At 43.5% G+C, this 71,269-nt stretch overlaps 2 protein-coding genes and 1 long non-coding RNA gene across 8 annotated transcripts; 1 reads left to right on the top strand and 2 right to left on the bottom strand.

Moving 5' to 3' along the window:
- Positions 1-15,858: 15,858 nt before the first annotated feature.
- On the bottom strand, positions 15,859-20,216 carry OTOR (otoraplin). The gene is made up of 4 exons (XM_070053168.2): positions 20,039-20,216; positions 19,525-19,664; positions 18,434-18,541; positions 15,859-17,151 (listed from the first exon to the last, which is right to left on the bottom strand). Exons 1-4 carry the CDS (start codon positions 20,151-20,153, stop codon positions 17,128-17,130), a joined length of 387 nt encoding a protein of 128 aa, XP_069909269.1. The 5' UTR covers positions 20,154-20,216; the 3' UTR covers positions 15,859-17,127.
- A 5,770-nt stretch (positions 20,217-25,986) lies between these two features.
- On the bottom strand, positions 25,987-36,135 carry SNRPB2 (small nuclear ribonucleoprotein polypeptide B2). 2 transcript variants are annotated; one of them, XM_008256357.5, is made up of 7 exons: positions 36,026-36,135; positions 34,323-34,411; positions 33,403-33,575; positions 28,760-28,900; positions 28,340-28,390; positions 26,776-26,864; positions 25,987-26,332 (listed from the first exon to the last, which is right to left on the bottom strand). In XM_008256357.5, exons 2-7 carry the CDS (start codon positions 34,384-34,386, stop codon positions 26,173-26,175), a joined length of 678 nt encoding a protein of 225 aa, XP_008254579.3. In that variant the 5' UTR covers positions 34,387-34,411; positions 36,026-36,135; the 3' UTR covers positions 25,987-26,172. The 2 variants fall into 2 exon arrangements, with proteins under 2 accessions (XP_008254579.3, XP_002711008.3); XM_002710962.6 differs by having other exon boundaries at positions 36,099-36,135.
- Positions 36,136-36,225: 90 nt separating this feature from the next.
- Positions 36,226-55,552, top strand: LOC127490994 (uncharacterized). Of its 5 annotated transcripts, XR_016216017.1 has the most exons (4): positions 36,226-36,353; positions 36,905-37,067; positions 51,905-52,107; positions 55,000-55,552. It is a non-coding gene; the product is annotated as an uncharacterized LOC127490994 (long non-coding RNA). The 5 variants fall into 5 exon arrangements; XR_007919415.3 differs by lacking the exon at positions 51,905-52,107; XR_016216020.1 differs by lacking the exons at positions 51,905-52,107; positions 55,000-55,552 and adding an exon at positions 46,513-46,864.
- Positions 55,553-71,269: the final 15,717 nt, after the last annotated feature.

Genomic DNA, 71,269 nt, shown 5'->3' with positions numbered 1-71,269 from the left:
GGCTCACTAGACTAATCCTCTGCCTTGCGGTGCCGGAACACTGGGTTCTAGTCCCAGTCGGGGCGCCGGATTCTGTCCCGGTTGCCCCTCTTCCAGGCCAGCTCTCTGCTGTGGCCAGGGAGGGCAGTGGAGGATGGCCCAGGTGCTTGGGCCCTGCACCCCATGGGAGACCAGGAGAAGTACCTGGCTCCTGCCATTGGATCAGCGAGGTGCACAGGCCACAGCGGCCATTGGAGGGTGAACCAACAGCAAAGGAAGACCTTTCTCTCTGTCTCTCTCTCTCACTGTCCACTCTGCTTGTCAAAAAAAAAAAAAAAGGTAAAGAATTCAAGATTTATACTCAAATATCAATTTCATTTTTATATATTTGCAATGAACAAAATAAAATTATATTTACAATAATAATTGTACTTATAATAGCATCAAAAGGAATAAAATATGTAAGAACAAATTTTAAAAACTAATTGTAAGACCTTTGGATTGAAAACTGCAAAATATTGTTATGAAGAAATAAAGACCTAAATAAATGGGAAAAAAGGCCTCATGATCATGGACTGGAAGACTTACATGGAAATACACCTCAAACTGATTTACAGATTCCATTAAGTTCCTACCAGAATTCCAGCCACCATGGCAGGCAGAGCAGCCAGAACACTGCTTCGGGTACCTGCATCCCATAATGGAAGGGCCAGGATTGAGTTGGCGCTCTCTTCCTAATTTCAGTTTCCTGAGAATGCACATCCTGGGAGGCCACAGATGATGGCTCATATAATTGAGTCCTACTGCCAACCCGGGGTACCTGGATTGAGAACTGGTTTCAACCTGGCCCAGCCCTGGCATTTGCAAACATTTGGGAAGAATTGAACCAGTGGATGGAAGGCCTCTTTCTGCCTTTCAAATAAATAAAAATAAATTATTTTTTGAAACTATAAAGTCATTTTATGATTTAACATTATCTAAGAGGCATTTCTTTTTACAGGCAGAGTGGACAGTGAGAGAGAGAGAGACAGAGAGAAAGGTCTTCCTTTGCTGTTGGTTCACCCTCCAATGGCTGCCGCGGCCGGCGCGCTGCAGCTGGTGCACCGCGCTGATCCGGTGGCAGGAGCCAGGTACTTATCCTGGTCTCCCATGGGGTGCAGGGCCATCCTCCACTGCCCTCCCGGGCCACAGCAGAGAGCTGGCCTGGAAGAGGGGCAACCGGGACAGAATCCGGTGCCCCGACCAGGACTAGAACCCCGTGTGCCGGCGCCGCAAGGCAGAGGATTAGCCTAGTGAGCCACAGTGCCGGCACTTAAGAGGCATTTTTCTAACATGTATTTCCTCATCTAACACCTACAAGATTCCCATTGTCATCATCATCATCGTCGTAGTCTTGTTTTCTTACAGCTGAGGAGGCTGGGACACAGCAAGGCTAAGCACCCTTCCCAAGGTCGCACAGCTGATAAGTGACAGGCCAGGATTTGAACCCTAGATGTCTGACTGTAGGCCTCCAAGAGTTCACAACCTGAACAGCTACCAAGAAAGCTCAGACAACAGGCCACTCCCTCCCTAGTACCATTAATTAAGAGAGACCAAACTGAGTCAGTACCCAGGCAGAACAGAGTTTTGCGACCACCCCTGTCTGCACACAGGAAGCTGGGAAATATTGGTGTCATAGTTTGGGCCCTATCAACACTATACTCTGAAACAAAGACTTAGACACAAGTACTTTGCTTGCGAGGTGCTCCCAAAGTACAGAAGTAGATGGGGAAAATGAGAGAGGCAGAAGAGAAAAGGCAGGTTTACTGCTCACAGCCCCTGGGGCTCCAGCCCACAGAGACCCTCTGAAGAGCTCTAGGATACAGCTTGGATTATTCCAACTGCGAAAGAGGAAAGTGTGGCATCTATCCACTGCATTCCATCGTCACTGGCCAAGGGCTGTCCCAAGGCAGTTGCTCCCGCATCTCTGTGTGGTGACCACTCCATCATCCTGCAGCTTAAGAGAAGAAAGGAGAGGCCCATGTCCACTCGCAGCACTCCCGTGCCCGCCATGGCTGTGATGAGAATAGACACATTCAGGGAAGGGGCTTGGGGCATCACAAACACTTGAGACAGGAAGCCTTACTCTAAGTGGACTATCTAAACTCCTTATCAATAAAAGTAGAAGGAGAAACAGATTGGGGAATCAATGTGGTGGTCCTTTGACTTTTGTCTTTCATTTGTTTCTCCATAAAGCTACCAACAGGAGCCCTAAAACCAATACCATTTAAAAATTGGAGCCAGTGCTGTGCTGGATATTTCTGCCAATCCTCATGCCAGATGCAGGCTTTCTTAAGCCAGAGCTTACACCTGTCTGCATTGACTTGGATCAGCCACTGCATCTCACGGGCTCTGTGTCCCTTCCCTGTTACCTTCTCTGTCACGAGTGCTATCTGATCAACTCATGGGAACGTTGTACTCAGAAGCGGGTAAGACAAGTTGATGGCTGCCGCACGTGAAACCATTCCTAATCTCAGTCATACAAGACAACTATTCTTTTGCCTGTGACCTTGCATACTGGGAATTGCTCAGTGAGGGCTGCTCACCGTGTCTCCCTATGGCTTCCATGGGGGCCATCCAAGGCTGCAGGCTGGGATGTTCTGCAGCCTTCATCCCTCACGTGACTGTGTTCATGATGGGTGGTCAACACCAGCAGTCAACTTGGACCTCAGCTAGACTTGTGGCCAAAACAACCTTGGGATCTTCCCACGTGGCTGCTGGCAGGATCCCAAGATCAAGGGTACCAAGACGGACAGAATGAGTAGTATTGTCCTTTTGACTTAACCTTGCAAGGTCCGCTGTAGTCATAGGCATGCGCCCTGTGCCAAGGGAAGAATAAACTCACCTCTAGATGGAGAAGAGGCTGTGGCACTGCAAGGAAACCAGGGGGCTTGGGTCATGCTGATGGTGCCATGTTTGGAAAATACAATCTGTCCTAGAAGGCATGAGGTTTAGAGAGGCTACTCCCACCCATTCCCTAGGTGTGTGTGCATTTCTCCTATAACTTACCCACACTTATGGGCCCCCTGCAGCTTAGAGTCTAACCTTGCAAAAGACCCCTTATCTCCCCACATGCCAGGCTGTGGGACACCTTGGGAGACGTCAGGCTTTATTTAGTACTTTTTAATGAAATCTGCAGAGCTGAGAGGGTTATAAATCATGTGCCAAAAGTTTCGGCTTTGCACTTAATGGCAAAGCTAAGACAAAATGCCTGCCTCTTGGGTTTCCAGCAAGTTATTAACTTGCGTTAGAAATATTACCACTCAGCAGTTTCCAAACTTTTCTCTCTAATAACCCTTTCTTTCTGTTAGTACAGTTTATAGATTACCCCCTATTTTTTTTTCAAAAGGAAAAATCCAAACTATCATCCTCTGAGTGCCCTGAAGTACTTATATTTTTTTCCAACAATCGTCTGTTTGTCGTTCTCTCCTCCAATCAAGGCAGCTCAATCCCTTTCTCCTGACTCACATGTTCGGGTTTTTGTGCCTATTAACTGAGCACGGATTGCATGGTCCCACAGCAGCAAGTTCGCCAGTTAGGAATTCATTTGGCTGCAAGTAATCAAACTCACAGTAGCTTTAACACATGGGGACTCAACTATGCACACAAAGCTCCTGCTTCCGGAAGTAACAGACCAGCATCTTGTATACCAACCTTCCCACCAAGGAGAACCAGAAAAGCTGGACAAAACATTCAAGATAGATTTGAGCCATTGGAGAACTACCAAAGTGTTGCAGGCTTGAAGAGCCAGAGAGGAGAAGAGCAGTGAGCTGAGTCCCACTGGATTAGAGAGAGTGCCGACCAGTCCATCCTAAGGGCCCAGAGCCCAGGAGGACAGAGGCTGTTCTGGGCACTGTAACTGCTGGGGGTTGTGGTGTTCCCAGGAGAGGGGCTTGGGAGGCAGGTGTGGCAGTGAAATGATGCTTAGGGCGTTTCAAAGCAGTGATCAGTTACCAAGTAGTGAAGCAGCATTTTCACATTTTTACAACAGGTGTCCACGTATCTTGGAGAAGTGAACTGCCTGCCACTAAAACCACCCATCACCACATCCGGGCACATCACAGTCAGTGTCATCTTTAGACCGGGTGCTGAGCTCCAAAAGGTTTCTGCGTGGATTTGATCAGATCAAGCGCAGATGAGCAAACGGCGCTGGCACTCAGAGCGCACGGTCAAGAACTCGAGCGAGATCTAGACGGCAACCTCAGCTTCCTGTTCATCGGTGTGTGTTACACAGAGCCTGCTAGTACATAGCATGGGTAGTGTCATCCACAGGAGACTTTAGGGAAATGGAGAAGCTTCCCGAACCTACCTACGACCCCAGTTCTCTGTCAGACTCCGCACTTCCTTCCCAACAGGGGTGGGGAATGTCCAGCTGGTGAGCCTTATAAGGCCCACAGAACCATTTTGCCTGGTTCTGCCAAGGCACCCACATGCAGGATTCTCTGTTCCCCATTCCCCTTGGGTCCTTGGGAAATGGGATCCCAATGGAAACAGTGTTGAAACAGCAGCCAGACCTGGGCAACCCAAGGTGTGGGGTCTGCCTGGTAGAACCAGGTGCCACAAAGGAGTAGGGCACCTGCTAGAGCCCTGTGGGAACCAGGAGGCCAGCACCTCCGAATGCTTGATAGTCCCCCTGTTTAATTGGGAGCTGACTTAGGAGAACCTCTTCAATCACCCATTTGTTTTTGAGAGTAATTGTGTTTCAGAATGGATGAGAATTTTTGAAACTTGGAAAGCAGCAGCAAATCACCACTGATAACCAGCTTCCCTTTAAAAAAAAAAAAAAAAAGAAAAATTCCCATTTCAAAGTATTTTTATATTCCCCATTATATTTTGGTTTGACCTTTAAGTAAAGACCTTTCTTAACCCACCAGCCACTTTCTTCAGCTTCCCAACCTGTGAAAATGTTCCCTCTCTGTTGAGTTCCAAGGCATTGAGCAAATGTTTGCCTAACCTTTGCTGCAAGCATAATCACACCTTTTAATAAAATACACCCAAAAGGCTGCACTACAGGTTCTTCAGAGCTCTGAGTCGTGTTCCTACCAGGAAGTAGAGGAATTAAAGGACTGTCTTGTTTGAACAGTAAGCGCTGCCGTGGCGAATCGGGAAGCCACGCATGGCTGGCAGTGGTGCGAAGCTTTGAACAGGTGATAGAGACTCACACATTTCCATCTTCCTGCGGGGAGCTCGGCCCACAGGCGGCTGGGAGTGGATGCCACTCTGAAGTGGGAACAGCCTGGGATAAACCTGAGTTTCTGGAAGGAGGAGTATTCCGTTTTGGCTTTTGATCTTTTATTTGGAAGGAAAAGAATGGAAACCTGAGAACAATCCCAAGCCTTTGGCCACTGCGCCTTCTACTGTTGTCAATTTATTGATCAGAGTCTGAGCCACCTCCTGGGATACGTTCTACCAGTGGGTGGGGCTAATAGATCTTAAAAACACCCAGCTGCTTCTTTTTATTTTTTAAAAAATATTTATGTATATATTTGAGAGGCAGACTTAGACAGAGAGAGGGAAACAGAAAGAAAAGTCTTCCAACCACTGATTCACTCCCCAAATGGTTGCAATGGCCAAGGCTGAAGCCAGGAGCCAGAAGCCTCTTCCAGGTCTCCCATGCAGGTGCAGGAGTCCAAGCACTTGGGCCATCTTCCACTGCTTCCCCTGGTACATTGGATTGGAAGAAGAGCAGCCAGGCCTGGAACCAGTGCCCACATGGCACACCGGCGCCACAGGTGGATGCTTAGCCTACCAAGCCACAGCGCCAGCCCCACTATTGCAAATCTTATTGTCAGGGTCAGAGACAGTGGCTCAACCAGTGGGTGGAGACTAATAGGTCTTAAAAGACATCCAACTGCTGCTTTTTCACCTCCTGCACCTCTGAGTGCCAGGCCTCCTTGCCGCGGCCTGTTTTTTGCATTCAAGTCCTGCCTGTTAAGGAGAGACTCATTCCCATTTTGGGAATGGTTCAAATGTCTGAGAAGCAGACCCTGGAGGATTTGAGTAGACAGAATTTCTTTAGGAGGTGATTCCAGGGGACATCAGTCAGAAAGTGAGACAGGGAAGAGAAGCAAGTCACCAAGCTCAGTGTGTTAGCAAGAAAGACACCGGGGTGTCTGGCATTGGGGTGCAGCAGATCAAGACACCACCTACAATGCTGGCATCCCATGTCAGAGCACAGGGTTCAAGTCCCGGCTGCTCCACTTCCAACCCAGCTCCCTGCTAATGTGCCTGGGAAAGTGGCAGGAAATGGTCCAAGTACCTGGGCCCCTGCATCCACGTGGGAGACCAAGATGGAGTTCCAGGCTCCCGGCTTCAGCCTCATGCAGCCCTAGCCATTATAGCCATTTGGAGAGTGAACCAACAGATGGAAGATCTCTCTCTCTCTCTCTCTCTCTCTCCCTCTGTTATGCTACCTTTCACATAAATAAAATAAATCTTTGAAAAAGAAAAAAACACCACTGTAGGCCACTGGAGCTCAATTCCGTGTGGGACCTTTGGGAGACAGTGGGAGCTGCACACAGCATGTGGCCCTCCCAGGTGAGGTGTGCTGCTATGCCTTGCATGAACTCATCAGCCGTTGGTTCCTCCCAGGGGCTGTTAATTCCTTGGCATTTCCAGACTGCAGTGGAAACCAAGAGCCAGTTCCAGTGACCCTCTAATGCATCAGGTATCCATAGCACCTACTGCTCTTCTTCTCTCTTGCTATAACTTCTCCATCTGTGTGGCAGGAATCAGCCTTGGTCCATGTGGCTAGTTGAATGAACCCTGTTCCATGGACCAGGAAGCAGGAAGAAGGAAGCCGTACACAGACTCCCCAGACTGAGCCACATTCTCACTCTGGCCTGTGCCACAGAGCTCCTAGGCTGGGAGACAGAGATACTTCGGGTGCTTACCTAGTGGTTAATGAAGGTGAAAATGTGCCTCTCACTCGCATGCTCCTTTCTGATCAGATCTCAGAGGGAAAGAAGGCACAACAGTGCAGGATTTGGAGGGTGCAGACCTGACTTCAACCTCCAGGCTGTATTTTAGCCATTCTTCACTCTTCTGTTGCTCAGGCTGAACATGTTGAGAAACACATTACAGCCAGCCCGTTGTATTCATAGCCACGCATCTGTGGGTTCAATCAACTGCAGATCAAAAACATTTTTTTATGTTGCTTCACCGCTGAACATGCACACACTTTAGTTGTCTTTATTTCCTAAACAACGCAGCATAACTACATAGGTAGCATGTACATTGGCTTCGGTATTCCAAGCAGTCTGGAGATGATTTAAATCAAGGAGGAGGCGCATAGGTTGTATGTTTACATAAAGGACTTAAGCATTCCATGGATTTTGATATCCTGGAACCAAACCTCCATGGGTACCCAGAGATGACTGTACTGTGTCGCACACAGACAGGAGGGTTTGGAGAGGATGGGACTGTTTTATTTGCTTTATTTTTTTTTAATTTTTTAATTTTATTTTTTAAAGACTTTATTCATTTGAGAGGTAGAGTTATAGAAAGTGAGAGGGAGAGACAGAGAGAAAGGTCTTCCATCTGCTGGTTCACTCCCCAAATGGCCACAATGGCCAGAGCTGGGCTGATCCGAAGCCAGGAGCCAGGAACTTCTTCCATGTCTCCCACTTGGGTTCAGGGATCCAGGCACTTGGACCATCTTCTACTGCTTTCCCAGGCCTTAGCAGAGAGCTAGATCAGAAGTGGAGCATCTGGGACTCGAACCAGCACCCATATGGGATGCCGGTGCCTCCAAACGTAGGAATATCCTACTGCACCATAGCACCAGCCCCTCCTTTACATTTAAATGCAATAGCTATTTCAAAAGTAAATCAGGCAAATCCAATTCAAGCTCACAAACAATAACAAGTTACACTTGAGCAATGGTATGTCGCTCCCCCTCTTCGCGGAGGAACGACACTGGACCCTGCGCTGTTCTTTTGTCTGCTCGGCCCTCCCCAGGTTTGCTGCTGGTCCTTCCCGGGTTGGCTGCCGGCCCCTCCACCTCCGTGGAAGGGTGGCTCCCCCTGCCACTTTCCCCACTTCCGCGGGGGAGTGGCATACCGCCAGCCGGCTCTCTCGGGGGCTGCTCAGATGTTATCCAGATGTTCCCCTTAGATGTTCCTGGTGCATGTTGTCTCTCTCCTCCTTTATAGTCCTCTTCCACCAATCCCAACTCTGCTACCCACACGCCGAGTACGCTGCTCTCCTCCAATCAGGAGCAGGATCAGCTCCTGCAGGTTATTGGTCGAACTGGAGGCAGCTGTGTAGAAGTTGTTTACTCCTCTCCCAGCACCATATTGTGGGAGAGCAGATGCATAGAATAAGTCTTAATTCCAGTAACTTAGTCTAGTCTGAGTTGCTCCCCACAATGGTACAGTGTAGGTTTCATTCAACATCTATATTCATGAGTAATTTGGGTATGAAATAAAGTCACACATTTCCAATGAGGCTTTAGGCCTTCAATTATGTACCTATTGTAAACACACCCACCGTCCTAATAGATGAGAACTCAACGAGATCTTCCCTCCCTTCTCAGAACTGAAGTCCGCACGGCCCAGTCCATCATGCACTGACTTATTAATGTTTAAGTCAATTCTGCGAAGAATTGAGCAGTGTCAACATCGGGCTAAATGCACAGTGTTTAAATTTTAATCGCACAGAGACTCTGCAAAGAAAAGCCTGTGCCTAGGAGGTTCTCTAGGGAAAGGTTAAAGAGGATGACAATAGCAAGGAGGGGAAACAAAGGAAAACAGATCCTCGCCGGGGAGAGACAGCTGGCGCCATGCAGGTGGACAGCGCATGCACCACAGAGGGGTGAGGGGCACTATGTTCTCTCGGAAAAATAATAGGACGTTGTGGTCGCCTTCAGGAAGAAGCCATAAAGTGAGAAGGCCATGATAGCTGTTTGAAAAGCAATTAAGCAGACTCCAAGAGGAAACTACAAAAGCACTCGGGAAGAAATGCAATGAACTTGGAACTCCACCGTGGGTGAGCCCTCTGGAGCGCATGACAGGCACTCGGCGAAATGTGGAATCAGGAGCAACATGTGCACAGCCAGCAAAAGGCCCATCTCTCAAATCCCAGGGAGAGGGAATTGCCAGTGCTACTGCCTAACAAGCCAGCTGCAGATGGAGGCCCTGCCCATTCTGTGGCCAAGAGCTCAGGTTGGCAGTGTGGCGTGTGCACCGAAAGGAACCTGCACAAATCTATTTTTCAGGTACCAGCTCTACCTAATGGCTCGTTACAAAACAAATGCACTGCAGATTGGACTTGGAAAACAAACTGCAGCAGGATAATTGCTTAGGCCTTCCCGGCTATTTGTCATTCTTTCCAAATTCACCTGCTGATGGATATCACCTGTTAGAGCTGAGCTCTCAGCCTTGGTGCTGTCAGCCTGCAGGCCTAGAATCTTCTTTGCTGAGGGCTGTTTTGTGCTTCATAGGAGGGGGAGCAGCATCCCTGGCCCCCACCCATTGGAGGCCCCCTCCTCCAGTCGTGACCATCAAAAATGTCCCCAGACACTGCCAAATATCCCTGGGAAGGAGAGAAAGAGAGGTGAGAGAACCTCTCTGTTCTATGAAGTAGAAACCCGGACTCGCTTCTCGTTTGTTGCATTCTTACAGGGCGTGGTGGGCAGCTATGGACTGGGAGTTTGCCTGCAGATCCCTGCACTTACACTTAACAGGGGAAGTGACTGGCAGCACGAGTCCTGGGCCTTCCAGCCAGCCACGCCGTAGTGCCTGTGGAGGGTGCTGGAGGTTGAGTTGAGTATTTTCTGGGGATGCTTCCGCTTACTGTCTGAGCTCAAGGTGCTATTGCTACGTTGCAATAAACCAATTATAACAAGAAAAACAATCTATAAACTCTGCAGGGATTCCTCTCTAAAGGAAACATGCAAAACGGGTCTGGAAGTAAAATGTCAGCTTTCCCCCATGTGTGAATTTTCAAATCCAGATTAATAAAAGGCACATCACTACTCCTCTCCATGCCCGGGGTAAGGCAGACTGAAGTCGGTGTGTGTTGGGGGCGGGAGAGGGGTGTGGACAGTCCATCTGGGAAGGCATTCCACCACCGGGGGGTGGGGCGGGGGGTGGTGATCCTGCTGAGGACACTCACATTATGGGTGCTGATTCCAGCAGTCTCCCTGTGTGCCAGGTCCCAGGCTGACCACTGGAGGGCACCCTAGCACCACTGAAGTTTCCTAGGGCTGCCTGACATCCAAAAGTTGTTGGGTCCACAGAAGGAGGACATCGGAGCTACAGTAGCCACTCGGGGACAGAGAATGTGACAGGGACTCGAGCATGCTCAGTGATTGTGCGAAGGTGAAATGAAATGAAAAGCAAGCGGAGCAGAGCCGGCTGTGGCCGGGAAAGGCAGGACAGCCTCCAAATAAGCCGTGCAAGGGTGTTTGTGTGTTTTCAGGCCCCTCCCAGCTTCTGCGCCTTCTTCCTCCCAGCCTCCAGCACCCACAGCCTACTTGAGACCTCTTGGGAACGATGCTCCCCACCCAACCATAATCAGCGACTGTCACTATAACAGAAGAGCTGAAGTTGGGGGATTTAGAAGCGTGTTTGCCTGGTGCGTCTGACGGCCGGGCAGTCCAAGAGCAAGGCAGTGGCCTTCTTCCAGCATCTTAGCCCGGCAGAGGGCAGCACGTGCGGAGAACACGGGAGTGCGCTGCTCTCACGGTAACCCAGGAATCCACCAAAGGATTGGTCCACTGTAGGGTGGGGCCCTCAGGTCCCAGGCACCCCACAAAGGCCCCGCCCCTCTAAGTACCACTGACATATAACTTTAGGCATTCAGTCCCCAATGTGTAAAATTTTTCCACATTGGACCACGGCAAGGACCCACAGGCAAGAAGAAAGCCCATTTCCTTGGCTTGGAACCAAGTGACCCCGAGGTGCGGCGACTTGGCATTGAGAGTGTCCTGTGGGATCGAGCAGCTGCCGGCCTCTGCAGGACCTTGCTGCAGGTGGCAGCCTGCCTGCGCACCTCCCCCACCCTCGCCATCTCCCACCCCTCAATCTTTCTCCTTTTCTTTCCTATTTCCCGTGGGAGTCATTCTTTACTAAACCACTATACCACGACTCCTCCTCTCAGCATCTGCCTTTGGGGACGCCCACCCAAGGCATTGGTTGACAGTTGATGCTCACAGACACGAGTGCCTTTGCCATCTCCACCTACCTGGCTGCCTCAGGTCACCTGTGGTTCAGTCCATTGTGCCAGCCTACTCCTGAGCTTCCACAGGCTCAGCCAACCACCTTGCCAAAGATCATTCCCAAGATCTGTTGCGACCCAGGCTTGGGCTTTGTTGGCTTCTCCGTTTATCGAAGGACTGACTGCATAATTGGAAACCCAGGGAAAGATCGGGGCATGGTCAGAAAGGCCCTCCCGTCATTTGGGGAGCATCGGGGCAGAGGAGGAGAAGGAACCAGCAGGGAACTGATAAACCCTGGATGACGGAGGGTGCCACGGCAGAGTTGAGCAGACACCCAAACACCATAACTCAGGCTTCCTGCCTTCATTGGTAGAGATCCAAATGGCCACTCTCCCCCGCTTGATATAGCACTGCTCAAATTAAAATTCCTTTCTCCACTGATTCTTTCCACCAGAATCAATTTACACATTGAAACCAACAGGAAACAGGGAGAGAGAGTGGGAAAGTAGATACTTGAACCCCAAACATGCTGACTTGGACCCTGGCACGCGTTTGAGAAAAATGATTAAAACAATTGCTCACGTGTGACGGGAAAGTCATTTCCGCTGAGAAAAATATTTAAACCAGGACTTGGGGAGCATTCTCTGTCTTCATTAGCAACGGGCCAGATTATTCGGAGGGTAGCTCATATAAAACACACGATCCAGTACATCATCTTCCTGATTAAATTACTCATCGGCCATGGTATTTGTAGCTGATGCAGCTGGGAAGACATCAGTGGCCTGCAATTGTATTTCCAGGGCCGAACGAAGAGGATTCCGAACTTGAGTAATTTCCTTTCCTCTTACTTTTTTTCCCCCACCATTTTCAGATAAATGAGAGCGATAGTTAAAGAAATGAGATTTTCTTCCTAGAGCTTACGCCTATTTCCTCTGTCCACTCGGAGTCGAAATGTTTGCCCCCTCCAGAGATTTGTTTAAATGCTGCCTGAAGGAGCCGAATGTTTCCCTGCATCGACTCTGATCTGTGGAAGCACACGCATCCTTGCAGCCCAACCATTTGAGAAGCAACACTGCAGCGTTTACCTAAGGGCAGGCGTGGGTGGTGCCAAGAAGACTGAGGCTCTTTTGCTTGTCTTTCTTCTGAGGCTGTGAAATACACTGGGACTCCCTGAAACTGCGGCTGAAGTTTAGTCATTATCCTCTTTCATTCCTCTTTTTAATTTTTTTAAGATTTATTTATTTATTTGACAGGCAGAGTTACAGAGAAGGGGAGAGACACACACAGAGATTGGTCTTCCATCTGCTGGTTCACTCCCCAAATGGCCACAAAGGCCAGAGATGAGCCGATCTGAAGCCAGGAGCCAGGAGCCAGGAGCTTTTTCCGGGTCTCTCACACTTGGGTGCAGGGATCCAGGTGCTTGGGCCATCTTCTACTGCTTTCCCAGGTGCATTAGCAGGGAGCTGCATCCGAAGCAGAGCAGTAGGGACCTGAACCAGTGCCCTGATACCAGATGCTAGTGTTGCAGGTAGCAGTTTGGCTAACTGCGCCACACACCAACCACCTAATAACCCTGGATGTTTCTGATTCTCACAATGGCTTCAGTGTCTCCATTTCACATGTCAAGCCTGAAAAACCCTTGTTTGGGCTAGATCATAACGGGCCTTATGGATTCATGATCAGAAACTTGAAAGATAGGTGTCTGATCTTAACATCCGATGGGAATTCCAAGTTCAAGTTTTCTTGCTTTGCAGAGAGCAGAAGCAGCTGCCTGAGCACTTGCCCCTTGGGCAAAGCCTAATTTTTAACAGGAAGGCTGCTGTCACGGCAGGAATGTTCTGCCCAATCTTCAGGAAGGAGCTCACAGGGCTTTCAGCAGAGAACCAAATCTCTCCCTGACATTGCCCTTGCGTGCCACTTACTGAACGCTTATTCCCAGGAAGAAGCCAAGAAAGGAAATTCAAAACGCCATACCTGGAAGACGAGGCGTCCTGCAGGTCTGTGGACCCAGAAGCTAGGTCGATGTCAGTGGTATCCATAGGATCATAGAGGCTTTATTCCCAAGGACCCCTGGCCAGTTAGTTATAGTCATCGCAAGGACAAGCCCTCAAAAAGGACAGCTGAAGTCCAGGGAAGTCGCTATTGGCTGGGCACAGGACAGCAGGGAGACTCAGGGTGGCTTCTTGCCATCTGCAGCATCACTCAAGTTCCCAAGTAGGTGAGGGAGGAAAGGACAAAAAAGGAATACTTTGGGGCTTAGGAGAGAGAAATGCTGGTGGTGGTGCTGTAGTATATTAGGCTAAGCCTCCACCTGTGGCGCCAGCATCTCATAGGGGCACAGGTTCATGTCCCAGCTGCTGCACTTCTGATCCAGCTCCCTGCTAATGCGTCTGGGAGGGCAGTTGAAGATGGTCCAAGTCTTGGGACCCTGCACCCGTGTGGAAGACCTGAAGGAAGCTCCTGGCTCTTGGCTGCAGATTGGCTGAGCTCCTGCCATTGTAGCCATTTGGGGAGTGAATCAACAAATGGAAGAACTCTCTCTTTCTCTCTCTCTCTATCTCTCAAATAAATAAATCTTTAAAGAGAGAGAGAGAGAGAGAGAGAGCACAATGCCTCCCTGGTTTGTTCTCTTTTGCTTAGGTTTCTTTAAAAAAATTTTTTTAAAGTATCTGAGATGCTTCCCTGATGACAAAGGCAGGGAGTATGTACTACCCCAGACTTTAAGACTAACACTTGTACAGCCCAGTGTTTTGCCGTAGTGGGTTAAGCCCCCGGCCTGTGACACCAGATTCATATGAGCACCACTTCGAGTTCCAGCTTCTAGGCTTCCAATCCAGCTCCCTGCTAATGTGCCTGGGAAAGCAGCAGATGATGGCCCAGGTACTTTGGGCCCTGCCATCCACATGGATGGAGTCCCAGGCTCCTGCTTCAGCCTGGCCAGCCCCAGCCATTGTGGCCATTTGAGGAGTGAACCAGTAGATGGAAGATCATTTCTCTCTCTGTCTCTCCCTCTCTCTGTAACTCTGCCTTTCAAACAAGGAAATATAAAAATAACAACAATAATGATATTAATAATAATAATAATAAATAACACTTGTCAAGCTCGTATGTGTGTGTGTTTGAATCTTCAGGCTAAGTACTTGCAACATGACTTGCTGACACCTTTGTCAAGAGCTATGGAGAAAAATAAGAGTGCTCTGGGAAGAAAAGATACTTGAATATACTTTTAATTCATTTTTTAAATATTTACTTTGTTTGAAAGACAGATTTACAGGGAAAAGTAGAGACAGAGAGAGAGGTCTTCCACCCTGGTTCACTCCCCAAATGGCTGCAACAGCCAGAGCTGTGCCAATCCAAAGCCAGGAGCTAGGAGCTTCTTCCAGGTCTCCCACATGGGTACAGATGCCCAAGCACCTGGGCCATCCTCTGCTGCTTTCCCAGGCACATTAACAGGGAGCTGGATTGGAACTAAAGCAGCCAGAACTCGAACCGGCGCCCCTATGGGATGCCGGCGCTGCAGGTTGGGGCTTTAACCAACTCTGCGCCACAGCACCGGGCCCTAATTCACGTTTTTGGAAACAGTAGTTCCTTAAAGGTTTTTAAAACATTTTAAATCTCTCTCATTTTTAATCTAACTTCACTACCATTTATTAAACACCTGCTGTGTATTGTGCACCATGCTGGATGATTTTAAGTATGATGTCTCATTTCATTGAATCCTCATAATCACCCCCAGTAATAATGTTATTACCCCCAAAGACATTATCATTCTAACTTTGTAGATGAGTGAGTTCGGATGCAAGGGGCTAGATGGCGTGAGCCTCGTCACACAAACAATAAATAGAAAGCCTGAGCCATCATCCCTCACAACGTGAAATAATGCCAAAAGCTGTTAGACCCGTACATGTATTCCCCTAACCTTGACGTCATCTTTCACTTAATACAATAGCTTCTATTTTTCAAAGACTGGCTCATTTATTTATTTGAAAGGGAAATCATCAGAGAAAGCAGCAGAGATTAGAGAGAGAGAGAAAGAGAGAAAGAGAGAGAGAGAGACTCCATCTTCTGATTCACTCCTCAAATGACTGCCACAGCCAGGAACCAGGAGCTCCACCCAGGTCTCCCATATGGGTGGTCAGAGACCAGGCACTTGGGCCATCATCCAGTGCATCCAAGAAGTGTTAGCAGTGAGTTGAATTGGAAGTGCAAAGCACTGGGGACTCGAACCAGTCCGATGTGGCAGCTTCACCCACTGTGCCACAACAACGTTATACTGATGTCTCAGTCAGTGATGGGTCACGTGTACAACAGTAGTCCCATAAGATTATCATGTAGCTGAACAATGCCTATCCCCTAGTAGCCATACTATGACACTATAGCCATAGTAATGTCAGCCCAATGCATTTCTCATGTGTTGGTAGTGGTGCTGGCGTAAGCAAACCTACTGCACATACAGTCATAGATAGCAGAGAATACTTGATAAGGACAAGAAACCTCTGTTCCTGGTTTATAAATTTGCTATATTATACTTTTGATTGTTAGTTTACTGTGAAACAGTGTGCTGTGGGGGCATATGGGTGCTGGGTGTCTCCAGGGGTGCTGGGTGTCTGGAATGGAGGCGCCAGTGACTGAGATGCTGGTAGAAATGGAATAAAGTGAGACAGAAGCAAACAAACCTTGACTTTTTGTTTAGTTTTATTGACACTATTTTACTTAATTTGTTTCTGTAGGCTTTGGGAAATGATATTCACCCAAAGTCACAGGAAATGCACCTAAAAATGGCCCTGGGACCCAAGCCTCTGACCCCCCTAAATGGTCTCTTCCTTACACTTGAGGGATGACCAGACCACAGGAAACTGGGGAGATAAACCCCATTCTCAAGACCCCACACTTTCTATCCCCCACAGTGAAAAATGTTAAAAAAAAAAACCTCCAAAATTGTGAAATTTTTGAATATAATTAAGGCATTTCATGTAAACAAATACAAGTTCTTGGCTACATCAAAAGAATTACATTAGGAACACAAAAAGCATTTGTGTAGTCAATTAGATACGGAGAGAGCTGTTAGACCCATCAAACTGTGAAGCCTGCAGCCCCATAACAGATTTAGGATTCATCACACCTGACTGCGGGAATTTTCCCAGGAAAAAGAACTTCAAAATTGACATAAAAAAGCAGAGAAAAACCCCACAGACTTTTTAATGCTGTGTCTTTTGGTGACTGGAAACTTGAACATTATCCAGTGAAGTTACATAGGAAGTGGAAATTATTCCATTAGAAACATTTCCATAAGCCAACCTCCTCACACACAGTATGCATCCATATGTATTTAACACTTAGGGAGAGGTAAATGGATCATTTGTAAGCGAAGGCATTCAACTGAAAACATTGCTAGGTCTAAAATCTCGATTTTCCCCTCCAAAAACTCCATATCTAAAGTCATCAAATATGAAAAAGAAGAAAATTACTGGCATATTCCTAGATGACACAGCCTCTTTGGTTACATTATTAATGCTTCAACAGGCCAGAGAGAGAGAGAAGTGAAAAACACCACACCCTAAGGGAAGACCTGAGACTCCCCAAATTTATATACAGAAAAGACAAAGAGCTGGCCAGAATTACTATTTAGAAATAATTACAAACAAACCATCTTATTTATGCGTCCCCACCTAAGAGAAGATTCTCTTGATGGCAATTTAGTTCTCCGGTGTCAGTTCACTCCTTTGGGTCAAACATTGCCCTGTCCCAGTTTGTGGGATGATGAGGCCAGCAGAAGACAAGACAGAGTTGAAAATCCATTTTCTTGTCACCTCCAGCAGCAAACCCAGCCCCTCTGTACTGTAACAAATTCTTGAAACCAAGGTCCAACATTAGAGATATGCATTTTTTTGGTGTATTCCATCTTGTCTTTATTTTGGGTGTTTCTCTCTGCTATTTTGATTGATTTCTTATTCACAGAAGAAGTCAACAGCCTGAAAAAAAAACAAAAACAAAAATACGGAACTGGACCGGCTGCACCAGAGAACAGATGTGGGTTCTTTATCGAAAATCAAGCTTAGTCAAAAAGAGAAATTTTAATTGAAAAGAAGTAAATGTATGGCCAGCTCTCTGCTGTGGCCCGGGAAGGCAGTGGAGGATGGCCCAAGTGCTTGGGCCCTGCACCCCATGGGAGACCAGGAGAAGCACCTGGCTCCTGCCTTTGGATCAGCGCAGCGCGCCAGCCATGGTGGCCATTGGAGGGTGAACCAACGGCAAAAAGGAAGACCTTTCTCTCTCTCTCTCACTGTCCACTCTGCCTGTCAAAAAAAAAAAAAGGGGGAAGTAAATGTTGACTAGTATGACATAATAATGACTGTAAGTCAAAAACTCCTTAACAAGAAAGTCATCTAATACACTTTTAATTTATGGTTATTTGGTGGATGCCAGCTTAGTGCTAAGGAGCCATGACATGCGGGGTGTACGTGTGTAGGCTGGGCTGCTGGAGGCACAGTAATTAGCTCCAGGAGAATGACTTCAAAAACCCACTTGCAGAGTGGCTCACAAAGGATCTTTTATTTCTGCCAGGAGTTTACAGGACCCCAGGGCATTACTAAGAGCGTGACTTGATTTCATGGAAAAGTACAATGCACCCACCACAAAAATAAAGCATTCAAAGGTTTTTCTAGAATGTTTTGATTTTCTCAAAAGAACAGGTGCTCATTTCCCCCCAGCCTGTCATTAGTAGATAAATGGAAATGATCAGTCAGTGAACACTATTTTGATTTCTTTCTTTGCGATATGGACTCCTTTGCAGGATAACTTTCATCTAAAACAAAAAACGGTACTATTTTGTGCACTTGAAATCTGCTAAGAGGGTAGATTTTAAGTGCTTTCGACACAGAAACACACACACACAGGACAGAATGTTAACTAGCTTCATTGTGATGATCATCTCACGATGCACGTGATATTAAAACTTCAAACTGTATGTCCTAAGTATATATACATCCTTGTTGCCAATTATACGCCCCCAAGAAAGCTAAAAAAAATTAAAACATTAGAAAATAAACTGAAACAAAACCAAGAGGGTTGTATGGAGAAAATTCACAAACTTTCAACACGGATGGTAGTTACAGAGCCCTTCCCAAACTCAGTGTCTCGGAAGACAGCGGAAGCCGGAAGCTGGGGGCTTTGTTCGGCACACCTTGGAAGCTGCACGGTGCAGTTTCGACACAAGCCTTTGAGTCCTTCTCTGGTCCCTTCCGAGGTGCTTACCGTGGTGGGTACTTCCTTGGTGGCCTCTTGGTACACGTGCTGCTCCTTAACCAAATTGCTGGGGAAATAGCCCACGATACCCATCTCATCCTGGCTGTCACTGTACACCTGAGAGGCAGAAGAGTAGCAATCAGGGGAAAGCTGGTGGGAGGGTCTTCCGAGGAAGGCACAGGCATCCTCTTTGCTGATACTGAGAATAACATCACTGCCAGTCCTTCACTTTCCCCGTGGGCTCCAGGGGGCTCACAGCCAACCCTGGAGTTCCCTCACAGCACTAAGTGAACCCACACGCGTGCAGCATTACTCTGTCTGCGACCTTGCAAGTTGCCTGATTTCTTTTTGGAACTCCTCAATAAATAAAGTTAGCAAGTTTTTTAGAACAGTGAATTTACACTTCTATTTTAAAGGATGTGTGTTTCTCAGTTTTTAACAATTCCCACACATAGATACTTGAATGCACTTAAAGTTAGTTCTTTATTATGTTAAAAACTATCTTTGGGGCTGCAGATAAGGACAGTAAAACCCGGCCTACTTCATCCCTCCCCAGCGATCACTCTTGTACGTTTTTACTGAAGAAAACAGATTCTTTTAAATTAAAGAGAGTGCCAAAGTTTCTTAAAAGAATCTGAAACTTGGGCTGCCTTCCAGCACTCGTGTCTTCTACTTGGCCAGTCCTCTAACACATTTTGGAGTAAGATTCAAAGTCCTTGGAATGTCCAAAACCCAGTGCATTTGGCTTTTCCCCCCCTTGCCATAATATCACCTGTATTTGGTTTTCTTATGAAATTATCTTTGTTTCTTTGAACTAAAATCACAGCAACTATACCTACATTTTTGCCGTAGTTTCAAAAACCTCTACCTTGGTCTTAGCTACTTCTAAGCATTGAAATAGGTTGACAACAGGTTATTGAGGGCAAATTTAAGAGCAATGTGTATACACAAGGGAACTTTCTCAAAATGTTCATGGAAATTATGCATTATGAAAAACTAGGCATGCATGTAATATATCTTTGCATCAAAATAAACTTATTTTAATGTTATTTTCCACCAACTTTTGGAAGCCCCTCCTGTTTTTAAGAATCTCTTCTTACACTGCCAGCCCAGAACTCTCCAGCTGCGTTTTCTCTCACTAGCTTTGAGTACACGTAGATTTGCTGCCCTTTGCTGATGTTAATGAATCTGCAGTCCGGGGCATTGTAATCTTCTTGAGCTCGAGCCAGAGAAATAGCATCTAGAAGGAAAGGGAAAATTGAAGTGACTACATTTTAGGCCCCCGAATTTTACCAACAGTCAAAAAAGGCAAAGCATACAAGTGTAAGAGAAGTGGAAAGGCAGAGAGCCGGATGCTGCCCATTTCACAGCCGGGATTCAATTCGAGAAGATTAAGCTTGCCAAGATATTAAAGCTGCAGCAAAATCTTAGCCAAGTGCATTCTCTGCAGACAGACAGCAAAGGACTGAAAGTCCAGACCTGGAGAAGCCCTGCTAATCACACGCACGTTGGAGAAGATTCACTGCGCAGTACAATTCCATCTCATGCTGTCAGCGGATAGGTTTCAGTCATTCAGCAGAGAAAGAGCAGGAGGAGCATTAAGCGAGCCCTTACAGACACAGTCGTCGTCGGCACACAGCTTCTTAGAAGCCAGTCTGTCCATGAATATCCCGTGCACGGCACACACAGCCACGAGACCCAGGAGCCAAAGGACCAATGTTCTTGCCATCTTCCCTTTTGGCTGTTTTGGCCAGCGCTTTTGGTCTGCAAGCGGGGACTGCCTTCAGTGGCTCTGTCTTTTATGCGAAAGCCAGACCTCTGGATAAATACACAGGGCCAATGGAAAGGGCCCAGGGCCCCTCCGCTTTCCTAACAGGTGACCTGGCTCCAAAGGCTGATTAGCATCTGATGTTCCAAAGAGAGTCAAACTCTGTATTTCACACAAAAGTGGTATTCAGAACCACCGTTCAGGTCCACTGTTGTTAAAGCTGTTTTCACTGTGGTTCATTGCATCCATCAGCACAGCGGGACTGAGAGAAGCATAAGCAATTTAAACTGTTTTTTACTTTCTAGTTCAATGTCACATTCTTTCAACTATCCAGCTGCCTACCAATGCACCTGGGAAGGTGGGGAATGATGGCTCAAGCACTTGGGCCCCTGCCACCCACGTGGGAGCTCCTGGCTTTGACTGGCCCTAGCAGCCATTTGGGGAGCAAGCCAGCAGATAGAAGTTCTCTTTCTCAGTCACTTTGTCTTTCAAATAAACAAATAAATCCTTAAAAATGAAGAAAAAAGAAAAGGAAATATGAGATCTACCAAGGGTACTTCAGAGAGTCTCTGGGAAATGTGCCTTATCTTTTAATTCCAGCTGGATTCACATGATAGATAAATAAAGCACTCTTACATTGACAAATCCTTCATGGTCGAATTCTTAGAAGTCGTGTCTGTCCTGGACAGAGATGGATTCTCACACATTAGTTCATGTCACATCCAGATCCTACCAAAGGCAAAGGAAGAAGCAGGTGGGTGGAGGAAAACAGGGCAATCTTCCCCCCTCCTCCTGTCTCTAAGGCTTTTGCAATTCAGTGTCAAGTGCTTGTGGGGTACAGATGGCACAGAAGTTAGAGGTTCATGTTGCCCCCTTTCCCCTGCTGCTGGGCATTTTCTCATGGAGAGAGGGGCACAGCTAGGAGTCCCCTGAGTTGAGTGCTAGGGCCTAGCACCATTCAGCCAACAAGTATTTACTAAGAACCTACTATGTGGCAGGCCCCATTCTGGGCGCTACAGTACAGCAGTGAATTTAAAGGGGCCCCAGTTCAAGAGCTTACTTTCTACTGAGAGACAGCCTGCAGTTCTTGATCTCTCTAGTGTGTGGGGCTTGCATGTCTCCCACAAGGTGGCCCTCTCTCCTCCTCCATCCATCAGGATGCCTCCTCTTGCTTGGTTGACAATGAGGTTTCAGGGTAGCACCTCCTCCCGCACCCCCAAATATGGTTACCTCCCCAAACAAGGGGCAAAAATTCGGCATACTGAAGAATTTTGTGCTAAACAAAAATAACTTTGTCCCAAAGAGTAAATTAATAAAGCAACCTATCCTTACTGTATAATAAAAAGGGTTTTTTGTTTGGGGTGTACATATGTATGTTTGTGTGTATAGGAGTTTTATGATTTGTATGTAAGGATTTCTGTTGTGTGTGTATTTGTGCACCTGTGCATATGTCTTATTTTCAGGTTAGGAACTTTGATAGTTGGCACTGACTTGCAAGCTTGTTTTATTCAATATCTGGATTGTAAGTGAGATAACTAAGGCTGCCAAAAGAATACAGCATCCTTTAATTCTTTTTAAAAAATTTTATTTATTTTCATTTTATTTGAAAGGCAGAGGGACAGAGATCTTTCACCTCCTGGTTCACTCTTCAAATGCTTGCAACAGCTGAAGGCAGGAACCCAGAATTCAATCTGGATCTCCCACATGGACAGCAGTAACCCAACTACTAGAGCCATTAGCTGCTGATCTTACCTGAAGTCACCAGGAGGGACGGTGGGCCAGTGCTGTTTCCCTTCATCACTGACTAATCAGCGCCTGGCTTTTACATCCTGTATTTCCTGCTTCACAGCAAGCAAAGGGAAGGATGCATTAGAAATCATTTATGCTAAGCAGAACACCTGCACATTTTGCCTTCCGTAATCCAGGGGCTAAAACGTATTCTCTGGGAAAGCAAAAGCAAAGGTGAGGTCTCCTCCGTCCTGATGCGACAGCTGCTTCACTCTGTCTGCCTCAATCTAGCCCTCAACGCAGGAGAGTTGAACAAGTATTGCTGTTTAAGGGGCACATCAAGAAACAGGGACTACACGAACCCAGACTGCCACTCCATATACAGGCTCCTGCAAGGCAGAGGAAAATAGCAAATAAAGCCATTTTTATTGTGATAGTAAGCTATCACAACTTAGTGAATAAGGCTCATGCTAACAAGAAGCTATGCTTGGTGATTCGATTGTGTGGAAAGAAAGAGTGCATTCTTGCCAGGCCTGGAATGTTCTAGAATTCTGCGGTGGGCAGAAACTAGAGGATGCGGAGCAAAATTTTGCTTACAAGTGGAGTTTATACTTGCAGTGATGCAGCCAGTATTTGTTCCCAGCAGCTGTGCCTGAAACACGGCAGCTGGGGCAAGCACTGCGGCCCGCAGTAAAGATGTTGCCCATTTCCCATATGGGAATGCATGGGTTTGCATTCCTGCTATGCTTTTTTTTTTCTTTAACTTTTATTTAATAAATGTCCAAAGTACAACTTTTGGATTATTGCGGCTTTTTCCCTCCATAACCTCCCTCCCACCTGCAACCATCCCATCTCCTACTCCCTCTCCCCTGCCATTCACATCAAGATTCATTTTCAATTATCTTTATATACAGAAGATCAATTTAGTATATATTAAGATTTCAACAGTTTGTACCCACACAGAAACACAAAGTATAAAGCACTGTTTGAGTACTAGTTATACCGTTCACATAGTACAACACATTAAGGACAGAGATCCTACATGGGGAGCAGGTGCACAGTGACTCCTATTGTTGATTTAACAATGACACTCTTATTTATGACGTCAGTAATCACCCAAGGCTCTTGTCATGAACTGCCAAGGCTTTGGAAGCCTCGTGAGTTCACCAACTCCGACCTTATTTAGACAAGGCCATATTCAAAGTGGAAGTTCTCTCCTCCCTTCAGAGAAAGGCACCTCCTTCTTTGATGGCCCCTTCTTTCCACTGGGCTCTCACAGCCTGCTCTGCTTTTGACCCAGCTTCCTGCACATCCTTGGAGGCAGTGGGTGATGACTCAAATTCTTAGGTCCCTGCCACCCATGTGGGAGATCTGGAATTTGTTTCCAGGCTCCTGGCTTCAGCCTGGCCCAGTCACAGCTGTTGTAGGTACTGGGGAGTGAACCAGTGGATAGCAAAATCTGCAGATGCTCCAGTCCCTTATGTAAAAACAGTGTATTTGCATTTAACCCACTCAAAGTTCCCATGCACTTCAAATTACTTACCATACATAATATAAATGCTAAGTAATTATTGTACTAAATTGTTTATAGAGAGTAGTAAGAAAGTCTACATGTTCAGTACAATGTTTTTCCAAATACTGTCAATCTGTTGTTGATTGAATCCAAGGTTGTGGAACCCACAGATATGGAAAGCTGAGTGTATCATTGTAAGCTTATAATTTTTAATAGTGCAGATATATCCAAAAATAAATGGATAATCTCCATGTAAAATTAAGGTCACAAAGACAGGTTAAGGAACTGACAGGAGACTGAAGACTTGACAACTGAACGCAACATTCCTGGGTCATTAACAGAACATCAGTGAACTTGAATGAGCTTATTGCTACTTTCTGATTTGGATAGTATGTTGTTACATGGGAGATTGGCCTTGTACTTAATGAAAACCACACTAAAGTATTAAACGGTAATAAGGTCATTAGGTCAAGGATACCTTTCTGAGGTAGCCTTGTACTCTCAAAGGGTTCAGAAATATTGATTGGGTAATAAGAAGGGTTTATGAAGTTCTGTGCATTATTTCTGTAACTTTTATATAAATTTCAAATTTTATCAAACATATTAAACCAGGTTATCACTTCTCTGCTCAAAATCTAACAAAATGTGTAAGAAGCCCACATGGACTTACGCCAGTTTATGGTCACTGTGTTCATAACAGCCTCAAGATGAAAGAACCTAAATGCCCATTCATTGGTAAAGCAAACTGTAGTTGCAACAGACGAGTATCAAGAGCTCTCCACTCCACACAGGACAAAACTACAGTGACAGAAGGCAGTTCAGTGGCTCCCTAGGGCTGAGGGTTGGGGTAACAGATTGACTGCAATGTAACTCAAGGGAACTTTTAGGGATAATGGGATGTTCTGTATCTTGATTATGATTATTACACAACTATGCATGTGACTGCCCATACTTACCAAATGGAACACAAAAAGGGGTGACTTTCAGTTGGTAAATTATCTCAACTTTCAAAATTCTCTAAAATCATTCCTAATTTCCCTCGAGTACAAGCAAGACCTTAAAAGGCCCACCCAATCCCCTTCTATGCTGCTACCTCCCTCATTCTCACTCCCACTCCAGCCATCCCAGCCTAACACAGACCCTCACTCTGTGAGTTTCTGTTCTCAGTAACTGAGAGCACACAGTTTATAAAGTTAATTGCAATTGGGGCCAGCACTGTGGCGCAGCGGGTTAAAGCCCTGGCCTGAAGCACCGGCATCCCATATGGGCGCTGGTTTTAGTCCTGGCTGCTCCTCTTCCAGTCCAGCTCTTTGCTGTGGCCTGGGATAGCAGAAGATGGCCCAAGTCCTTGGACCCCTGCACCCATGTGGCAGACCCAGAGGAAGCTCCTGGCTCCGGATGGGCGCAGCTCCAGCCATTGTGGCCAACTGGGGAGTGAACCATTGGATAGAAGACCTCTCTCTCGCTACCTTTCCTCTCTCTGTGTAACTCTGCCTTTCAAATAAATAAATAAATCTTTAAAAAAAAGTTAATTGCAATTGACACTACTTAACACCCTAAAGTATGGTTATTTTCTCTAGTATTTCACATTATATTTTATGAAAATAAATGAGCTCTACAACTAGGTTAAAATATTCAGAAGTCAGACTATGGATCTGACAGTTTTAGGAATATAAAAAGCATTGTTCTTTCCTTGCTATGCATGCCCAAGTACAATGTGGTAATAACCTTATGTTTACATTAATTTTAAATGTGGTCTTTCCACATTTATATGCTAAGTGACAAGGTAAGCTTTTATTCAATGACCTACTCAAACACATAAAAATAGCTAAGATTTTTAACATATATTTGCAAAAAAAATCCACTTCTAAAGAAATTCATGGTTTTGTTGGCAGTCAATAGCCTTAAGTCTAAATAAAATGCCAAGGAAAATGAGCTTTGTAAATGTTTGAAATAATAATTACAAAAGTAGCAGCAAGATTAGTACTGGCAACCCTTGGTCAATTACCTATTTGCTTTATAAAAAAAAGATTTCAGATTGGAAAATCTTCCCCTTAGCATTCCTGAATTTCAACTAAGTTACATTAACCTTGTTATATCCCTTAGGCACTGGCCTGTCCAGGAGGCGAGTGTGTAAAATGCAGTTTGAAGGCTGTGCTCCCTTTTCTTCTACTTTCTTAGAAAACAGGAACTATAGTGACTCCTAAATGGCCTTTTTTTTTTTTTACTGAATAAACACATTTGAGAAATGCCCGCTTTAGGTAAATATTGTGCTCACTTCTTTGAAGCATACATTAATCAAATTTATATCCTGACCATATTTCATTTTCTTCTAATACACAAGATGATCATTTTCACCAGCTGTTTACTAGCTTCTGTTGATCTAACTCTCCATAACTTTTATTAAAATGGTTCAATGTTGCTATAACATTAGCTGTTCCAAATACTACCAGAAAAGCATGCTATTACAGAGTTTTATAGACCGTAAAAAGTGATCTAGACCGGAATAAGTGTTTGATGATAGGTCAATGGGCCAATAAACAAAGCATTATGTATACAGAATACAAATAAAAGTTTATTATACAAAATTAAGGCGTTCATATTTCAGAGTTCACTAAGGCTAAAGAAAGACTACATTATTTTTTAAGTCCTTCACAAAAATCTCACTCCCTCCCATAATGTTACCAACACAAACACTATAAATAAAGCCATGTCCTTAAGAGGTGACCATCCCACACATTATTTCTTGGCATAGGTGATCTTCATGGCATGGGATGGTGTGATCTTAAACCCTTGTAAAGCATCCCTGGCGGCTCCAGCCTGCCCATCATTTTCAAATTCAACGAAAGCAATGTCATGCCTCCCAGGTACCAAACGTACTTCCTTAAAACCAGGGAACCTGTGAAGAAAGATAATTCATTAATATATACAAATACATAAATGTCTGCCATGTGTTTAAATTTGTTGAGCAGCTTCCTGATATGGTCCAGGTAAAGTACTGCTATCCGATAACAAGAAACCTGAGTAGTATGCAAGAGCCTAAATATTATTAATGCTATAAAGAACCACAGGAGTAATGTAAGCTAATTCAATTTTTGTCATTCTATCAAAGGTTTGCTTCTTGCTTTTATTCATCAATTAAAACTACTAATTCAAACATTAGAGGAAAGTAAAGCTTTTATCTGCTAAATCTGCAGATTGGCTTCAATTCATGATTAATCCCAGACCAATGCACCTGAAAGGAGTTACTGCTGTGTGATGACAAATGTATTCAACCCATGGAAGTGCTATTTGTCCTCTCTGGAGGCTGTGGGGAACAGACTTGTTTATGAAAAAACTTACTGATTAAACAGCATGGATAACATCATCTCATTAGTCTCTTCTGGTAAGTTATTAAGGAATAAAATATAGTTTGGAGGGTAATCAGGGACCTATTAAAAGAAGAGGCAAAGACAGTTTGTAAGTATAAACAATATTGTAAGCCATTTAGTTCTTACATTAAAGCCCAAATTTGAGAAGTACATCCTGGTTTACATAGAACTGTGAAATCCCACTACATGAAACACCAAAGCTAGAAGAACAGTAACACCATGGGAATACATACCTAACAGTAACTGAGTGAAGCATTAAGTCCAGACAGCCCAAATTTGGGGATTACAAAGTTTATTAAAGGTTGAAACCATTTAATTAATAGCATTCAAGACAATATTTATATTTTAGCATCTGGGAATCAGATTTTCTAAAAACTGAAAGATCCTAACAAAACTAGAGAAGGTAGCAACGTTAGCCCTCCTCAGCTGGTTACCTGACTCAGATAAACACTATCATACTCAATACCCCTGGCAGTAGCATTTCCTACCTTCCACCATAAAAGAAACTTTAGAACTAGAAAGATTACCACCGGGTACAACTACTTGGTGACTTAATTTATAATTTTTTATTGCAAGTAAATGAAGTATGCATAGTAACTAGCAGCCTACAAATAGAAACAAACACTGCTATTAGATATTAAGCTATTCACTGGAAACCCTACATTGAGGTCATGGAGAATTAGAGGCAAAGGGAAGTAAGTAAGAAAAGTAAAAGTAAGTAAGAAAAGGACCTTTCTGTCTTCAGGCTAGTTTCATGGAAAATACCAAGTGTAAAGGACAATTAGTGAACAATTCAAGGCCCAGAGAATTGTGCTACCATTTGTGAAGTGGCTTACAAATGCCTCAAAAGTTCAAAAAAGGGAAGTAGACCTTATAAGAAAAGTAACTTAAAACAAGAAGAAGAAAAAAAAAATCAGTGATACAGGGAAGTCTTTGGGCTTAAGCATTCTGCCAAACTCTGGCATGAGAAGGAAGCAAGAACAAAACCAATAGCCCATAACTGAGGATTTCTGCTTGAGGCATTCAGTGGGGAAATCTTACAAGGAGTTTTAAAAACATTTATACAAGAGGCTTAAAAAAATAAGGCTGAAATATATTTGTGCTGAGAAAGTGAGAGCAAGTGTAACTGAGAAACAGCTGCTCAACGAGTGTCTGAACTTATTAGAAAAGATGGTGTGGAGCTTGGGTCAGTGGAGCGCACAGGGCCTGCGCCTCACCAGTTACCTGGAGTCCTGGTCTGCAGAGCTCTGGCTACAGACTGCAGGGACAAAAGTGTTCTCCCACAACTTTGAAACCTGTCATTTTGATTGTCACTGACTGATAATGGGAAACAAGGACTCAAGTGAGGTTTTGTTTTTTCCACCTAAAGAAAATTACATCATTCCGAGAACTCTTAAAGGATATACTATGTAAAGCACTATGTCTTGTAGATGGAACCATCTTGTTTTTGGAGACATGCAAGTTGTTTTATATTATTATTATTAATTTTTTCTTATTTTATTCTAGAGTAAGCACTACATGGAAAAAAATACTACCTGAGGATTTGGTGTTGAATTTGCTTGGTTATTAGCTGAATTTGGTATTACCTAGACAAAAGTAATAGGGAAAAGAGTTAAAATTTCCAATCCCTCCAAAACAATAGCACATATTCATAAGTACTGTATAAAAACAACATAAATTTCAAGAGTACTAATTCTATGTAAAGATTTAGCCTCTTAACGCTGACTCATACATTCATGTCAGCTATTTTTGACAAGTCTAGCTCTAATTTTAAAGAACTGTTTCATAAAATTTAAGCTTTAAGATTATGGAAAGATATGCAAGAGCATAAAAAGGATAAGTCTTACTTTTTTTTTTTAAACAATTGGACAAAAGTCAAGCATTGTATTTAGTGAAACTGTTTTTCTCATTTCTTTCAATCCAGAAGTAATTATTTTTGGATGCTAATCTCTTACCTGACCAGGCTTTTTGTTAGCAGCTGCTGCAGCCTGTTCCACAGTTTTGGCTTTCTTCTTTTCTTTTTTCTTTTCTTTGTCAGCAAATGTGCCACGCATCTTGGATATTATATCAGAATCTGTTTTTGCATACTGGATTCGCTGTTTTATGTATATGAAAACAGGTTATGTCTCACTATGCTGAAGGCTGTAAAGACTAGTTATTAATATTTTAAATGTTATTACACAAATATACTACAAGCTAATTTTTAACATATTCCTAAGGAAATCTGTTAAAATATTCTGAGTGGCAAATATAAATAAATTATAGCCTATGATTCACAACACGGACAAAGTTAGATTCAACTATGATTATTACAAGAAAAACCTTGAGTTTTCATTTGGGAAAAGGAAGACTGAAATATCTACACTACTGTTTGCTTCCATTCAGTAACAAAGAAAATGCACTGGAAAGCCATCAACTCCTTGCCAGTTACTCTCAATAGAAGGGTCAATACGCATCCATCAGCTATGGAACGTGAAATAAGGAATTCGCTTTCCAATGGTTGAAGTACACCGATGACTTGGAAGGACTTTCCTCTGAATGTATTATTTTTAAGGAAAGTAATTAAGTGAAATGACTTTAATGGTGGCATTATCTTAATTTTAAAAGGCTTTGAAAGCAAACAAAAGGATGGTATCACAGCTAGTGTGACTGGGGCCACCTGCTTATTCTCACTTCTGCCAGACAAGCAAGAAGGGTAGCCACCTGTGAGAAGAGAGACACATTCCAAAGCACGGTGTAGGATGGCAATTCATCAACTATGGAATATGCAGTCTGCCTGCCCAGAGAGCTTGGAAAAGTGCAGATTCTGATGCAACAAGTGTGGGTAGGGCCTGCAATTCTGTACAAGTAACAAGACAAACAGGGTGGCAATGCTATTGGGAATGAGAGGTTTGGTCCTGGCAAGAACTATTACCACACAGCTGGACTTAAAAGCGATGAACTGTAAATAGTCTTGCCAAGACTTAAACTGTTATCTAGGATGTGACTATCAGCAAATTACAACTTAAACAAACATTTCTTCCCTGGAGTGAAAGAATACTACCTAATTACATCAAAACATATCAGTCCTACAAATTCCTATCTAAAAAAATGCCCCCCTTTCAAATAAAAAAATAGGATGCTTGTGTCTCACATCAGAGTACCGGGGTTCAATTCCCAGCTCTGGCTCCTGATTCCAGCTTAGATCCTAGGAAGTACAAAGTAATGAACAGCTCAAGTAGTTAGGTCACTGCCACCCACATAAGAGACCTGGATTGAGTTCCCAGCTCCTGGCTCCCACTCCGGCCCAGCTCCAGTCCTTGTGGGCATTTAGGCAGTAAACCAGAGGATAGGAGCTCTCTGTCTCTCAGATAAATTTTAATAAAAGAATAAAATAAAAATGTTTCACAGAGCAAGAATTTGATCTTAGTCTGAGGAAAACAAGAGACATTTTAGCAGCGTAGATTAGACAGCAGGGAGTCTGTCAAAACCAAGAGCGAATTCTTTGTTTTCCTTTACTTCAGTTAGAGATGTACACATTGGGGAAGCAAGGTGAGCAAGCTTAGCAGCACACTACAGAACCCCGGGACTTCTCTGGCTGGTCTGGCTGCTGTGCTTACCCCTGCTGGCAGCTCTGCCAGTCTTGCCATCATCTTCCAACCAAAAGAGGCAGGCTGATTGCTTAAGACTAACTACTGACTTGGCCCCAAGGACTCACTCTCTACTCCCCTGGGTCTTCAACCTTGTTTGTCCCTGACCTGAGTAGACCCTGAGTGACCTGGCATGCCTGCCCTTATGAAGCAGTCACAAGTGAAAACATCTGATTTCAACAAGGGCTCTTAGCTGGCTGTTCTAAATCACTGCTTTTCAATCAGAGGTGCCTTTATCTGCCAAGGGACAGCTGACAGTATCTGGAGGCATGGCTGGTTATCGTGCTACTCACATCTAGTGGGGCAGAGGCAGATACTATGAAAACACCCTGTAATGAACAGGACAGTTCCTCACAACAAAGTATTACATGCTTTAAAATGTCCACAGTTCCAGTGCTGAGAAACCCTGTCTAGACTAAACACCCGAAAGTCTACTCACAACCTAAAAACAGAGAAGGGCAAGATTTACACTTATAACAAATCTTTCATGACACAAACCATCAAAAAAAATGGTCTTTTTGGCATTAAATAATTAAATGTCCTTGAATCACAAAGAATAATTCTGATTCCAGTTTCAAACTAGAGCACATTATTTTCATTTCTGATCTGGTACGGTGGAGTGCAAACATGAGAACAACTGAACTACTTCAGTGAATACAAACAAGACAGCTCAAAGAACTTTATTCCCTCTCTTCCAGAATGCTGAAAATTTGACAGTACCTGCCATCATCCTGATATAATTCCAACAAAAAATCAGATTAATGGACTTTTTCTCACTGATTTTAAATAGTAACTATTTGCCAAGGTAAGGCTAGTGCCAAACACAGCAATAACTCCCACCTTCCCTGTATCTGAGTAGTAAGCACATTCAAGTTTATCACCACTACTCAATAAAACAGCCTTAAATGCATGACAGAAAATTACCATTTTAGACCTAAACTAAAATCCAGTCCTTTGCTCCTGCTATCTCAGATCTCAATTATTTATTTCCTCGCAATATTAAGAAATATTAGCTGGTCTCAGAAAAAGCCAACTGGCTGAAAATTAGTGTATGCAGGAACCAGTCCAGTTTCCCGGGATAACCTTTCCACACAGATGGTACCTTGTCAGCTGGGAAGGGATGGGATAAGAGAGTTGGATAAAGGGTGAGAAATCTTACTCCTGCAACAAACAACAGGTTGCTCAGTCCTGAGGCAGACAGCATGGTGCAGAACAGGGGTCCTCAAACTACAGTCCACAAGCCAACACTGCCTATGATCTTGTTGGAACACAACCACACCACACACCCATTCACTTACCACCTAAGGGCTGCTTTTCTTCCTAGAAAGGCAGAGTTGAGTGACTCCTAGCAACAAAGATCATATGGCTAGCAAAGCCAAAAGTTTTTACTCTCTGGCTCTTTATAGAAGTTTGCTGACTCCTAGTACTGGAAAGAAAAAAACAACCCACCCTACTAGGTGTTACAAGACTAGTTTTCACATCCTGATGCTGCTACTCATCATATTAAAATAACCTAAATGAATAATTAACCATTTTGTGTCTGACTCAATTTGTAAAATCAAAGGATCAGACCAGTGGTCTGCACCACACCCTATGGATCAAGCCAGTCCATAGCCTGTTTCTGTATGGCCTGCTAATTAAGAATTTTTTAAAATACAATTTTAAATGGCTGTTTAAAAAAAAAGTGACAAGGCCGGCACCGCGGCTCAATAGGCTAATCCTCTGCCTGCGGCGCCGGCACCCTAGGTTCTAGTCCCGGTCGGAGCGCTGGATTCTCTCCCAGTTGCCCCTCTTCCAGGCCAGCTCTCTGCTGTGGCCTGGGAGTGCAGAGGAGGATGGCCCAAGTCCTTGGGCCCTGCACCCACTGGGAGACCAGGAGAAGCACCTGGTTCCTGGCTTCGGATCAGCATGGTGTGCCGGCCACAGCGGCCATTGGAGGGTGAACCAACGGCAAAAGGAAGACCTTTCTCTCTGTCTCTCTCTCTGTCCACTCTGCCTGTCAAAAAAAAAAAAAAAAAAAAAAAAAGCAACAAACACAAAAGAACAGGTAACAGAAACTGTGTGACCCATAATATATAAAATATTATTTCATTCTTTACAGTTTTTGTTGATGCTTGAATTAGAGCAAAGAATACACAGCCTGCCTGCACTCCGGAGATAGTGAAGTCACTGCACACTCTGAGTGAGATAACAGAAAAATCAGAATGGGGACCCAGAGCTAAGATCCCTTCTCCTCTCATCCCAATTGCTGAAGAGACACAGTCTGGAACACACACCCAAAGTACTCTGCACTCATTCAGGCACATAGAAGCCTTGCCTCACACTGTCTCCACCTTTATCCAAGTCCCCACCATCTCTGATTCACACCAAGTGAATTCCGTACTCTCCCTCTTTACTCCCCAGTCCAATCTTCATCCAGTAGCAGATGTGAATCTTTCTGTTACTCCAAAGTTTTAACACTCTCCACGTATAAAAATTCCATTTCCACTCACTGCCCTTCATAAAACCTATGTGTTAAACCTATGACTTTCCCCAAGATCAATGTTTTACCTAGACTGCCTAATTTCTGAAAGGTTTTCACTACTCTATTCGCTGAAACTTCAGACTGGATTTCCTCTTTGATCCATAATTTTTGTTTTATATTGCTTCACAAGTTTAGTTATCATTTTAAATCTTTGGGTTATTATTAATTTCCAGTATTTTTAAGACAAGAACATTGTCTATACTGCCATTATTTTGAAAATATTCTACATCTCAGTGCATTCTGTTTTTGCCTATTTGAACTGTCATAAGAATGAATTAACCTCTACTTCTGTATTTCTATGAAAAAATACATAAATAAAAGGAACTCGAACTCCCTATAACACACTTAATTAAAAGTGAAAGCAAAAACCACAGTTTCAAGCATATATTTACAAATCTACGAAACATTCATAGTGATTAAAGCAAAAGTAACAGTACTGGCTTACCATTGGTTTACCATAAAATGGAAATCCTTGTAACTGTCTCAAAGCATTTGTGGATGAGCCCAGTTCCTTAAAAATAACAAAGGCCTGCCCTCTCATCTTCATGGTCTTTAAAGCCACAATATCTACCACATGGCCAAACTGAGAAAATAGGGCATACAGGGATCTCTTCAATTCTGTCCAAATAAGAGGGGAAATAACTTGTGAACGAAGGAATGAGAAAATTCTTCATTAAATGACAGTACATTGAGTGCTCTGTCACCATTTATTTATACAGTTAGTAGTTATATATGTAAGTAAAAACACAAATTGCTATTCCCATTGGTTATCTAACGTAAAAAGTTATTTGAAACCATTATATGAGTAGCTATGAGTAAGAACAGATTCAGCATGTTGTCAGTCACTACCTATTTTTGTTTTTAAAAAGCCTGGAAATCCTTACACAAACTTTATAAATTTATTACTGGAGGCCGGCACCGCGGCTCACTAGGCTAATCCTCCGCCTTGGGGCGCCAGCACACCGGGTTCTAGTCCCAGTCAGGGAGCCAGATTCTGTCCCGGTTGCCCCTCTTCCAGGCCAGCCCTCTGCTGTGGCCAGGGAGTGCAGTGGAGGATGGCCCAGGTGCTTGGGCCCTGCACCCCATGGGAGACCAGGAAAAGCACCTGGCTCCTGGCTCCTGCCATTGGATCAGCGTGATGCGCCGGCCGCGGCGGCCATTGGAGGGTGAACCAACGGCAAAAGGAAGACCTTTCTCTCTGTCTCTCTCTCTCTCACTGTCCACTATGCCTGTCAAAAAAAAAAAAAAAAAAAAAAAATTTATTACTGGAGGTAAGAAAAATGAGTTTGGGTGTAGTACAATTTTGTAAGATGGTAGTAAACAAACACATTTTAGTTATCAATAAGTATTTTTAAAAACACTTACCTTCTTTTTTAATTTTGTCATTCATATTATTAATATAAATTGTATGATTTGGTCTGATATCCATGTCTGAGTTAAAATGTTCAAATAGCCTAAAGAGAGGATAAAAAAAAAAAAAAAAACTGTTACAAACAGGTGTGATTAAATCAATACAGCAGAAAGCTGTTGGCTTTTCCGTTTTCTTTCAATCGCTATGTCAGAATGTCAGTTGGGTCATAGACTCTCTCTCCAGCAATAGCTAGTCCTCCTCTGTATTTCTGTTTGAGAGGCAAACGCACACACAGCCAGAGGCAGACAATGAGCTCCAAAGCTCTGCTTCACGTCCCAAATGCCCAGCTGTGGCCCAGCTCGACTGAGGTCAAGTGAAGCTAGAGGCTCCTCAATCCAGGTGTCCCACGTGTGTGCAAGAACCCAATCACTTGAGCCACCACTGCTGTCTCTCAGGTCTGCATTAGCGGAAGCCGGAGTCAGGAGCGAGAGCCGGAACTCAAGCCCAGGCACTCTGACATGGGGCAGACATCTTAACTGCTACATCAGATGCAAACCGCAAGCCCTCATTTTTACAATTCTCAAGCTCAAAATTTAGTGAAACACCAGCAGCTTGCCAGAGTTTAATAAAATTGTATTCAATACATTTTTATACTTTCCTTTCACTTGTGCTACTTCCCATCTGCCTAATGAAGTAACTTGTATTTGTAAGCTGGTTTAAAAATTTTGACATAAAGAAAAATGAAAAAGAAACTACCAAGTGTACAATCCAGAACAAATCGTTAAGACAGAACATCAATGTAGTTTGTTCCTGGGTGCACTTACAAAGCACTTCCATATCTATCAATCACTGTGCATAAATTTCCACCTGCCATCTTCACTCCAGGATGACCTCTAACAGACTTGGCAAAGACCTTAATCTCTCAGGTCTTCATCTGTCAGACGGGGCTGAGGTGGGGGCGGGGCTGGCCAGAGCCCCCGAAGTTCTAGCACAGCTCTTGCATCAGAAGCCCCCAAAGGAGCTAATATCATGGCTGTTACAAGTCAGGGAGCACGCTTGAGGTCACACAGCTCTTGATCAGAAGGCCTGGGAATTCCGTCCTTGCAACCCACTGGACGATTTCCACACTTCACGTGGTTTTTAAGTTGCCAAGTGTGACCTTGCTTTACTTCCCTGGATGGCCCACAGATAATTAGGTACTAAACACTGCTTGCTGTGTTTACACACAGCGAGGGAGGAGCCTATAGACCGATGTACTTGTGCAGGTGACAGATGAATAGAAACGTTTCTTAAAGACTCGACATTTCCCCAGTCGAAACCTGGAAGAGGAGCAGGGGGTCGCCAAGTTTTGACCATGAGAAGGGAGCGAGAGAGATTAAAGTGAAGGCGAGGAGAACAAGAGACCAGAAGCTCGGTGCTGGGCTAATCAGAGCAGGGCACCTGGTGTCGCACCTCTCCCCTCCGCCAAAACAGAAACAACAGATCCGCAGGAAACCACCTGGAATCTCCCACGCCTCGCATTAACGGGCGTACTCTGTACGCGCCAGCTTCCTGCCTCTCCAGACACAGACTCTCTGCCCCGGGGCCACGCCGCGATCCAAGGACCGCGCCAGTCCCGCCAGAGACGCGCGCCGCTGCTAAGCTCCCCTGCATGGCCGCTCCCTCGTCTCAAACCGACCCCTCCACAAAACCAAGGCGAGACGCCACCCGACCACACCTCGCGCCTCGTACTGTTCGGGCTGAGCAGCGTGAAGAACCGCAAAACCGAGGAAAACGGGAATCCGACTCACCAGAGGACTACGCCGTTCCCACGAGCAACCGGAAGCCGGAAACGGTGCCGAAGGCGGAAGTGACAATGAAACTCCTCAATCGAGCGCCGACAAGTCGAGAAGCCCAGCGCCGAGTCGATCGATGCCTCCCGGTCTCCCGCGGCCCCAAGCTGGGGAACTCTCTGCGCATGCGCCTACGTGCTCTGCTGAAAGAGGGCCCGGGGAAACGGAAGAGGGTTGAGAGAACTGGATAGAACCCTGGGGCCATGCTGTGAGGTAATAAAAAAGAGTGGTTCATTTACCCCCACTAAGACTGAGGGAGGTTTTAACTCACATAGCAGTTCCCTCTACCTTTCTGAATCCTATGTGAGGTTTGCGGGCGCAGCCCCTCCTGCTGGTTTCACCCCTTCTATGGGTCAGCCTCACCTTTAGGACAGCCTATACTGCTGCCAGGGGTTCTGAGGTAGCTCCTCAACACTCTGCTGATGAGCTTAACTCTGAGAGGCAGAGCTGGAGTCGGAGGCCCTGGAGCAGAGACTGAGTGGGGTGTGCCTTTAACATCTACCTAAACTCACTCAAAACACCACAAAACACTTGAGTTCCCGACACCCTTCTCACTGCACTCCCCGCAGATGCTTAGATTTTTCTGGAGATAACTTAAGGTGTTAGTGAATGGAAATTCAAAACCGTGCATTTGGTCATTCGTTCATCCGTCATCTGAGACGTGCTAAGAGCCACCTGGAATAGGAAGGCTTTAGGAGTCAAAGCAAAGGGCCCCATGGCTTGGGACGTTGCGTGGGGCTCCAGCGTCCCGTATTTGTGTCCAGGCTGCTCTGCTCCTGATCCGGCTTCCTGCGGATGCATCCTGTCCTGGGAGGCAGCAGCTGAGGGCTCAGGTACTTGGGGCTCTGCAAGCCACCTGGGAGACCAGAATGGAGTTCCAGACTCCTAGCTTCAGCCTGGCCCAGCCCCCGGCCTTGTGGCCAGTTGGTGAGTGAATCAGTGGATGAAAGAGCTCTGTCTCTCTCTGCTTTGCAAATAAATAAGTCAAAAAAATTTTTTTAAAGAAGCCAAAGTAAATCTAACCTTGTGTCTTCCTCTTAACTAAATCTCTCTTTCTCTTTCCTTGCCTATGTAACAGGAATCTTAATAGTACCTTCTTATCACTCTGGGGACTAAATGGGTGCTCTGTAAAATGATTAGAACATTACACAAAGTCACTGGTTCCTAAATGTTACCTCTAGACTCTAACTATGACTTGGAGGTATGGATGAAGGTGGTAGGGGCCAAATAGTTTGATTTTATCACCTGAGGAGTTTTATTTTAAGAGTCAACATAAAGTTGCAACAACTTAAAAATAATGTAAGTACTTTGAAGGTGGGGATTTTTGTCTGTTTTGTTCATTTAAAAACCTTCAGTAATTAAAAGAGTCCCTTGTATTCAGTAAATATGCGTTGCGTGAATAAATGAATGAAGCCTCATGGAAAGTAAGGCAACACTGAAACAAGTGTGATATCTTATTAAGATGCACACTGGTGTAGGAAATAAGGTTACATGATCACTGGAAAGCATTCCCTTATGATATATATAGAAATTCTAGAAGAAACGTGTCCTGTCTCACTTTATTTGTGGGGGCAGGTATTGTGATGCAGCAGATTCAACCACTTCTTGGGAAACCCGGATGCCCTATCAGTGTGCTGGTTGGAGTCATGGCTGCTCCTCTTCCCATCCAGCTTCCTGCTGATGCACCCTGGAAGAAAGCAGATGATGGCTCCAATGCTTGGGCTTCCTCCTAGTGCAGCCCTGGAGACTGTAGCCATTTTGGAAGTAAATCAGTGGATGGAAGATCTGTCTATCTTTCAAATAGATAAATATTTTTTAAAATTTTGAGTGTACCTTAGCAAACTAAATGATAAACAAATATAAAATATAAAACAAAACAAATATAAAATAATTTCTGAATGACAGCAGAGAAGCTGCCTTGCAAAATAAGGTGAGCAGCTGAGCAATTAATTACTTGAAAGAGGCTACACCATGACTGTGCCAAGGCTCTCCCTGGGAAGAAATGCCACAGGAAACACAGAGGCCTGAAGACTGACTGCATAGCATGTTCTGTTAACAACTAAATTACAGCTACTGCACATTGCGTTCTGAGAAGAAAACCATTTAATACCGACCCAGTGGCAATGTTCTGCATGTTCTTTTCCAGGCTGTTTTACAAAGAGCCAGTATGTTTTGCTGTCCTTGGGCAGTAACTTTGGGCTTCCCAATAACCTGTTAATGGTCTTCAGTAGTTTCCTGAATGATTTTGAGAAAGCAGTAATTGAAAGCATGGCTCACAGGCAATGAGGGGAGAGAAGAGCTTTTCTGATCTTGTGAGAAGCTTTGTATGGCCTGATTAATTTACATGGCATTAAGAACATTATATCGCCGGCGCCACGGCTCACTAGGCTAATCCTCTGCCTGCGGTGCCAGCACTCTGGGTTTTAGTCCCGGTTGGGGTGCTGGTTCTGTCCCAGTTGCTCCTCTTCCATTCCAGCTTTCTGCTGTGGCCCGGGGAAGGCAGTGGAGGATGGCCCAAGTGATTTGGCCCTGCACTCGCATGGGAGACCAGGAGGAAACACTTGGCTCCTGGCTTCGGATCGGCACAGCGTGCCTGTGGCAGCCATTTGGGGGGGTGAACCAACGGAAAAAGGAAGATCTTTCTCTCTGTCTCTCTCTCTCACTGTCTAACTCTGCCTGTCCAAAAAAAAAATATATATATATATATATTCTAAATTCTGGTCACATGTCCTGTAGGCAACCACCATTCTTCTATAAGGAAATCCTGTGTAACCTCTGACCTCCTACAGGTCAGATAAGGATGTCAAAAACACCCCCCCCCTTTTTTTCCCAAATAATAGATCAACTGTGTTTCTTTTGAGTTGTGCTCAGTTTAGACTCCTATTTCACTTAGGCAACATGATATACTTTCCTGTGAAACAGGTTTATTTTAATTGAATGGAGCCCAGAGGCAATGCTATAACTACCCCATCCAAGCTTCATGTATCTACCAATGATAAAATGTGCTTATTTTCAGGGTAGCAGCAATATTACTACAAACAGCTGGGAATAAAACCCTGTCAAGACATCTAAATTATAAGGATGATAACTGAGGCGTCTCTTAGTAACTCTGAATACATATATATTTTCCTACCTTATCTGCACGTGTTTTATGTTTCTCATTAAATGTTTTTGGTACCTTGTAGCAGTAGTTTTGTGAAAGGGCCATGTATAAAGGAGAATACATCATAAAACTGAGGTGGATAAATTTTGTCTTATTTATGTTACATAGAGCCACAAAATGTATGGCAATTTGTTTGTAGCTTCTTTCTGTCCCCAGGTGGTGACTATAATAAGAAACTGATACAGAGTCAAATTCTTTTCACAACAGGCATTAAACAAATCTAGGCCTTATTGTTGAGTATCTAATCATATTTACATTTTCCTAGGTGACCAGGATTTTGTTAGCTAAAACTTCAAAAAGTACCCTGCTCCTATTCCGGGAGGAACTAATTTCATAGAATTCATTTCATTTCATTTCACTCCAACTTTACTGCTTCAGTATTTGTGGACACATTCTTGATTTTAGGGACAAAATCTGATGTACACTACTGTGCTAATGTTAATAATATAATGTCATTTAAATACACCAGAATAATACCCTCTCTCCAGAATGGGTGGAGTCTGAAATAGGCTATGATAACTTATGCCTTCCATAAAGTTTAGGAAAACCAGTTTGCCTTTGAGAACCTAATGAGCAATCCAAAGAAGGGTGGTGGAGAACCTGTACTTCTTACAATTCAATATTATGGGACCTGTAGGTCATGCCCAGTGTAGTATTATTTGTCTTCCTCTGACAGCTAAAGTAGCATCACACAACTGCATTCCCTTCCAGATTAGAGAAACAAGATGCCAGTTCCAGAAGACCTACCTAACAAGCAAAATATTATGCAATCAAAATTCTTTAATAACTGCTATAAGCATTTTGAGTCTTTAGTCCTCTGACAATTTGAAAATCCATATTTTATAAATAAAACTTGATGAAGCATAGGGCCCCAATTGTGTAATTTCGAACAAGATATAGTATTAGTTTCATAGGTATACCCCCAGATAGCCTAATCAAGTGCCTGTCAAATACACATGGATCACCAAGGAATCTTGGTAAAATGAAATTTTGATTCAGTAGAGCTGAGACAGGGCCTGAGAAGCTGCATTTAACCCAGGTGATGTGGATACTTCTGGATCCTAGACACATTTTGGGTAGCAAGACTCCAAACATTTTCTCTTTAAGAATTGTTGACAGATTATCCCAATATAACACTATAGTTAGCTTGAACAGAGATGCTATCAGATAGAGTTCCATCATCTTACACAAACACAAATCAGTATTTTGCTATTTCTTTCAAAGTACTACTTATCTAAAACTTTCCTTAATTTTTAACTAACATCTCCTAAACATTTGGAAATAAATCTTCAGGGACAATAGGAAAATCTGGAATTTTTGTTCTCCTTTTGTAATAATCACTGGATTATTTGTGAGACCATGGGTCATTTTCCAGTTTGTTGTAGTGATTAGAGCTGTGCACTGATATTCTGATTTTTGATTGCTGTCTGGTCTCTTCACAGCTTGTATCACTCTAAACCCTTTGAAAACTGGCATAGCCATGTAGCCGCTTCAACAATGAAGTGTGAGAACCTGAGATATATAGCACTTCCAGGAAGAAGTATCAAAAGCCAGTGCCAAGTGTGACAGCTGCCCCATTTTCTATCTTTGTGATCTTGAAAACATATTCCAACATGGAACCTCTGTCAAGCTGAGATCCCTGATTGACTACTACAGTTAGGGAACCTGCCCCCAAACATACACAGACACACACACACACACACACACACATCTGTTCAAACTGGCCATGAAACATAAGCAAAAAGAAATTAACTGAGATTTAGGAGATATTTGTTAATGCAGCATAGCTTAATCCATTCTGTCCTTATACACGAATTGAAACAACCCCTGAGAAGTAATTTTTTGAGAGCTCAAAAGACACAAGCTATTTTACAACTATGGGCTGTTTCTGAGTACGTATATCTGAGGGGGCTCATATTTCTAAATGGGGAAATAATAATAAATTTTAGCTGTCTGATCCTGAGTGACTTCTATTAAGTAATTTAATTCCACATTTTTAAATCAGCTTAAAATTTTGTTCATTAACTTAAAATGTGAACTAGGTATTTACATAAAGGATAAAGAGATACAGGATTTCAAGTAATTTCTACTACATTCCATTGTCCATTTTGAAGCATTCTTTCTTCCACCAAAAATTCACCAAAAGACAAAACAAATAATTTTCTGTATACTGCATAAAATAAAACAAGATACACACTTCTTTTTTTTTTTTTTTTATTTTGACAGGCAGAGTGGACAGTGAGAGAGAGAGACAGAGAGAAAGGTCTTCCTTTGCCGTTGGTTCACCCTCCAATGGCCGCCGCGGCCGGCGCGCTGCGGCCGGCGCAGCGCGCTGATCCGATGGCAGGAGCCAGGAGCCAGGTGCTTTTCCTGGTCTCCCATGGGGTGCAGGGCCCAAGCACCTGGGCCATCCTCCACTGCACTCCCTGGCCACAGCAGAGGGCTGGCCTGGAAGAGGGGCAACCGGGACAGAATCCGGCGCCCCGACCGGGACTAGAACCCGGTGTGCCGGCGCCGCTAGGCGGAGGATTAGCCTAGTGAGCCGCGGCGCCGGCAGATACACACTTCTGATGGGCATTTATTTCACTGTCAGTTCTGAAGAAGATGGAGACAATGTGCATAGTTCACAATGAGGCAGGTACCAATAGGAAGCTTCTACTGATGGCCCTTACATAGTAGTGTCACATACTCGCCTTGCACCAGGTCACTTCCTTTTCCTTTTTTACTTCCCTATCCTTGCTGAGGACTTGGCTCACTGCTCCTGTTTGTGTGTGTGTGTGTTTTTTTTTTTTGTCCTTGTTCTCAGTTTCAGTATCATTTCTGCTGCATGTAACAGTACTGACTTAAGTACAGTAAGGGCCAGGGCCACGGCTCAATAGGTTAATGCTCTGCCTGTAGCGCTGGCACACTGGGTTCTAGTCCCGGTCGGGGCGCCGGATTGTCCCGGTTGCTCCTCTTCCAGTCCAGCGCTCTGCTGTGGCCCAGGAGTGCAGTGGAGGATGGCCCAAGTCTTTGGGCCCTGCACTCGTATGGGAGACCAGGAGAAGCACCTGGCTCCTTGCTTCGGATCAGTGCGGTGCGCCGGCCGCAGCGGCCATTGTGGGGTGAACCAACGGAAAAGGAAGACCTTTCTCTCTGTCTCTCTCTCTCACTGTCCACTCTGTCAAAAAAAAAAAAAAAAGGTACATTAAGTCCAGCTGCTCAGCATATATCTCAAATCTTCCACTGTAAGATTTTCAACAGCCTTTCTTATGGGATCCGCCTCCCTTTCTCAATGGTTTTCTTATTTAATTAAGCAGCATAGACAAAAGTAAACCTGTCCTGGTTGACTGGGGACCACACTCAGAGCAAAGGCCAGGCCCTAGAGAGCCTGCACACCACAGCTTAGGATCCTTGAGAGAACACCAACAAGACCAGAACCAGGATTTTTAAATTCCACATTCACTGAGTACCTACATAAGACTACCAGAGAAGAAAATACAGCAGGGCCAAGCTGAGATTAAAATCAGTGGTTGCTAGCAATTTCACAAACCTTGAGAGAAGGATTCAAAGAAATAGATGTCATGATCGCACTCTGAGTTTAGATTAGTAAGAATCATCTTGCAACAAAAGACCAAGACAATTCTAAAACATTTCAGGCAAGATTTAACCTCAAGAGACAGATTGGATTCTTATCACCAAGTAGTTGAAAGAAAAAAATTCCAAAGCCCTTAGTTTGAATTTCAGATTATGGTTGGACCAGACAACCCTGGAAATTATTTCTGTCTAGGGAATCTGAAATAATTATGTAAATGAGATGGATATTTCCTATTCTATTTTGTTTAAGGTGAATGTGGGTCAGTTCAACTACTGTAAATTTCTCTAGTAGCCACTGACAGAAACATCATCACAGGGGTTAATGCGTTTACTAAAATTGAAGGTGAAAAAATAAACAGTGTTTGTATCTTATTGATGTTAGATAGACTCAATAGTAATATTTTTCCAGCTTTAATATGAAGCTACTTTCTAACATTTAATGTTACCAAATTACTCCAGCATCTGAAAGATATTAATATTACTTATAATACATTTTGTCATCTCAGTGGAAAATTCTGAATAAGACTGGTCAGGTTAGAAGCCTGAAAGAAATTACTTACAAGTTATTTTCTTGTGACTGAAATTGCAAATGTCAGACTCCATTACAAGTGGCTGGATTTGGAAGAGCCATTCCTTTCTTCATTCAATTTAGAATATCCCAGAATACCTTGTGTAGCATTAAGCTTTCAGTAACCTAAAGCCATCCTAAGACTTTGTGACACTCTTAGCTTTCTTGAGCACCTGCAGCATAGCAAATGGTATAATAGTGCCTGTTCCCATGGAGTTTCCTAACTCATTGAGATGCCAAATGAATAAATAAATATTTGTGAATTGTGTGGACTCAGCTAGTGGATGGACTATTTCAGGGGATCTGAACAGCTTCGTTCACAGGTCTGGTGGAAGGAGTGGCTAAAACACAGAGCTCAGATGGGACAGTCAATGGGAACCTCCACACGTGGTGTCTCCAGCCTGGTGATCTAAGGGCAATTGAGTTTCTGATGTAGGGATTAGCTTCCTACAGACAAACAACCTCAAGAAAATTAGGTGGGAGTTTCACCTTTTGGACCTAGCCTGAGCAGTCACATGCCATGGTCAGTTACTTGTCTCTTGCCAGGTAGTGAGATTAATAAAATCTTGTCTTTCCCACTTACTAAATATGAGAGTTTATATAGGATACTTAATATCTCTAGGATTCAGTTTCCTCCTCTATAAAATGAGGATAATAAAACCAGAGTCAAGACCACCTATCACATATGCAGCCCTGGGAAAAGAGCACACAGGGATCACTGCCCCCATCAATCTTGTCATTGCCCCTTTCTGCTGTATCCCAAACCCTGAGGGACTTCACAAGAAAGCATATGGCTAATCCATTGGGCAAGTCCAAGCTCTATTCACCCTTTTCTCAATTTTCCCTTCCCTAAGAGGTCACCTGTCAACCATGTATAGGATAACATCAACACTTGGGAGTGAAGAGGCCATGGAAGCCCTGAAGTAGGACCTGTGGCTGTTTAGACAGAGGATGCTGAGGTCCCTGAATCAAAATGTAATGTAGTAAGGGAAAGGATATAGGTTCTAGTTTTCCATCTGTTTGGTCCCATGGATGGAGTGGGTCACGGCCAGAGAAGGATTAGAGTTGGACTCTTAAAACAGGGCCCAAAGCCAGTTTCTTCTATTCCTCTTGGCTAAGGTTAATCCTGACAAAGCAGATGGTTATTGAATGGGTTAGATAATATGCAATAATAAAGGAAAGAACCTAGTACATTGTTTGACCCATAGTAGGACCTAAAAATAGTGGTTTCTATTTCTTTCCAAGGCAGTGTTTGATCCATAAGTATTCTTTCCATATGAACAAAATATATATTTATATGTATCAAGCATATGCTGTGTTCTGTGGAAGATGCAAAACATACACACCATTTCTATTCTCATAGGTGTTATAAGACTGTTGAGGAAAAAAGGCATAAAGTGCAACTGATCTAAGAAGAACTCAATTAAATGCTCAAGGGAGTACTCATGTAGACTCTGTGGCATGCTGGGAAATGGAGGATTTGAGCTACAACCCTTAAGGAAAACCACAGATAATCAACTCAGAATGGATAGAGACTAGATATTTGTAGGTCACATTCAGGGGGCAATGAGTAGACCACCCAAATCTTAGAGAGGAAAATAAATGTGAGCAAATTGTGGTGACCAGCTTCTGTCTGTCTTTGAAACTGTGGAGTCATAGAAGCTGTGTAGTCATTGAAGAGTCACTCTTTGAAAAGTCAAAAAAGTTACTCAGATTTTTAATTAGTTTTTTGCACATAGTTGACTCTTGCAAGAGACGTGACGTATGGACTGTCAATGAACCAAGGCAATTAGCAGGTTTATGAGAAAGGGGAGAGAAAACCTCGATGGTCTATGAATGATGAACCTTCGTTTACTTGTTTTGGACAAACTGATTTGATGGCAGTGGCTAGAAGTTCAGCTGGTCCGTCTAATCCCAAGCAGGTTGACTGGGCATTAAATGCAATCATTTTTTTTTCTTTGTGTATATGATGAAAGCCCTTGAGAGTTTAAGTGTGGCACAAAGTGGGCCCATCATCTCTCTGGAATGCCTACATTTCTCTCATCGGTGTCTCCACCTTTTTTTTTTAGCCACAAAACGCCATTTCTCTCTTTGGAAGTTCTCAAGTGCTTTATATATAAATAATTTAAAAGTAACATGAAAATTTTTTTTATAATCAGGCAGATAAATCACCCTTTGAATGTAAATTTTCTATCAGGGATGTATTTTTTCAGGCTATTTCCTAAGTTTGTTTTACATAATTATGATTCTGATAAAGATCTAATTTTACATCTTGCTTTTTTACCTTCTGAATATGTCTCTACAGAAGCATTTTTGGCCTTCTATCATTTCTTTTTACTTCTAGTTCCTTGGGGAAACTCAGGAAAGAATTAATGACATAAATAATAGAAGTAGTACTTAATGTTTAGTGAAGTAAAAATTCACAAAAACAAGAAAAATGTCTTCCATAGTTTAAAGATTGCATGTGGTGGAGGCTTGCTCTGAATTGGTCAAGAGTTCTGAGATAATGGGTACTAAAGTACAGTAGCTTGAATATAACAGGTCCTGGTGTTTTGCAGCACAGTGTGATGACTATTGCTCATGATGATATAAAATCATAAAAAACTGGGATATAGGAGCTGGTAGGTGCCAAATATAAAGAAAAGACAAGGAAATGGAAAGACTAGTTACTTGGTATTGTTGTTTTAGGCTTCATATATGTGTTTAAAAGTTGCATTCTACCTCTTAAAAATGTGCAGCTATTACACGTTAATCCAAAATTAGACATTAAACAATGCATTTTTTAAAAAGAGGTAGAAGTCATATGGAAACAGAATATCAGCTTTCAGATCAATTTGAAAATGATCCAGGCTGTCTCAGAGACCCTGTCTAGTAATGAGACCCTGTCCTAGTACAATTGAGATGAAATTGGAAAGGCCACCTACCAGAGACTTATGTAGGAGTCTAAGCACAGAATAAGGGGCAGGAATGAATGGCATTCCACAGCCTTGACATCCAGTCTATTAGGATTTTCTTTTAAGACCACTGGCTTAAAATTACAATAATAATTTTTTATTATCTCATAGTTCTGTGGGTTGACTGGGATCATCTTGAAGAATTCTTCATTCATGAATCTGGCATCTGGGCTAAGAAGACTCAAACAGTGGTAGGACAGGAACATCTGGGCTTCTCAGCATCTCTCTCTCCTTCTGTGTGCTCTTCCCAGCATGGTAACTTCAGCACAGTGGATGTCTTACATGTTAGCTAAGAGCTAGAAACACCTGGGGCCCTACAGAGAGCACCAAGAGGAAGCCAAATTGTTTTTTATGATCAGTCTTGAAAGTCACATAGTTTCTCTTCTGCCATCCTCCCAGAAATGGAAACTGTGACAAAAACGTACCAAAATTACAAGGGAGAAAACCAAGATTTCACTCTTGATGGGGGAAGTGGAAATTTTCTGGAAGTTTATATGGGTTGAGAGACCAATTGTATTTTGGAAAATACAATCTGCCACACAAGCTTTCTGGAGGAAGTTTTTTTTTTTTTTTTTTGTCTCACATTTCTTGGTTGGATGATCAGTCAAGACACTTCTCAAGGTGCCTCAAGCCTTTTGTGCCATGGATGTCTCTGATATAGATATTATAACAGAGTATTCAATATTTGAGTGAAGAGAGAGACTTCTTATGCTCCCTGTGGTCCTGAGATTAACTCAGAACTGAAGGAAGAGGAACTAAACAGGACTGGCCTGATAGTGATGCTCATGAATAGTGCAGAAGCCAAAAGCAGAGTCAGGTGCATATCCCTCTCTACTGGGAGTCCTGTGGGGAAGGATCCACTAATAAGCCGTAATCTGTTGATTAGAAGAGGGTGGATTATATATTTTTATCCATCTGCATCAGTGGGAAGTTACAATCAGCTGCTAACAATGGAAATTCATTCACTGTGGCTGAGCTTTACACATTTAGTATACAAAAGACAATTTAAAATCAGCAGTTGAAGGCAATTCTGTAAAGTCTTCAGGGACCGAGTTTCCTTGCATCTATCTGATTTATTGTATTACTCTAGTTTTCAATTTTCCTTCAAAAGATCACCTCATGGGCCAAGATAGCTGCTGGGGTTCCAGCCATATTCCAGGCAGCAGGAAAGAAGTAGAAAGGCCTTTCCTACTGTTCATTGGTGGGCTTTATTCTCAACTTCCATCTGTTTGATCTCGGCCAGAACTCATTTACATGGGCTCACTAAGTTACAAACAAAACTGGAAAATACAGTTTCTCAGCAGGAAATGTTGCCCAGAAATTTGTTTTCTAAAGACAAAAAGTAAAAAAAAAAAGTCAATATTTGGAGGCAAGTCACTCTTTCTGTCAAATGTCTTATTTAAGAGATAAAAAGAGATGCCTACTACAGTGTTCCTTCTTATCCATGGGGAATAATTTCCACAACTCCCAACAGGTGCCTGAAATCTCATATAATAATTAACTCTACAGACACTATATGCAAATATGTATGATAAACTTCAGAGAAGCACTTCACAGCTTTTCTTTGGTATATTTGAGTTGCCAGCATCACTACTCTTGTAATTTGGAGCCAATTTATAAAGCCAATTAAGTAAAAGAAGACTTACGTGGACATAAACACTTTGACACTCTGTCAATCCAGTAAGCAAGACAGCTGTTAAGCAGTTAACAGACAAGTAATGTATACAGTGTGGATACATTAGACAAGGATATTCATAGTCCAGGTGGGATGGAGTGGGATGATGTGAGAATTCATCGTGCCCAGTCAGATCAGTGCACAATTTAAAACTTATGTTTATTTCTGGAATTTTTCATTTAGTACTTTCAAACTGTGGTTGACTTCAGGTAATCTAAACTGCAGAAAATGAAACTGTGTGTAAGGTGAGACTACTGTAAGTTAAATGCATCATGAAGACCTCTCTAGTGACATATAATTGTAACTTTTCTTATTTTTAAGTGATACAAGAGATACTGATGTCAATATTTTGAAATATGAGTTGGAAAGTAGATTTTGTAGAATCCATTTCTCTAAAGAGTAGATGACAGGCAAAAACCATGATTTAAACTTCCCTAATTTCAAAGCCCATTTTGCTCTTTGGCTGTAAGTGACTGAAGTCATAGCTAATGCAGGAGATAAGAGGACAAGTTGAAACTTCAAGGAATTGCATTAACTCTCGGAAACACTGGATGAGCTTCTCCATGGTTCTGATCCTGAATGACAGAGCCAGCACTTTAGAATGTTGCTGATATTAAAATATTAGCTCAGCATTACATACACACAAATGTGCATGACAGAAAATGCCACGAAAGATTCTTCTACATTTCTCCACCTGCAAGCCTCTTACCCTTAAAGGCCCAGCTGAAGTCTCATTTCCTTACCAAAGCTGTCCCCTGTACCTGGCATTTCTCCCTTCTCTATACCAGGAGAATGTTCCTACTGTTTGCATTTGACAGTAAGGACCAACATTTAACAATCTTCAGGCGAACATTTAACGTGACTTTCCAATACTTCAGTATTTAACTGTAGCCTGCTAGTGTAGAGATGTTGTTGTAAGTCAAGTGTGGGCTCTTTGAGGTCAGATCCTTTATACTCTGAGTATCCTTTAAATATTTCCAGATTGATAGAGTTCAGTAGGCTGCTCTGGCACTCCACATCAGAAACAAGAGAAAAACAAAATGTTTACTCACCTCTTCATTCTCAAACTGTAACATACTTTCCAGAATGGTTAAAATGAAAAACAATTATTTAACCTTTTTTTTAAAGACAGAGTTGCAGAGAGAGGTAGAGACAGAGAGAGGTCTTCCATCTGCTGGTTCACTCCCCAGATAGCTGCAATGGCCGGAACTGCGCAGATCTGAAGCCAGGAGCCAGGAACTTCTTCCGGGTCACCCATGTGGGTGCAGGGGCCTAAGGACTTGGGCCATCTTCTGCTGCTTTGCCATGCCATAGCAGAGAGCTGGATCAGAAGTGGAGCAGCTAGGACTCAAACCAGTGCCCATATGGAATGCCGGTGCTTCAGGCCAGGGCTTTAACCTGCTGCACCACGGCGCTGGCCCCCGATTATTTAACTTTGTTCAACCACTTTGCAAAACTGTTTGTACTTATCTACTAAAGCTGAACCCAGGCACATTCTTTGAACCATAAATTCTACTTCAAGTTACATACTTAATAGCAATGCATATGTGCATGAAAAAAATGAACACCACAATAAGCATGCACTAGAATATTCAGAGCAATATTCATGGTAGCCCTAAAACTACTCACGTGCCCAACAGTAGTATGAAGGATAAAAAGATTAAATAAAATGTGATATATTTAAATGATAGAATATATTGTGATAAAAAAATGAACAAACTGTTTCTACATGCATTGGTGTGGATGAATATCATAAAAATAATGTTGATGGGCCAGCATTGTGCCCAGCATCTCTTATGGGTGCCAGTTCCAGTCCCAGCTGCTCTACCTCTGATCCAGCTCCTTTCTGATATGCCTGGGAAGACAGCAGATCATGGCCCTAGTGCTTGGGCCCTGCCAACCAGAGACTCAAATAGAGTTCCAGGCCTCTGCATTCAGGCTGGCCCAGCTGTAGCTCTTTCAGCCATTTGGATGGAAGATCTCTTTCTCTCTCCCTCCCCCCACTTCTTTTTCTTCTCCTCCTCCTCCTCTTCCTTCTTCCTCTTCTTCTTCTCATCCTCTTCTTCCTCCTACTCTTTCTTTTCATCATCCTCCTCCCCCTTCTTCTTCCTCTCCCTTTCACTCTCCTTCTTCTGCTCTTCCTCTTCCTCTCCCTCTCTATAACACTGCCTTTCAAATAAAAATCAATCAATCTTAGAACAAAAATAATGATGAGTGAAAGAAGACAAACATAATCTAGACCTGGCTGTCTGGTTTCATGTAGGTAAATTTCAGAAACAGGTGAAACTACATGATCCTATCAGAAATCAGAGTAGAAGCTACTGTCATTGGAGAGAGGAAAAAGGTGTAATCAGGGCCTCTGAAGTGCTGGAATTGTTCTATTTCTTCATCTGAAAGCTGGTCAGCGGGTATTGGTTATTTGCTTTGTGAAACACAAACTGAACTGTACACTTATAATTGGTGAGTTTTTGTCCAAGTGTATTATACTTCACAAACACAAAAATGGTCAGCTATGTCTGTTATCTAGTGGGTGATCTACCCATGCTCATGGCCCTGAGTGCTCTTGGATAAAGTAAAATGAGTGAGTTAGATTCACTAGAAAATCTCCTAACTTGCATGTAGTGCTACTTTTTATGTATTTATTTTTTATTTTATTTTATATATTTATTTTAAAATTTTTTTATTTGAAAGGGAGAGAGAGAGACAGAGACAGAGATTGTCCATCTGCTGGTTGACTCCCCAAATGCTTGCAATAGACAAGGCTAGGCTAGGCGAGGCTGAAATTAGGAGACCAGAACTCAGTTTGAGTCTCTCCAGTGGGTGACAGGAAACTCAAGTACTTGAGTCATCAAAGTCTGCCTCCCAGGGTGCACATTATCAGGAAGCTGGAAGTGGAAGTGGTACCTGGACCCAAACCCAAGCACTCTGATATGGGATGCAGACATCCCAAATAGCATGTAACTGCTGCACTAAATGGCTGCCCCACATGTAGCTGTAATATCCTGTGGTCCTCAGATTCTACTGAAAACTCATTAAGGGGTGAGCAATTGTCCTAGCAGTTAAGATGCCATGTTTCACATTTGAGTTTCTGCTTTCAAGTCCAAGCTCTGGCTCCTGGCTCCAGCTTCCAACTACAGAAGACTCTGTGAGGCAGTGATGATGCCACAAGTAATTGGGTTCCTGCTACTCACATGAGAGACCTGCATTGAGTTTCCAGCTCTCAACTTTGGTCCTGGCCCAGCCCTGACCATTGTGAGCATCTGGAGAGTGAACCAGCAGAAGGAAGCACTCCTTCTTTTTCTAAACAAACATTAAAAATCCATTGAAAAAAGATTAAAAGAAAAATTCTCTGACTTGAGGCTACTGTAGGGAATTCCAAGCTGGGGCAAGCCAGCCCTCCATGCTGGAGGTGACAATCCCCTGTATGTTCTAGTCCTAGGGGCTGCCAGCATGTGCCATGGTAGAGCATCCTTTCCTGCAGAGTGGGAGACACAAAGACTGGTGATGAAGCCACATTTTCTAGATTTCTGCCTCAGCTTTGCTTCCATCATCTCCTTTCTCCCTTCCCTTGTCTGAGCTTTCTTTGCTGCATCCTTTGTTTCAGGATTGACATTTGGCTGGGAAAAGTGCCCAGATTTCTCTTCCCTCACTGGCATCTGTCTTAGCTCTCCTTACCAGGACTGCTGCTGTGAGCTCATGCATCGTTTGTGTGGTGTGTTCTCCGCCCTGCTAATGGCTAAACCTGACCTGCTGGCTGTTTCCAGTGGTGCACAACATTTTGAAATTACAAATGAGAACATTCTCCCTCTCTGCTTCCCTTCTCAACAGCATGCTTGTCAATTTTGACATGCTATACTACACAGCTCAGGAAAGAATACTCAAGGAGAGAAGATACAGAAAAGAGACAGAGAAATGCAGATATGGATGTGGCTGTGTGACCAGTTACTGCTGTCCTATCACTTTGTTGGGAAGCACTCTTTGCTCTTGCATTGGTGCAGGTTTCAGGACACATCGCTCACAGGTTTCACCAGGTGAGCACCCCAGAAGCTCCGGATCCAAAGCGATGCAGGATGTGAGCAAACGGATTTGTAATCAACACTGAGAAACCTTAAACTAATAGTAATGCAATGAAGGAATGGAAATGACTCCAGCAGACCATGGGGCCCTCTGGTACACCATGAGATTCATAAACAAAGCCTCACGCAAGGCAGACAGGTTAAAATTGGAAACTCTTTCAGTGCAGCCCAAATTCTGAGGCTGGTTTGAGAGATTAATGGAGCATACAGCAGGCTGGCTCCGTAATCATGAAATACAGAGAGCACAAACTTGGCTTTATGCTCTTTCCTTGGAGGCTTGTATGTTGGAAGATGATTTATCAGGGACAGGTGATAACTAAGGGTAACTGAATGAAGCTAAGGAAATTGTTGAGCATGGAGAATAAAAATCTAGTCCGTAGTAGAAGAGATAAGACAAAAGTCATGGAAGTTCTGTCACTCATTATACTCAAAACACTGTTGCAGGAATCTGGCCGATCTCCCTTTTACCTTCTATCCCCACTTCAACCCAAAGCACAATCCAGTCCCAATCCCTGCCTACTTTGAATCCAATTCTAGAATTCTTTTTTTTTTTTTGACAGGCAGAGTGGACAGTGAGAGAGAGAGAGACAATTCTTTTAGCTAAGACTCCAGAAGTGGGGAATTGAGGACAATGAAGACTACCAGTTCATCTCACATATGGTATAAAAGACCAAACAGTCATAAAACAGGCTAATCAAACTGTTAAAAGGATGAACCCAATATGATCAGACACATCTCATTCACTTCTCATTTCTATTGTTTTGGGTTCAATGAATCAACTAGATTGATCAACCAGCTCATCCAGGCCCTATTAGAACTGCATGAGGTAAAATTCTCTGGGTGCTTCACAACATTGCTCACTGCCTAGTTTAAAGACTATTGTCTGTAAAACCACAGAAACATGAAACTTAATATAAAGCATAATTGTAAAAACCATGAGAGCAAACATGTTCATGGTACTTACGACATGCCAGTTGGTGCTCTAAGTACTTTATAGGTACAGTCCTCATCCCTTGGATTGGTTCCAGGAACCCCAACTTCTGCAACCCAGAGGCCAGAATCTGGGAATGCTCACATATATAAAATGGGATAATATTGGGGTATAACCCCCACACATCTTTCTGTATACTTTAAGTCATCTTTAGGTTACTTACATTACCCAACAGAACTTGAATCATCATTATTTCAGGAATAATGGCAAGGAAAAATCTGCACATGTTCAGTACAGATGTAATTTTTTCCATTTTTTAAAGATTTATTTGAAAAGCAGAGAGAGAGAGAGAGAAGAGAGAGAAAGAGAAAGATCGTCCATGTACTGGTTCACTGTCCCATTGGCTGAAACAGCCAAGGCTGGGCAAGGTCAAAGCCAGAAGCCTAGAATTCTTTTTTTTTTTTTTTTTTTTTTTTGACAGGCAGAGTGGACAGTGAGAGAGAGAGAGACAGAGAGAAAGGTCTTCCTTTGCCGTTGGCTCACACCCCTCCCCCCCATTGGCCGCTGTGGCTGGCGCACTGCACTGATCTGAAGCCAGGAGCCAGGTACTTCTCCTGGTCTCCCATGTGGGTGCAGGGCCCAAGGACTTGGGCCATCCTCCACTGCACTCCTGGGCCACAGCAGAGAGCTGGACTGGAAGAGGAGCAACTGGGACAGAATCCGGCACCCCAACTGGGACAGAATCCGGAACCCCAACCAGGACTAGAACCCAGGGTGCCGGTGCTGCAGGCGGAGGATTAGCCTATTGAGACGCGGTACCGGCCATGAAGCCTGGAATTCTATCATGGTCTCATATGGGTGGCAGGGACCCAAGTACATGGGCCAACAACTGCTGCCTTCCCAAGTGTGTTCACAGAGAGGTGATCAACAAGAACTCAATTGGAGCTCCAATATGTGATGTCACATCACTTAACCCACTGTGTCAGACCAGTGGTCCCTCCAAATATTTTTGATCTCCAGTTGGTTGAATCCACAGATGCAGAATCCACTGATATGAAGGACTGGCTGTCCTTCCAACTACACCCCTATGATGGTGGTCCTATTTTAGAAATTAAGGAAACTGTGCTGGAAAGCAATATCCAGTTGTTTATTCAACACACATCCTTGAGCTCCTCTTGCATGCCTGGCCATTGGAGGCCTGCTCGACTCCAGGTGAATGCTGAGCAACAGGCAGGATCAAAAGTTCTTGCACAGGTTTGCTGTGGCTGACATAACAAAATATTGCAAAACAGGCACTGAGCCACAGAAATGTATTTCTTGCCTTTCCGGAGGCTGAACGTCCAAGGTCTAGGCATTGGCAGCTGTTGTTTCCTCTGAGGCCTCCCTCCTTGGCTTGAAGAAGGCCACCTTCTCTCTGTGTTCTCATCTGGCCTTTTCCTTTTGTGTGTCTTCACCCCTGGTTTCTCTCTGTGTGTCCTAATCACCTGAGAGCCCACACTATAAGTTAATTACTTCCTGGGGCTGGCGTGGTGGTGCAGTGGGTTAAGCCTCTGCCTGTAATGCCAGCATCCCATATGGGAATGTCATGGTTGGTTCAGCCTGGCTTAGCCCTGGTGGTTACAGCCATCTGGGGAGTAAACCAGCAGATGAAGGATTCTCTCTCTCTCTCTCTCTCCTCTTTCTGTAACTCTGCATTTATAAATAAAAATATTAAAAATAGAATTACCTCCATAAAGACCCTATAGCCAAAAATAGCCACATTCCAAAATACTGGGGGATTAGGGCCTCAACTCATGGACTTGGGGGGATATCATCCAGTCCATAACAGCTTGGAAGACAGTTTGATTCCTTTCTCAATATTGTAGGACTTTAATTTTGTTCCTCTAACTGAGGGCCGCAATATTTCTTTTCCCCAGTGACATCGGTATTCACAGAATGGGAAGCTGTCAAGGTCTGAACTCTGTATACTCGTGCAGTACCATGAAGTACACCAAAGCATTCTGCCCATGTCGTTTGTTATTTAACAGCTCACCAACTCTACAATGCTGGCTTGTGTGAGCCCATGGAAGCAACTGTGTCCAATTGTCCAGTGTTTGTTAAAAACACTGAAAAGGAAATAGCTGCTTATATTTTTCTTTCCTTTTCTCCTCCTCTGAATGGTTCAAAAGTAAATAAACTGGATTCCAGCAACCCTGCCACACAAAGCTGAATTCATGTCTTCCGTGATTCCTTGTGCGCTTGTCACGCTCATCCTGGCTCCGAGGCACTTCAAACACTGTTGATTTATTCTCCCATGAATTTGAATGAGGATAACGCTGCAGAGCCGTGTTCTTCCTGCTCTTTGGATGGGATTTCATGGTCTATCTACCAACTTATTAAGAGCACCTACTCCTTCCAGTTTTCAGAATTTATTCTGATTGTATTTTCTCTTAGTCTTCTTAATCTTGAAATAAAGAGCTTTAGGACCCAGCAGAGTATTATATCCACCGAAACATTCATTTAGTTCAATCCCTCAAGACGGCTTGGAAGAATCATTTTGAAAATGTTCACAAAGAATATTTATGAATGTGGCTGAGCAATCACAATACATTGCCTGCACCATGCTTCAAAAATGTGTTCCCAACTTTACGTTTCTATATCCTTTAAGCAGGGAAATAAACAGTTTGGTTGTGGCCAGTCCTAAGAAGATAAAGCCATAGTATGTTTATAAATAGCCATGTTTTATTCTTTTGAAACCCTTGGAAAATAGTCAATATTTGGAAAACCAGGTATTAGGAGTTTTCAGAAAGTTAATGGAAATGTGTGTTGTGAAAATGCATGGATTTCAATTTTTTCACCAAAATAAGCATATTTAAATTCCATTTTGCTGTGAACTTTAAAAAATATTTTAATTGACCTCTGAGCTTTGTTTATTTATTACTCTGAGAGACAGAGAGAACTAGAACTCCAATCTGCTGGTTCTCTCCCAAATGTTCACAACGAAACCTGGGAGCCAGTAACTCAAACCAGGTCTCCCACATGAGTGGAAGGGACCCAAATACTTGAGCCACCACTGCTGCCTCCCAGGGTGCCCATTAGCAGGAGTCACATTTGGGAGTGGAGCTGGGACGTGAACCCAGATACTCTGATATGGGGTATGGGTCAAACACTACTCTTCCACAGACTGATAGGCCAAACACCCACCCCTCCATGAAGTCTTTGAAGTACCGTCATACTAACATGGAATTAGAGTTGCTTGTCTTGAAAACCCTAAGGTAATTTGATTCAAAAATCTAATTTTCTCCTGATTTAAGTTAAAAAGGCTAACTTCGGGCACAGAAAGACAAATACTGCATTATCCAATCTCAGAAATATAGAATAGTAGTTACCAGTGCTTCAGAAATCTGTGGGAAACGGGGTAACTTTGAGGATGGTTAACAGCTTATATTCTATGGCTGACTACTAATTTTATATTTCAAAATAATGAATATTATCAATACAAAGAAATGATAAGTGTTTGAGGTGATGGATGTTTGATTTGATAACTGGACAGTGTATACATGTATTGAAATGCCACAATGGACCCCACAAATATGTACAATTACTGTGTGTCAAGGAAAAGGATGTAAAGGCCGATTTTGATGGCGCACAAAGAGTAGCCATCAGGCCATTTGTGAGAAGCCCCCCTCTGCACAAAAGGGAAGGTGTCCTGAGTTCCAACGAAGACTTCCTCTGTGACTTGAGAGATCATTTCATGTCCCATTGCCTTCAGCTGCTCTCATTAAGAAGCAATAGCTTCGCCAGGTTCTTTTACCACAGGACTATTATGTGGAACAATTAAGGGTTAATTAATTAATTGCAGAACAACCATGTGAGAGTGATAATGAATAGTTCTTCTGCATTTCCTTGGCTTTAGATAAAGCCACTCTAAATCAATTTTAATCAGAAGTCTAGGGTCTCAGTTTTTCATGACTAGTCACACTTTGAGGTTTAAAATGAACTTGAATCTCTTAAATGGAACTTTTCCTAAATCAGATCTTTTTCCCCTGAAAGACCAATTTCTAATATCTAATTCACTGGGTTAATCAATAAAATTGCTTGCATTAAATTTAGTAGTTCATAAATCAATGAAAATGATCAGGACATTTTTCTTTGCTATTTCATATGTTTTGTAGTTGTTAGGTTAAAGGTAGGAAACTCCATAGTTCAATGTGGATTGGCTTCTCTCCATATTTTATCTTTAGAGATAAATTCAGACAAAAACTCAGATGACCTGCTGATTGTTCAAACACTGACTTTGATGGAGCTGTTTTCCTCCCAGTCTCCCGGTGCTCACATGCTAGAGAGAGAGGGATATGGTCTGCACCTGTAAACCAATAGGGCTGCACCAGTGGACTTGCCTGACAGCTGCTGGGAGAGCTGGTGCCTGTTCTTAACTCGAGTTTAGACAGCTGTGGTTCAAATACCTTGAGCTCTCCAGACCTTTGATGCCCAGGCAGTAGCTGAACTTTCATTTCCTTTCTGTCTTCCTCTGTTTCAAAGAGAATGGGCTTTCTGGTGGACATTCCCCCACCTTACAGAGCTCTCACGCTCTCTCCTTTCTCACTGAAAGTAGAAAACTTCTAACCCTAGCTATAATTTCTGCTTCCCCGGTTTTCCTGTTTCCAAAACATTAGGCTGGGCTGGCCCTCAAAATAACATATTCCTGTGCTATTCAGCTTGAAAAAAAATCAGCTCACTTTTATTTAGTTCTTTCTACTAATGCGTACTGACCACTGAAATATCACATTGTACTAACTACTAAGAACAAAGAGAAAGTGTAAGACAGTCTGCATTAGCAAGATCAAGTTAGTCTAAAGGAGAGAACAAGATGGCAAAGCAAGGAGGTAAAGCCCAAATCCATTGGTTTTACCTCTCCGTAGTAAAGTTGGTCATCTGGCCAAAGAATGAATGGACAAGTAAGAAGAAAGCTTGAGAAAAGATAAAACTTCTGTGAAGATTACATATCCAAAGGCAAAACCTGAAAATACTTAAAGCTCATATTCTTGGAATAGAAATTCCTGTACTTTTGCTGGGTTCAAAGAATATTTCTGACAAATTCTTCCAGACAGAGCTGTCTGCTTTTATCTATGTTATGTCAAATTTCTTTCTACAAATAATCTAGTGATAAGAGGGGCATCAGAGGACGGTGCCCTGTGGCTCAATAAGCTAATCCTCCGCCTGTGGCACCAGCACCCCAGGTTCTAGTCCCGGTCGGGGTGCCGGATTCTGTCCTGGTTGCTCCTCTTCCAGTCCAGCTCTCTGCTATAGCCCGGGAGTGCAGTGGAGGATGGCCCAAGTCCTTGGGCCCTGCACCCACATGGGAGACCAGGAGAAGCACCTGGCTCCTGGCTTCGGATCAGCACGGAGTGCCGGCCACAGCGGCCATTGTGGGGTGCACCAACGGCAAAAGGAAGACTTTCACTCTGTCTCTCTCTCTCACTGTCCCCTCTGCCTGTCAAAAAAAAAAAAAAAAAAAAGAGGGGCATCAGAGATAATCCAATCTAACCCCTCTATTTAAAAAAAATCTAACCACCATTCTAAACTCTTGTCCATAATCGCAGTGCTGCACAATTGTGCACTATGTCCAGAACTCACTTTTCCTACCCAATCTTACATTATTTCAGGTTAAGAAATTAATTACATAATCTTTATAATTTACCAAAGATATTTTCTTAATATCATCAATCTTGTGCTGAAATCTTATCTAATATATATGGATAAATCACATTAATAGAATTATCTAAAATATGACTTGGTATGTTACAAAATGGCTACAAATTCTTTCCTTCTCTCATTTCTGTCTTGAATATATTCCTCACCTTGTGACTGTTCATGTGTTCATTCTTTGAGTTGTATTTGTGCTTTGAAGTTTGCCCTCTTGCTGTTGTTGGAATTCAGTCCCCACATGAAGGAGCACAGGATAGCTTGCTGGATAGTGATAAACACATGGACCAATTGGCCCAGTTGCACTTGTCACTTCAGCCAATAGCCCAGACAACCTTCAGCCAAATCACCAACTAACTGCAGATACATGAGTGAGCCAAGCTGAGCACAGCCAACCCCACTCCAGACAGAAGGACTGCCCAGCCAACTCTTGAACTAAATAAATGGTTATTTTTCCAAATCCTTGATAGTTGGGGTGGCTCATTGTAAAGCAAACACTAGCTAATCCAATGAAAATAAAAATGAATGATGGGAATGGAAGTGAGTTCAAGAGGAGCATGCACTGTTGCACAAGAAATATAGGAAATGTTTAGTGTTTTTTTTTTAACTTAAACTTTATACACCATAGAACAGAACCTTAATGCTAAATTTACCATTTTCTGTAGGAAAAGGCAGATGTTATAGTTATTTTTCCCCTAGGTAAATCTTCCTCATGGGAAGAATATAAGTTCTCATTACACTTAACTTTCTAGTTCCTTATTTAACATGAATTTACAAATAAAACTTTTCTATTAAAAGCATTCAAACACACACACACACACACAGTGCTGCCAGATGTAGAATTGTGCTTCCTCTTACAGGTCATCTATCCAGGAAGCCACATATTTGGCTCTCTTAGAGCCAGAGCTCTGTTTACTGTGGCTTCTTGCCAAGATAACCCTTGGCATCTTTCAAAGATTCCTCTTTTAACAAGAGCATCTCTCTAATGCAATGTGCTTTCAAGGAGCTGAAATAAAATCCTGATAGAATACAAAGATAACTCCTTGTGATAAATAAATGCAGCACTGTTTCCTATACTTTTGGGGAACAAAACTTGAAATAGTTTTCAAGTCTATTCAGAAAGAGATCACCTCCTGAGACTATTCGGCACTGCTTCCCATTACAAAATGTTAGAAATTTCAAGAGCAATATATGTAGTCATGAACCCCATAACAATGTTTTGATCAGTGATGGTCCACTTGTGTGGTGGTGGTCTCATAAGATTATAATGGAGCTGAAAATTTTCTATTGCCTGGTGATGCCATAGCTCTCCACACTTAGCTATTCACAAGGCATTATACATGCAGTTTTGATGATACTGTAAACAAACCTGCACTGACAATATAGAAACTTAGCATATAAAATGATGCACAGAACACAATACTTGACTTGGATACTGAATGGTTGTGTTACTGGCTGATTTAGCTACTATTGTCATCACTTTAGAGCATATTGCTTCTACTTATAGAAAGGATTTACTGCAAAACAGGATGCTGTGTTACACTGGCAACAGCTTCAAAAGTCTCCTGTTTAACATGTCTTTGATTGCACCACTTTCTCTTGACTTGATCTTGTGTTCTTTTGCTCATCATGGCTCTAAGCGAGATAGGCTATACCACATATATGAATACATGTATGCCAGATAGCCTAGGTGTGTAATAGGCCACGCTGCAATGAAATCACCTGATGAAACACTTCTCACAAAATGTCTCCATATTCCTGTTGTTAAGCCATGTATGACTGTATTTCAAAGCAAACATATTATCAGTTTAAATAAAAAGTATGGTGGATGCTGTGGTCTGAATGTCCTTCACAAAACTCATGTTGAAATTTAATTGTCATGGGGCCAGCGCTGTGGTGCAGTGGGTTAACGCCCTGGCCTAAAGCGCCAGCATCCCATATGGGCGCTGGTTCAAGACCCGGCTGCCCCACTTCTGATCCAGCTCTCTGCTATGGCCTTGGGAAAGCAGTACAAGATGGCCCAAGTCCTTGGGCCCCTGCACCCACGTGGAAGACCCAGAAAAAGCTCCTGGCTCCTGGCTTCGGATCAGCGCAGTCCCGGCCGTTGCGGCCAGTTGGGGAGTGAACCAGCGGATGGAATACCTCCTCTCTCTCTCTCTCTCTCTCTCTCTCTGCCTCTCCTCTCTCTGTGTAACTCTGACTTTCAAATAAATAAATAAATTTTTTAAAAAAGAAATTTAATTGTCATAATGAGGTGGGACTTTATGGAGGTGATTAGCTTCATGAATAGACAAGCCTATTATGGCAAGAGTGGGTTGGTTATCACAGCACTGGGTTCTTGATAAAAAGGATGAGGTCAGTCTGATTTTCTCTCCCTGTCTTGTGAATGCTTGCTTTTACTAATGTCATCATTAAGGGCAGGCTCTTGCCAGTTATAGATGCCATGCTCTTGGATGTCCCAGACTTCAGAACCAAGAGCTAAATAAACTTCCATTGTTTATAAATTATTCAACCCTGTGATATTCTGCCACAGCCACAGAATAGGAAGTAAGTAGAGCAGAAGGAAAATGGGATTGTGCCCTAGGAAGTGAAAATCCACCTAGGAGGGAACTGCTGTAAAATGTGGGGTTCCTTCATGGGTGCTCTTTAGCGCCAGGGGTGCAAAAATCCAATTAGGAGAAAACCTGGATGGGCAGTGTTGGGATCACTGCTTGGGATACTACCAATAAGACAACCTAAGAGTTGATCTCTCCTCTCCTTCTCCCTGTCTTCAAGACAGAGCTTCCCAGGATGTCTTAACTGAAGCAGAAGAACTCAGTCCAGCACCTGAGTCGGGGAGGCAGGAAAATACTAAGGGGAAGGGAAACAAAGGGGCTAATGGAAATTACTCATGCCCTGCCTTCCCAGATCAGGCAGTACATACAACTGACATTTCTCTCCAATTCTGTTTAATCTGGAAGAGTTCTTCAGTCTTTCTTTGTTCTTCATGACCTTGGCATTTTGATGAATGCTGGCTGGTTGTACCTTGATTTGAATTTATCTGATGTTGTCTCATGAGGAAGAGTCCCTAAATATCTACAGCAGGCAAACCACAAAAGTAAGATTGTGTCCAAACGAAATGGCTTTCAGCGCAGTGTTTTCACATGATATTAATACTGTCAAATAAGCTTTCTTGAGTTCAAGGACTATAATGCTAAATGACATCAAATCCTCCACAGAGCAAGCCTTCAGGAGAGAACACACACTTAGATGTTCAACTACCTGCGCATTCAGTATAGAAAGCAACTCACCCTCAGTCCCAATCAGATCACACTGACCTCACTATTTTATTTTTTATCATAATGATAACCCTGAGCAAAATTAATTTGTTTAAAGAAACAGGGAAGATATGTACTTGAAGGGTGGTGTTTGGCTTAAGATGCTAACAGAGTGCCTAGGTTTGGTTGCTGCCTCCATCTCCTAACTTTGCTTGTGATTCCAGCTTCCTGCTAATGTGCACCCTGGGAAGCAGCAGGTGATGGATCAAGTGGGAGATCCAGATTGAGGTCAGGGCTTCTGGTTTCAGCCTGGCCAAGTCCTGTCTATTGCAGGCATTTGGGAGTGAAGCAGCAGATGGAAAATCTCTCTTGCTCTCTCTCTTTTTACCTTCCAAATAAAGAAAAAATAAGTTTTTAAAAAGTTAAAAACGCTTTGTGTTACTTCTTTGAAAAAAAAAAAAGTTAAAACAAAGGGTTATTTGGGAGGGCAAGGGGAGCAGGGAGTCCTGATTAGAATAGGATCCCTAGGGGACCAGCCTTGTGTGGCCAGCAGGTTTAGCTGCTGCCCGTGATGCCGGCATCCCATATGAGCATCAGTTTGAGTTCTGGCTGGTCCACTTCTGATCCTTTTCCCTGCAAATACACTTGGGAAAGCAGTGGAAGAAGGCCCAAGTGCTTGGGCCCCTGCCACCCATGTGAGAGGCCAGGATGGAGTTACAGGCTCCTGGCTTCAGCCTGCTCCAGCCCTTGCCATTGTTGCAACCATTTGGGGAGTGAACTAATGGAAGATCTCCCTCCCTCCCTCTCTCTCTCTCTCTCTCTCTCTCTCTCAACCCTTCTCTCTGTAATGCTACTTTTTAAATAAATTAATTGATTAAAAATAGAATCCCTGGGGGAATAGGGGGTTCAAGGATGGCTGGGGAGAATCTGTTTCTGGCTGGTATTTACACAAATATTTGACTTATAGTTCATGACTTTGCTTTTTCTGTATCAATGTTTTATTTCATAGTAGTAAGTTTTTAAAACTAAAGAAATAGGATGATAAAGATAAAGAAATACACATAGCATGGTGACTACCACTATTATTACATGGAGCCCCGGATTCTCTCACCCAACCTGTACCACCTCCACCACCATCTTCACCCAGGAGGATGGTCTGCTCACAGGGGACACTTGCTAAATGTGAAGACTCTGATGGAAGAGGTGGAAATACTAGTCCTGACTCCAGTGCTGGGAGCCAGGGGTAGTGATGGGTGTGGTCATGGGGCCGTTCACTTGGATGCCCTCAGGAAAGTCAGGGAGAGTCCTAGCCTGTCCTGAACGGAAGTTCTGGGTTCATCTCCAGGCTACACTTGTTCTGGCTTTAAGCTCTCAGCTTAGCATGGTCCTAGGTGAGTAAAAACTGGTTACCCACATAAGCAGATGTGACTCTGATAACCAGGTTGGTCAGGTTCTAAATGCTCAAGGCATTCAGACCAAAAGGAAGTGGCCTTGAAAGAAGAATGAGGTTTGGGGCCGGTGCCGCGGCTCACTAGGCTAATCCTCCGCCTTGCGGCGCCAGCACACCAGGTTCTAGTTCCGGTCGGGACGCCGGATTCTGTCCCGGTTGCCCCTCTTCCAGGCCAGCCCTCTGCTGTGGCCAGGGAGTGCAGTGGAGGATGGCCCAGGTGCTTGGGACCTGCACCCCATGGGAGACCAGGAGAAGCACCTGGCTCCTGCCATCGGATCAGCGCGGTGCGCCGGCCGCAGCGCGCCGGCCACGGAGGCCATTGGAGGGTGAACCAATGGCAAAGGAAGACCTTTCTCTCTGTCTCTCTGTCCACTCTGCCTGTCAAAAAAAAAAAGAAGAAGAAGAATGAGGTTTGGAGAGGCAGAGGGGAGACTGAAAGGAAATGACTCTCCAGGAGCCAAAGTAAGAGTCTTCAGACACCGGGGGAAAGCAATGGGAAATCAGGTTAGATAGGTTGCCTGGAGCCAGGTGCAAGATGGCCTTGGAGTCAGACAGGAAAATGCATACTTGAGAGGGTGGGTGATTGGGAAGCCAGAGAGCATTCTTGAGCAGAGGAAATGGAAGGATTTATTCCAGCAGAGACCCATGAGGAAAATGGAAGGGGTTCGGGGCCCAGAGGTTGATGCTGTAAGTGCCCTGAAATTCTGGACAACATCATGCGATACTGAAGGGAGAGAATTGACATGAAGGGAAAATCAACAGCACTTGACCCCTGACTGGATGTGAGGAATGGGAGAGGAAAAACCATCCCTAACTTGAAGTAAGGAAGATGGCGTGGTGCCTTTCATGAGGACATCCTTTTTGTATTATTTTTCTAGATTCTAGACAAAGTCAAGTTTGGTTGCACAGTTGAATCACCTGCAGATCATGTTACAATGCAGATTTATTCAGTGTGACTGAAATTCTGCATTTTCCACCAGCTCTCAGGCGATGCTAATGCCACTGGCCCATGGATTGACCACACATTGATGGAAAGTTTCATAGCATAGTTCTGAAATGGCAGCTTTGAACTTCGCCATGCATATGAGACTCCTGGAGAGCTTTTTAAAAATCAAGTGCCCAGGGCAAATCACTTAAGCTAGACACTCTGGGGGAGTGGGACACAGGTATCAGGTTTCTAAAACCCTCCAAGCGATTCATGCATACCGCAGATACAAACTGTCTTCAGATTCTCTCCTTTTCAGAGAATAAAGAATATATTTCAGGGTTCAAAACTTTCCTAGGTGCATTATTTAGGGAAAATGACTTTCCCGATCCTTTTTAGAGTGGGTCAGTGCTCAGCCTTTTTAAACTTGTGTGTATCCAATTATTAGCAACAAAAATGAAATCTCCCTGAAGATGCAAGGCACCTGAACAAAACAACTAGCAGTAGATCTTTAATGCGACTGCAGCGAGCATATATTTTTAACTGCATAGTGGGAGACATCTTGCAATGCCTGCAAATTCTGATTTATGAACACGAAGGCACAGCACAGAAGCTGCTGAATCACGTAGGTCATCAAAGAAGCTTCTCAGAGGGTTAGTTGGAAGACCTCCTGCTGTGTCTTCCATCCGTGTTTCTGTGAATCCATCTCTGAATATACAGGGCTTGTACTTGCCCCCCCCCCCCCCCCGCCATCCCAGCAAGTGCCTGGACTCAGCCTCCCACTCCTAGTTAACCTTCACTGGGCCAGAAACACACACAAGAAAATCCTACACTGAGTAACCATTAAAGCACCATGCAACAGACTGCAAGTTGTGGTTGTTAAGAGACTGTTCCTCCCATGACTCTTTCCCAGTGCCCTGGGACTGATAACCAAATGGCTTTCATCTTATTGGGTATTAGAATTACACAATGCCTGTGCTGGGCCGAGAAATTTAAGAGGCAGGGCACAGACCCTTACTAAATTGACAAGCTCATTTAATTGGATTTCCTCTGGGCAGCCTGGTTATCTACAGAGCTAGTGCATTTCCTCCTGCGTGCGTAGAGAGGCAGTGTGGGACCATGCAAAGGTCCCTAGTCCAGGAGCCACCGGACTCTGTGCAGGAGTCCTGAGTTTTGTCATTTGTAAATCTGGCTGTTGTGATGAGGATATGCTGATAAGTGATTAACTATTAGCTCTTGGCGGGAGGACAGGGAGAAAGAAACAAAATACTCTGATTTGTCCTGTTTGCCCATGTTCATGGTGTCAATACTCCCATACAGCCTATTTCAAACTGCCAGGCTGGCAGCACTGAGCCTAGAGGTTGGAGGAAACAGAGAGTACCATACTGTTATGTGATACTCCTGGTATTCAAGCACAATCAATATAAATGACTTCAAGGATATGGATCACAGCAACATGTGGTAAACTAATTAGGAAGTAGAGTTATCTTTGATTTGAATGTAATTTTCTTAATTGTAAGTGTACATAATTTTTTTTTTTTTTGGACAGGCAGAGTGGACAGTGAGAGAGAGAGAGACAGAGAGAAAGGTCTTCCTTTTTGCCGTTGGTTCACCCACCAATGGCCGCCACGGCTGGCGCGCTGCGGCCAGCGCATCGCGCTGATCCGAAGCCAGGAGCCAGGTGCTTTTCCTGGTCTCCCATGGGGTGCAGGGCCCAAGGACTTGGGCCATCCTCCACTGCACTCCCTGGCCACAGCAGAGAGCTGGCCTGGAAGAGGGGCGCCCCGACCGGGACTAGAACCCGGTGTACTGGCACTGCAAGGCGGAGGATTAGCCTATTGAGCCACGGTGCCGGCCCATAATTTGGTTTTTAATAATGGTGGTTTTAGCAGTTCATGACAAAAGTCTTGGGTGATCACTGACAATCATAAATAAGAGTGTCAATTGTTAAATCAACAACAGGAGTCCCTGTGCACTTGCTCCGCATGAAGGACCTCTGTCCTTCATGTGTTGTACTATGTGAATTAATGGTAAAACTTGTCTTCAAACAGTACTTTGTATGTCTGTGTGGGTGCAAACTGTTGAAATCTTTACTTAGCATAGAGTTGATCTTCTGTGTATAAAGATAATTAAAAATGAAGAATGGGATGGGAGAGGGAGTAGGAGGTGGGATGGTTTGGGGGTGGGAGGGCAGGTATGGGGTGAAGAACTGCTATAATCCAAAAGTTGTACCTATGAAATTTATATTTATTAAATAAAAGCTTTCTATCGAAAATGGTGGTTTTAGAAACCAGATCACAAAATTCATAAAAATTTATAAATTGATTCTCACAAGTCAGTAGAAGCTAGTGGCAACATGCTAATGGCTTTGATGGTACAATCAAAAGACATGTAAAGCTATGTAGCATCTTCATCAAGCATTTGTACTCATGTTAGTTTGCTTTGGGTGCCATAATAAAACACCATGCTGGGTGACCTCAACAACAGAAATTTGTTTATCACTGTTCTAGAGGGTAGAAATGCAAGTTCGAGGGGCTGGCAGGGTTAGTTTCTCCTGAGGCTCCCCTCCAGGGCTTGCAGGTGGCAACCTTCTGGCTGTATCACCACATGGCCTCTATTCTGTATGCACACATCCTTGGTGCTTCTTCCTCTTCTTATAAGGACAACAATCATATTGGATGAGGTCCCACCCTTACAACCTTCTGGAACCTTAATTACCTCTGTAAAAGCCCTGACACACTGGGAATTACAGCTGCAGCATGTGAATTTGGGGGAGGAATGCATAATTCAGTTCATAACAGCACTTAGTAAATATTGGCTACATATCAATTTAAATCTTCAACCTTGAGCTAAGAATGAGCAGTCTTCTTTGCTTACACAAACTAAGTCTTTTGTTTGATTGAATAGGTAAAGAAAAGACTTGGGCTGTGCCTGAGAAAACCTTGACTATGGTGTGTCCTCACTATGCTGAGGTTCACTTACATTCAATTCATTAAAGTATAAAAGACTACAGAGTCTAGATAATAGCATACAGAGAGTAAGAGTGTTGAAGTAAAGCTATGGTTATAACTGGTAAAGAAGTAGTAGCAGCTTGTGATAGTTTTAAGAGTGGGTGTTCAGAGGTTGGCATTGTGGCATAGCAGTAAAACCACTACCTACACTGCTGGCATCCCAAATGGGCTCTGGTTTGTGTCCCAGCTGCTCTAGTTCCAATCCAGCTCCCTGCTTATGGCCTGGGAAAAGCAGTGGAAGATGACCCAAGTTGCTGGGCCCCTGATACCCATAAGGGAGATCTAGAAGAAGCTCTTGGTGCCTGGCCCAGCGCTGGCCATTGCAGCCATCTGGAGAGTGAACCAGTGGTTGGAAGATCTCTGTCTGTTCCCCCTCCTCTCTCTCTCTCTCTAACTCTGACTTTCATGTAAATAAATAAATAAAATCTTAAAGAAAAGGGGTGGCATATTCAGTCATTTTTGTGATTCTAGAATTTTCTTAGCTCTGTCTTATTTAAATTATCATCAGTGAACTTGTCTGATCATTACTTACATTCAGTGAGCATTGTTTATTTCAGTTGTGGTCTTTACAGACTAGGTTTCAGGGTTGCTTTCTTTCTTACTTACATTATTATTATTATTATTATTATTATTATTTTGACAGGCAGAGTTAGACAGTGAGAGAGAGAGAGAGAGACAGAGAGAAAGGTCTTCCTTTTCTGTTGGTTCACCCCTCAAATGGCCGCTACGGCCGGCGCGCTGCGCTGATCCAAAGCCAGGAGCCAGGCACTTCCTCCTGGTCTCCCATGCAGGTGCAGGACCCAAGGACTTGGGCCATCCTCCACTGCCTTCCCGGGCCACAGCAGAGAGCTAGACTGGAAGAGGAGCAACTGGGACAGAATCCGGCGCCCCAACCGGGACTAGAACCCAGGGTGCCGGAGCCACAGGCGGAGGATTAGCCTAGTGAGCCGCGGCGCCGGCCCCAGGGTTGCTTTCTCACAGGTGCCTCAAATACCATTTATTCTCATCGCCACTCAGAAATTGTTAGTTATTAGATAGACAGCTGTTTAATACATGATTAAAGAAGTGTATGTATAACTGTATAAAATGTTTTAAGGGATATACATACTTACCTGTATTTAACATCTTTTTTTTTTTTTTAAAAAAAGATTTATTTATTTACTTGAAAGTCAGAGTTACACAGAGAGAGAAGGAGAGGCAGAGAGAGAGAAAGGTCTTCCATCCGCTGTTTCCACAGTTGGCTACAATGGCCAGAGCTGCGCCAATCCGAAGCCAGGAGCCAGGAGCTTCTTCCAGGTCTCCTACGCAGGTGCAGAGGCCCAAGAACTTGGGCCATCTTCTACTGCTTTCCCATGCCATAGCAGAGAGCTGGATCAGAAATGGAGCCCATATGGGATGCCAGCACTGCAGGAGGTGGCTTTACCAGCTATGCCACAGTGATGGCCCTATTTAACATCTTAACAAGTATACTTCGATGCATTTAAAAACAGTTTTTAATACTTTATCCCTTTCAGTATTTTTTTTGTTCTAGTTAATACTATTGGTTGAACTCTGTAATCAACACACATTTGTTCTTAGGTGTTGAAATTTAACTGAAGAGTTATCCCTGTTAAATATAAGAGTGGGAATAAGAGAGGGAGGGGATGTACAATTTGGGACATGCTCAATCGGACTTGTCCCAAATGGTGGAGTCAGAAATGTGCCAGGAGATTCCAATATAATCCCATCAAGATTGCATGTACCAATGCCATCTCACTAGTCCAAGTGATCAATTTCAATTCACAATTGATCACACTGATAGGTCTAAGAGTCAAAGGGATCACACAAACAAGACTAGTGTCCACAAATACTAACTGATAGAATCAAAAAGGGAGAGAACAATACAACATGGGAAGTGGGATACACAGCAAACTAGTAGAATGGCAGATGTCCTAAACAGCACTCTGGCCTCAGAATCAGCCCTTAAGGCACTTGGATCTGGCTGAAGAGCCCATGAGAGTATTTTAGGCATGGAAAGCCAACACACTCTGGCGGAAAAAAAAAAAAATGACCTAAATGAAAGATCTCTGCGAGTGAGATCCCAGTGGGAAGAATGGGCCATCAAAGAAGGAGGTACCTTTCTCTGAAGGGAGGAGAGAACTTCCACTTTGACTATGACCTTGTGTAAATAAGATCGAAGTCAGTGAACTCAAGAGGCTTCCATAGCCTTGGAAACTCATGACTAGAGCCTAGGGAGATTTCTGATGCCATAAACAAGAGTGTCAAATTGTTAAATCAACAACAGGAGTTACTGTGTACTTACTCCTTATGTGGGATCTCTGTCCTTAATGTGTTGTCCAATGTGAAGTAATGCTATAACTAGTACTCAAACAGTATTTTACACTTTATATTCTGTGCGGGTGCAAACTGATGAAATCTTTACTTAATATATACTAAATCAATCTTCTGTATATAAAGATAATTGAAAATGAATCTTGATGTGAATGGAAGGGGAGAGGGAGCAGGAGATGGGAGGGGTGTGGGTGGGAGGGAAGTTGTAGGGGGGGAAGCCATTGTAATCCATAAACTGTACTTTGGAAAATTATATTTACTAAATAAAAGTTAAAAAAAAACAGTATCCTGAAGTGAATTCACAAGCTTCACTCAACTGTTCATGGTAAGAATGGAATCCAAAATGTTAAGAACATCTGGCTATCCAATTCCCATCATCCTATAGATGAGGGACTCAAGATTTAGGGCAGAAAGTGACTTGTGTGAGATTATTTTACATGTCAGTGCAGAGCAGGTCAGTACCTAGTTGTTCTCCCACCTAGAAGGTTGAAAAGAGGAAGGAAACGAGTGGAAGGTCACAGGCTTTGAGACAAACAGGCCTGCATTTGTGAGGATAATAACACTGTCTCAAGCCAGGCCCCTTCGAAAGTAAGATTTCTCTATGGAGAAACATTTGGAACTGAGGTGATTTTTGAAAGACACATAAATGGAACCTAATATGAATGTCTGCCCCATGCCGGTGTAGGGAGCCCAGGAGTAACTGCCTTTGGCAGCTATTTCTATAATTCTTCTGATATTCTTCCAAGCTTACCACTGAGTTCTCCTTAACCACATTTTGTCAAAGAGCTCACAATGTAAGAATCTTGCTCAAAAGTGGTTCTCAGACTTGCCTGCATGTGGGGATCACCTGGGGAATTTAAAAATACTCACATCTAGGTGTCACTCCAGTGATCCTGGCTCACTTAGTGTATAGCCTGGGCATCAGTTGACCTCAAAGGGGGTTTTGTGCATGATTACAAATGTGTAAATTCAAACAGAAAACCTAAAGCCTCTTTTGTGGATCTTAATTTTATTTTTCAGTCCAATTCCCTGCATTCCTTTGATTCATTTTGCTGGAAAATTTCTGATTGGACCTTTGTGTGATCTGGACTAGAAGTGTCCATATTTGGGTTCATAGACACTAGGGACTGGCTGATGCACTGTGAAAGCAGCAGAAAATGGCCCAAGTGGTTGGGTCTTCATCACCTATGTGGGAGACCCAGAAGAAACTCCTGGCTTCTGACTTTGGTGTGGCCCAGCCCTTGCCTCTGTGGCCATTTGGGGAGTTAGCCAGCATATGGAAAATCCCTACATATACCCCTTACCCCGTGTGTGTGTGTGTGTGTCCTTCTAAATCTGTGACACTGTCTTTCAAATAAATAAATCTTTTTTAAAAAAGAATACTTGGCCGGCGCCGTGGCTCACTAGGCTAATCCTCCGCCTGCAGCGCCAGCACCCTGGGTTCTAGTCCCGGTTGGGGCGCCAGATTCTGTTCCAGTTGCTCCTCTTCCAGTCCAGCTCTCTGCTGTGGCCTGGGAATGCAGTGCA

Source organism: Oryctolagus cuniculus, chromosome 11, assembly GCF_051225735.1.
Source record: "Oryctolagus cuniculus isolate XC-2025 breed Fujian yellow rabbit chromosome 11, ASM5122573v1, whole genome shotgun sequence".
Classification (NCBI taxonomy): Eukaryota; Metazoa; Chordata; class Mammalia; order Lagomorpha; family Leporidae; genus Oryctolagus; species Oryctolagus cuniculus.
This window is presented reverse-complemented; position numbering and strand designations above follow the sequence as displayed.

Excerpts from the sequence above, each read along its gene's own strand:
- OTOR (XM_070053168.2), bottom strand. The coding sequence starts at position 20,153 with ATGGCAAGAACATTGGTCCTTTGGCTCCTGGGTCTCGTGGCTGTGTGT. Across the intron at positions 19,665-20,038 it reads TGCCGACGACGACTGTGTCT|ATGCTATTTCTCTGGCTCGA; the intron begins GTAAGGGCTCGC and ends CTTTCCTTCTAG. Across the intron at positions 17,152-18,433 it reads CCAAGGAAGTACCCACCACG|GCTGTTGACTTCTTCTGTGA; the intron begins GTAAGCACCTCG and ends TTTTTTTTTCAG.
- SNRPB2 (XM_008256357.5), bottom strand. The coding sequence starts at position 34,386 with ATGGATATCAGACCAAATCATACAATTTATATTAATAATATGAATGAC. Across the intron at positions 28,391-28,759 it reads CTAACAAAAAGCCTGGTCAG|GTAATACCAAATTCAGCTAA; the intron begins GTAAGAGATTAG and ends ACTTTTGTCTAG. Across the intron at positions 26,333-26,775 it reads TTATCCATGCTGTTTAATCA|GTTCCCTGGTTTTAAGGAAG; the intron begins GTAAGTTTTTTC and ends CTTTCTTCACAG.